The sequence below is a fragment of the Triplophysa rosa genome, linkage group LG5 (genome assembly GCF_024868665.1).
Source record: "Triplophysa rosa linkage group LG5, Trosa_1v2, whole genome shotgun sequence".
Classification (NCBI taxonomy): domain Eukaryota; kingdom Metazoa; phylum Chordata; class Actinopteri; order Cypriniformes; family Nemacheilidae; genus Triplophysa; species Triplophysa rosa.
In genome coordinates, this window is record NC_079894.1 from 13,403,099 (window position 1) to 13,458,430 (window position 55,332).

General features: G+C 39.0%; 3 protein-coding genes across 3 annotated transcripts; 2 read left to right on the forward strand and 1 right to left on the reverse strand.

Moving 5' to 3' along the window:
• The first annotated feature begins 561 nt into the window (after nt 1-561).
• pif1 (PIF1 5'-to-3' DNA helicase homolog (S. cerevisiae)) lies at nt 562-9,267 on the forward strand. The gene is made up of 13 exons (XM_057334261.1): nt 562-652; nt 893-1,458; nt 1,566-1,695; nt 1,834-1,959; nt 2,460-2,613; nt 3,015-3,129; nt 3,262-3,368; nt 3,642-3,781; nt 3,999-4,105; nt 4,190-4,277; nt 6,847-6,992; nt 8,656-8,847; nt 9,037-9,267. The coding sequence occupies exons 2-13, from the start codon at nt 901-903 to the stop codon at nt 9,088-9,090; spliced, it is 1,917 nt and encodes a 638-aa protein (XP_057190244.1). The 5' UTR covers nt 562-652; nt 893-900; the 3' UTR covers nt 9,091-9,267.
• A 3,908-nt stretch (nt 9,268-13,175) lies between these two features.
• Nucleotides 13,176-15,754, forward strand: nsun4 (NOP2/Sun RNA methyltransferase 4). Its single transcript, XM_057334852.1, has 6 exons — nt 13,176-13,550; nt 13,629-13,990; nt 14,065-14,219; nt 14,325-14,485; nt 14,649-14,773; nt 14,903-15,754. Exons 1-6 carry the CDS (start codon nt 13,458-13,460, stop codon nt 15,174-15,176), a joined length of 1,170 nt encoding a protein of 389 aa, XP_057190835.1. The 5' UTR covers nt 13,176-13,457; the 3' UTR covers nt 15,177-15,754.
• A 4,145-nt stretch (nt 15,755-19,899) lies between these two features.
• Nucleotides 19,900-26,787, reverse strand: dmbx1a (diencephalon/mesencephalon homeobox 1a). Its single transcript, XM_057334853.1, has 5 exons — nt 26,233-26,787; nt 22,846-23,011; nt 22,564-22,742; nt 22,064-22,454; nt 19,900-21,952 (listed from the first exon to the last, which is right to left on the reverse strand). The coding sequence occupies exons 2-5, from the start codon at nt 22,997-22,999 to the stop codon at nt 21,534-21,536; spliced, it is 1,143 nt and encodes a 380-aa protein (XP_057190836.1). The 5' UTR covers nt 23,000-23,011; nt 26,233-26,787; the 3' UTR covers nt 19,900-21,533.
• Between the last annotated feature and the right edge of the window lie 28,545 nt (nt 26,788-55,332).

A 55,332-nucleotide genomic window follows, 5' to 3' on the forward strand; every position in this document is an offset into this window, starting at 1 on the left:
TGATTAACATTTGAGATACCTTAGTTTTACTTACTGGTCTATATAAATGGCTTTACTACATATACCGTGGTTAAACTATGGTTATAGTGGTGAGACAATATTAAATTTGAGTTTATTATGATTTAACTACTAATAAAGGCAAAAAACTATGGTTACTTTCTTAGTAGAAAGTGCTGTTACAGTCTAAAAAAGGTGCATATGTATGTAGGATGCGTTAGTCAACAGTTCAACACTCTTATTTATTGTAAACAACTCCCTGGTCGTATTTAAGTTGTGTATGAACAAACTATACATTTACAATGATATGCAGAAATTATTTATAAACAAAAAATAAAAATAATGTACAGATTTAAATTTCTTTTTTGGTGGTCTTTTCATTCGCCTTTCTTTGCATGAACATGACACGACGAAACAAAAACATGAAAGCCAGCTTTATTTCATTGGTAGAGCACATTTATAGGCGGGACATGCCTGGTGACGTTTTGAACAGCTAATCGGCTATTGGGTATTTGTTTAAAGGCCCTCGATCTAATTGGTGAGTGGTTTGGCAGTCTTGACCAATCAATGCAGAGTGGAAGGATTTGAAAACCGAGGCGTGCGCATCATAATGACCAGCTGATGCTGTGATCTGCTGTTCAAGTTTGCAAGAAAGGTAAGTCAGATTTCTGAATAAAAACAAGAAATTATTCCATTTACGTATGGTGGATTTAAATTTTACTTGAGGTCCGAGCATATTCGCGTGTTTTTAACAATTTACAAAATGCTTCGAACCATAAACCTTTGTTAAATCTTTAAACAAAGCACATGGCAAGTGGTTTTAATGAATTTGTTAAAAAATCGAATAGGAAGTACTTCGATAATAGATATTACGTTTTTTGTGTGTTTTCCTTAGGCAAAAACATGAGCTACATTGAGCCAGCTGAGCTTCAGTGTACCGTAGCAGTGGAACGCTTGAATCCGGCAGGTCAAGCCATCAAACGGCAGCACATACGCAAAGCCACCGTCGTATTAGGTCGCAACGAGTTTCAGGAAATCGTTATGCGTGTCCACGATGGCAAAGCTCCTCAAAGCTTCATGCTGCGTGACTTCCGGCTTTTCACTCGTTTTGCAAAGGACGGTAAATGTACAGTTAAATTCGTACCGGAGAACACACAGGTTCTGATCTCGGACTGTCCGCCAGATCGTTTGAAGATGTTCCTGAAGACGCTCAGCATCAAGCACCAGGCATCCCAAAGCGTCAAACCTATGAGTCATAGAGCTAAAATACGAGCTGGTCTTCCTCGATCATTTGAGACCATCAGTCCTCTCCAGCTGAAAGATGTACAGAAGGCGAACGAGCTGAGAAGTCAAGTAAATTCCCCGATCCAACTCAAAGGTCCTTCAGAAAGATCTGTCAATAGAATCCTGGGTGAAAGGCAACAAGTAAAGAGACCCAGACCTGAATGTGATGCTAGCCCGGTATGTTTGCGCTTTTATTTCTATCTTTCTATTTTCTATCTGTTTGTTTTCTGTACCCCAACATGGATGTCACCATCATGCATTTGAGATTTAAAATATTTTTGTAGGTTAAAGCACTTCACCCCAATAAGAAGCCCGTCTTGGTTCTGCCTCTGGCACAGAAGCTAAGCAAAGATCAAACTGCAGTTCTTAATGCAGTTTTGAGTGGCAAAAATGTGTTTTTCACAGGCAGTGCAGGTAACCGATTATTACCATTATTTTTTTGGTTTGTCTTTCACATAGTGACAAGTACGCATGAGGTTTTTTTGTGCTATTTTTGGATAATCTATGGTTTTGTCACTATTTTATTTCTTTGATATTTTAAATCTTTCTTAGGTACAGGAAAGTCATTTTTGCTGAAGAGGATTGTGGGCTCTCTGCCTCCCAAAAGCACCTTTGCTACTGCGAGTACTGGTGTTGCAGCTTGTCACATAGGAGGGACCACACTGCACAATTTTGCAGGTTAGCAAACATTTTGCATGATGATTTGACCATCAGTTTCAATGCAGTGCTCTTCACATTTGGATTTCGCTGATATTACATTTAGATCTGTGGGTCAGTGATAGAGCATTGCGTTAGCAGCGCAAAAGGTTGTGGGTTCGATACCCAGGGAACACGTGTACTGATACAATGTATAGCTTGAAAGAATGTACTGTAAGTATAAAAGCATCTGCTATATGTGTAAATGTAGATCAGAATGGGTTTGTAGGGATCAAATGACTTCATTTACATTTCTCTGTAGACAAATAGTGTATCATGCATGCCAAAGAATGGCTCGTCATATATAATTTATGGTAGTTTTTTATAACGGTCTATACATTGTTACTCCAGATCAAACAGTGACAACAAATGATGGGGGGGATTATTTTACGACGTTCTATTTTTTTAAGTGTTTCTCAAATACATAGAAAGGTTTTGATTTGTGTGAGTTTGAATCATTTTCATCTGTCTCTTATTATCAGGTATTGGGTCTGGCTCTGCTCCTCTTGAACAGTGTCTTGAGCTTGCACAACGTCCTGGAGTGTTGCAGCACTGGACCACTTGTAAACATCTCATTATTGATGAAATCTCAATGGTGGAGGCAGAGTTTTTTGACAAACTGGAAGCAATAGCCAGGTAAGAAATGTTACATGTCTGAAACGAGTTTAATGAACGTGGCATGTGATTTTGCTTTCAGTACAATCAATTTTCCACATGGATAAAATTCAATCAAAAGAACAGTGATCAGCGTATATTGTGTTAGGGGTTATGAAAATTGCATCTGATGTTTTTGAACCTGTTCAGTGACTGCATTTATACCTGATTAGTAACATCTGCATTTGTCACTCGGGAGTTTCACTTAATGGTCACCAGATGGCAAACGTATTTAAATGTGTTTTGATAACTATATGCCATCAATTATCATTTACATAGACCCCAGTCGGGGCTGATTTAAAGCTTAGCAGCTTTAAAGCTTCTTCATAAACATTAGACCAGGATTGCATTGTAAGAGGATTGATCTGTAACATTGTTTGTAGATCTATCAGAAGATCTACTGAACCATTTGGAGGGATTCAGCTAATAGTGTGTGGAGACTTTCTTCAACTTCCACCTGTAACAAAAGGAAAAGACAAACCTAATTTTTGTTTCCAGGTATGGCTGCAACTGCCAAGTTCCATCTGTCTGCATTGTTATTTAATGTCTCAAAATATGTTTTTTTATTTCAGTTATGTGTCCACAGTATTTTATTTTGGAGTCATAAGATCTTGTTCATTATACTTGCAGTCTAGAAGCTGGAGAAAATGTATCCGTATGAATATGGAGCTGACGGAGGTGCGCAGACAAACCGATAAGACCTTCATATCTCTCCTCCAGGCTGTGAGAGTGGGCAGGTACTGAGATTATAACACGGCCACATTCATTGTTCTTTGCAGTGAGTCATTGGCTTTTAGTCTTTTTGGGAAGAAGTCCTGTGGTTCAGAGCATGACCCAAGATTCTTGGTGGTTTTGTTATAAGTGTTATAGTGTGTTATAACAACAGCTGGGATATTGTAATCACTTCAAAGTTTTGATTCAGTTCAAGCTATTTTCACATCAAGTCACACCTTCAATGTTTCCCCTGGGATTCAAGCCAGTACCTGTAACACTGAATCACCCTTCTGTAGAGTCACAGAGGAAGTAACCGCACGGCTCCTGAAAAGTGCCAATCACTGCATCGAGAGGGATGGTATCCTAGCAACCAGACTATGCACACACAAGGATGATGTGGAGCTCACTAATGAGAGTAAACTCAAACAGTTACCAGGTTTGTCCTAGAAAGAAAAATAATTTAAAACTACTAACTAGAAGAGGCAGGTGTTGGGGATTGCCACATGTTGAGTAAGATCACCGGAAATGGATATCTTTTTTTAGAAATCCATCCGGCACATCTGGATCCTGCAGTGACAACATGTGCAGTTGTCCAGCACTGTTATCATTTAAGTAATTTGCAGGAAGCGAGATCCAACTTGCATGTGTTTCAGGGCCTATGCGAGTGTTTGAGGCTGTGGACAGTGACCCTATGCTGGTTCAGACTATTGACTCTCAGAGTCCAGTGAGTCGCTCGTTACAGCTTAAAGTGGGAGCTCAGGTAAGATGCTACCCACCCTATCCAAGCAAACATTTACCCTGAAGTTTAATGTCAAATGAAAATGTGATGTATTTTAAAACTCAGGTCATGCTTACTAAAAACCTGGATGTCCAAAGAGGTCTAGTGAATGGAGCAAGAGGTGTAGTGATTGACTTCCAGTCGGGAAATCATGGTATGACTGTTCTTAATTATTTTTAGCATAATTATTATTGCAATTGGATCCCCACCATTTTTTAAATGTTTATTTAAAATCCTTTGTGGAATGGAAGTACAAATACAACCTCAACCAATAAATAAAAAAATGAAAGACGGTTCCATGCAACTAGCCCATTGAAGTATTGTCAAAATGTGTCACAATGCTTTATTAGTTTATGAAGTAAAAAAACATCTGGACGTATTAATAGACTGAGATCCACACAAATATCTGGCATTAATTTCTGCATCTAGTTATGGTATAAAAATAGCATATTTGAAGGTCAAGTGTATGAAATTTTGTGGAATCTAACGGTGTGGATCCCCCTGCCTTTAGAAGCACTACAGAGGCTGACACAGAACTAAGATGTTGTCACGTTTCCGCTTTTTTCCTGAAGGAGATAACTTATTTAAGAAATGTGCTTTGTAGAGCAGTTTGTCCATTTAGGGCTACTGTAGAAACAACATGGTGAATTCCATGCAAGGGGATCTGTGGTGTATGTACAGTGAGGGAAATAAGTATTTGATCCCCTGCTGATTTTGTAAGTTTGCCTACTTACAAACAAATGAAGGGTCTATAATTTTTATGGTGGGTTTATTTTAACTGATAGACACAGAATATTAAAAAAAATCAGGGGAAAAAAATGTTATATAAAGGTTATAAATTGATTTGCATTTCAGTCAGTGAAATAAGTATTTGATCCCCTACCAACTAGCAAGAATTCTGGCTCCACAGATTGGTTATGTGCCTATATGGACCACAGATTAGTCCTGTCACTTTAAGAAAGTACTCCTAAATCAGCTTGTTATGTATATAAAAGATGCCTGCCAACAGAATCTGTATCTTCCAGTTCAACCTCTCCAACACCATGGTCCAGACCAAATAGGTTTTAAAGGATGTCAGCGACAAGATTGGAGACCTGCACAAACCTTGAATAGGCTACAGACAGAAGCTTGGTGAGAAGGAGACAACTGTTGGTGTGATTATTTGGAAATAGAAGATATACAAAATAACTATCAAATGCCCTTGTTCTGGAGCTCCCTGCAATATTTCCCCAATGGGGTAAAGATGATCATGAGAAATGTTAAAGATCAGCCCAGAACTACACGGAAGAAGCCTGTTAATGATTTCAAGACAGTTGGGAACACAGTTAGCAAGCAAAACATTGGTAACACATTGGTAACACGCTATGCCACAGTAGACTGAAATCCTGAAGCACCCGCAAGGTCCTCCTGCCCAAGAAGGCCCGCCTGGCTCGTCTTAAGTTTGACAATGAACATAAAAATGATTCAGAAAAGGCTTTGGCGAAAGTGCTGGCACTGCTGTGAGACCAAAATGGACTCCTGTGTTTGGAGGGAGAGAAATGCTGACTATGAGCCCAAGAACATCATGTCTACAGAGAAGCACAGTGTTGGAAACATTCTGCTTTAGGGCTTTTTCTCTGCTACAGGTATACAGGATGACTTCACCGCATTGAGGGGCTGAGGGACGGGCCCATGTACCGTAAAATCTTGGACGAGAACCTCCTCCCCTTAACTAGGTCACTGAAGATGGGTCATGGATGAGCCTTTAACATGACAAAGACGCAAAACATATTGCCAAGACAACCAAATAGTGGCTTAAGGAGAAGCACATTAAATGTCCTAGCCAGTCTCTAGACCCTAGTCCTATAGAACCTCTGTGAAGGAGGCTAAAACTCCAATTTGCTGAGCGACAGCCAAGAAACCTTAAAGATTGACAGAGGAGTGGACTAAATGTATCCGGACACATGTGCAAACCTGGTGACCAACTATCAGAAATGTCTGACCTCTGTGCTTGCCAACAAGGGTTTCTCCACAAAGTACAAAGTTATGTTTTGCTTGGGGATCAAATACTTATTTCACTGACTGAAATGCAAATCAATTTATAACCTTTATATAACATTTTTTTCCCCTGATTTTTTTTAATATTCTGTGTCTATCAGTTAAAATAAACCCACCATAAAAATTATAGACCCTTCATTTGTTTGTAAGTAGGCAAACTTACAAAATCAGCAGGGGATCAAATACTTATTTCCCTCACTGTAGATAGAAATGGCTCATTCTAAGGTGGTAATAACATAATGCTTCATTTATGTAAGGTCTTTATACACCTCTGAAGACATAGTTATGTATATTATATTTAGATTTTTTTTTAGATTTAGATTCAATTTATTGTCATTGCACATGTACAAGGCAACGAAATGTGACCTCTGCATTTAACCCATCCAGAGAGTAGTGAACACACGTACCCCCGGAGCAGTGGGCAGCTATCACTACAGCGCCCGGGGAGCAAGTAGGGGTAAGGTGCCTTGCTCAAGGGCACCTCAGTTGTTACCCGCCGGCCCTGGGAATCGAACCGGCAACCTTCTGGTCATGAGTCCGACTCTCTAACCATTAGGCCACAACTGCCCCTAAGCCCCTATATTGGATTTCTGTCAAGAGATCCTCCAAAAAATTACACACAGCAACATTAAACATGCTACATGATGTGAGAAATAGTGATATGCTCATGATCATCCCTCCCTCAGGTCTCCCACGAGTGAAATTCCTCTGCGGGGTTGCCGAGGTAATGAAGAGAGAGCGCTGGATGTTAAAAGCATCGGGGGGTCATTACTTGAGCCGACAACAGCTGCCGCTCAAACTAGCCTGGGCCATTTCAATCCACAAGAGTCAGGTGAGCCCTACACCGTCATCACATCTGGAGTCATTAAGCATCAGTGTCTCCAGATGCTTGGTTAGTGAGCCTCTGATTCAAACCTGCATGCTTAAAACTATCTAATATTTTAGAATTATTCTGTTGGCCTTCCATCTTTGGTTACCCATTGTGGTACTCGGGGGGGTTGGGGGTTGAGAATGAAAATCAGATTCCTCTCAGCAGCTGCAATTTAATGTTTTTGAAAGCGGTATTACAGCAAATGACTTTGTGCTGGAATGGTGCGTTCATGTGTCTTTAAAAACAGATTGTTAGCATCATTATGCCCTGTTTTTTGACTCATTAACTTGTCCATGTGTTTGGACTGTGTGGCTTCTGCATTGGTCAACTTGCAGTGTTTTCCAGGGGAACAAGGTTCGTGTGGTAACCACGGTCAAGTTAGCCTCTGCTGGTACATAGATTCTACATATATCTGCACCGGGCAGTGTTTCTCAATTGATGGCCATTCAAAATTTGCAATGCATCTGATAAATTAAACATTTTACAGCCATTTAAAAATTCAAATTTATTAAAGGGATACTTCACCCAAAAATGTGTATTGGCAAGTGCTTCCCGATACGATACATATCATGATAGATGGGTCACGATACAATATATTACTATGTATTTCGATACGATACACATTTGCGATATATTGCAATACATTAAATAGAAAATGTAAAAAACAGAGCTAGAAATACAACATGCTGTGCACCACCTGGGGTTTTCTGTAAGGATAAGTGTAAAAACATCCCTTACCTCTGCAGAGTGGCCATGATGTGCGATGCATGGACCTTTAGATCAGAGGTTTGGGTTCTCAAACTGTGGATTGCGCCCCTCAAGTGGGTAGCACAGGGGAATAAGGTGGCTCACGCAAGTCACTTGGCTGTTGTGGTGCATTACAGTTAAAACAATGAACATGGGCACTGGTGGTATAAAACCCCTGGTTCATCTGTGCTGTAAATGCCCTGGTGTCACATCCGTGAAAGCACAATAAATGTCATTGTTACTTTTCTTAATAAACTTTGTCTAATGCACTGCAGTAGCCAAGTGACTTGTGTAATGACTTGCAAAGCCTACAAACAGCATTATTTGATATAACTCATTAATCCATGACTTGTATTTAAAACCAAAGCACACCCACACATTAGCTGTGAGAGCTCGAAGCGTTCTTAGATTTTTCGCCGTGCTCGCTTCCACTTACTTTTGGCCAATGTATATGACATGATTTTTAAAAAATTATCGATAGTAGAAAATTTTTGCACAGCCCTATCATTTACTCGCCTTCGAGTTGTTCCAAATCTGTAGACATTTCTTTGTTCTGATGGTTCATTAAAATGTGTTGTCGTAGCTTCTGACATTTAAGGTTTTGGGACTGAGTGTGTTCTCGTGGTCCCATCAGCCAATTAGGATTGTCAAAATATCTCTGTTATCGGCAGAAGTGTCAGACTAATTACGCTTATGAGCTGTTTGAGGCTAATTGTCAGTTTCATTTGCCATTTCTGTAGAGGAACTGATGAAAAGGGCTAATTAAATCTACTCATCACCATGATATCGTTCTCCTAAGTCTCTGCAGTGCAGTAGAGCAATGTTTTTTTTCTTTTGGCAAAAGAGTGGTGTAATCTTTTTCTTTGTCTGTGTTTAGGGCATGACTTTGGATTGTGTGGAGATTTCCCTGGCCCGTGTCTTTGAGAGTGGCCAGGCATATGTCGCTCTGTCCCGTGCTCGGAGTCTGGAAGGCTTGCGTGTGATGGACTTTGATCCACGAGTGGTGCAGGCCAACCAGGATGTGCTGCTCTTTTATAAAAAACTGAGAAGGGAAAGGCTTCTTATGCAGGTCACTGCCAACGTTATATTAATTATTTTCCTGAGACACATGCTATTTTAGATCAGACCGGCTCGGTTATAAACCGTGTGAAAGGAAAGCTCCAATTACTGGATGTTTTTATGGCAATTTTTGTGATGAAGAATTGTTCAGTTTTCACCATATTATTGGTCTCATTGTAATTCTCTTCTCTTTCTACAGTCCTCAATGGATGAGTTTGTTGGACAGCGCAATACGGAGAATGATCCTTGGTGAGGCGACATCAAGCTCCACTTTTCATTTGCACTGTGTGCATGTGTAATATTTGAACGATGGTTTTCATTTGTTTTTATTTCATAAATCATGATTTCTTATGATTTACATGCTGTTCACATCTTCATTTTTTCAGATGTATATTTATTTTATGACGTTTTGTGACCAAATTTTTTTAATAAAGTTGATAGTGTTTATTTATATATATTTTTTAATGTATTTTTATTGACTTTACCATTTATATCATACGACCACAACAAGACAGAACATGAAAAGGGCCAAAAAAAAGACTAAGTAGAAAAGTATATGAATAAATGCGTACAAAAAAACATAAACATTAAAAAAAACACAAAAGGGGTAAATAACATTTACCCTGTACAATAAACTGACTGAAATATTGTTTTACATCAAACCATACTTTGATCATGTTCACCACAATGGGATTTACAGTAGACTTTTTAAGATCTTTAAATTCTAGAGATACAGATTTAATGGACAACTATATTCATCCATGGGGGATGGTTCTGGGGTGAAAAGTGTTCTGAGTTGGGATGCCCAATAGTACCACTGTATGTTAGGACACTGAAGTCCTCCCCTATCATATGGGAGATACAAAAGAGAGAGCCGGAGTCGTGGACGTCTGTTGTTCCTGATAAATTTAGTAAAAAAGTTTTTTTAAGAGGTTTATAGCGGAAGATAGTGGAATATTCTGAAACAAATATAAAAACTTTGGCAAAATGTTCATTTTTAAAATATTTATTCTACCAATTAGGTATATGGGTAAAGACGACCATCTTTCTGTTGACTGGTTTATACTGTCATAAAGAGGGTCGTAATTCACTTGAGAAATTTCTTCAATCTTCGGTACAATTTTAATGCCCAAATATGTAAAACATAGATGCTGTCTATCATTTTCGTTTAATAGCATAATAGAACATTTAGATTTATTAATTTTGTACCCCGAAATTTTCCCAAATATTTCAGTTAAATGTAATAATGCAGGTTTAATCTAGATTTTTAAAAAAGATAATAATATCGTCTGCGGATAAAGCAATTCTATGTTCCTCCTGTCCCATTGTTATACCATTTAGGCCCACATGACGTTTTACAGCTAGAGTTCTATAGAAATAGGAAAAAGGAGAGGTGAAAGAGGACACCCCTGCCTGCACCCCCTACCAATACTGAATGGTTTTGAAACCCTATCATTTGTCAAAACGGCCATATGGATTATTATAAAGTAACTTGATCCAACTTTGAAATTGTTTGCCAAACCCATAATCTATCTAATAGTTCAAATAAATCTGGCCATTCGACCCTATCGAAGGCCTTTTCAGCATCCAATGATAGAAGGGCTGTATCTCGTTCCCCCCTCTGTTCATGACGAATATTAAATACTCTTCGAACATTTTGAAATCCCTGTCTTCGCTGTATAAAACCATTTTGGTCAATTCCTATCAGTGTTAATTCTAGCCTTCTTGCTAAGATTTTACATAATATTTTTGTATCCAAATTTAAAAGACTAATTGGACCCATATTTTCGCATCTTGTATTTGTTTTTCCTGGTTTTGGTAATAATGTAATTAGTGCTTCTTTCATCGAAGTAGGAAGTATTCCTTCATGGCATGCTTCTAATATCATATCTAGAAAAGGTTGCAATAGTTTTTCCTTGAATTTTTTTATAGATTTCAATATCTTCCATTTCCTGCACTGTTATGTCTTCATCCAGTTTTTTCCTTATATTCCTCTGATAGTTGCGGTAAATTTAAATTATCCAAAAATTGTGTCTGAACATACAAGTTAACAGGGCATTCAGGACTGTACAGATTATTATAATAATGACTAAATACTTCATTCATTTTTAATGGATCTACTATACTTTCCCCTGGACCTTCAATAGGCCTAGTTATAAAAGCACGTTCTGTTTGCGTCTTTTTTGTATATTGTAAGGATTTTATTTACAAGTACTTGGATTGCAATTTTTTTCTTTCCAACAATACTTTACAGATACATAAAAATGTGTGTGAGAGCAGGCCAAATTTGGACTTTAATGGAAATACTTCAATGCCATTAAATGCTTTCAAACAGTGATTCAAAGTTTTTACTTTAGTTTTTGGGGGGAGGGGGTGGACAGATACTGTGAGCCTGCAATTTTCAGTTTTTCTGAGACATCATTCACTACCACAGTAGCAAAAAATATGTTATATGTTGAACACAAAATAATATACACTCACCTAAAGGATTATTAGGAACACCTGTTCAATTTCTCATTAATGCAATTATCTAATCAACCAATCACATGGCAGTTGCTTCAATGCATTTAGGGGTGTGGTCCTGGTCAAGACAATCTCCTGAACTCCAAACTGAATGTCAGAATGGGAAAGAAAGGTGATTTAAGCAATTTTGAGCGTGGCATGGTTGTTGGTGCCAGACGGGCCGGTCTGAGTATTTCACAATCTGCTCAGTTACTGGGATTTTCACGCACAACCATTTCTAGGGTTTACAAAGAATGGTGTGAAAAGGGAAAAACATCCAGTATGCGGCAGTCCTGTGGGCGAAAATGCCTTGTTGATGCTAGAGGTCAGAGGAGAATGGGCCGACTGATTCAAGCTGATAGAAGAGCAACTTTGACTGAAATAACCACTCGTTACAACCGAGGTATGCAGCAAAGCATTTGTGAAGCCACAACACGCACAACCTTGAGGCAGATGGGCTACAACAGCAGAAGACCCCACCGGGTACCACTCATCTCCACTACAAATAGGAAAAAGAGGCTACAATTTGCACGAGCTCACCAAAATTGGACAGTTGAAGACTGGAAAAATGTTGCCTGGTCTGATGAGTCTCGATTTCTGTTGAGACATTCAAATGGTAGAGTCAGAATTTGGCGTAAACAGAATGAGAACATGGATCCATCATGCCTTGTTACCACTGTGCAGGCTGGTGGTGGTGGTGTAATGGTGTGGGGGATGTTTTCTTGGCACACTTTAGGCCCCTTAGTGCCAATTGGGCATCGTTTAAATGCCACGGCCTACCTGAGCATTGTTTCTGACCATGTCCATCCCTTTATGACCACCATGTACCCATCCTCTAATGGCTACTTCCAGCAGGATAATGTACCATGTCACAAAGCTCGAATCATTTCAAATTGGTTTCTTGAACATGACAATGAGTTCACTGTACTAGAATGGCCCCCACAGTCACCAGATCTCAACCCGATAGAACATCTTTGGGATGTGGTGGAACGGGAGCTTCGTGCCCTGGATGTGCATCCCACAAATCTCCATCAACTGCAAGATGCTATCCTATCAATATGGGCCAACATTTCTAAAGAATGCTTTCAGCACCTTGTTGAATCAATGCCACGTAGAATTAAGGCAGTTCTGAAGGCGAAAGGGGGTCAAACACCGTATTAGTATGGTGTTCCTAATAATCCTTTAGGTGAGTGTATTTTGAAGGATGTAGGACAGCAAACAGTCCTGGGGCACCTTTGACTGTCATTTTAATTTTTCCTACTATGGTAGGCAATGGTGCCCAATAACTGAAAATTACTAACATTCTTCCGAATATCTTCCTTTGTGTTTAGCAGAACAAATTTATACAGGTTTGGAACAACTTGAGGGTGAGTAAATGATGACAGAATTTTCATTTTTGGGTGAACTGTCCCTTAAGGTCATCTAAAGAGGTGCATAGACTGAAACTATCCAGATATAAAGGTTTTTGTTTTATGTGTGGGAGACTGCTAGTCATTTTTTCCCATTGATTTGATTTAATACTACATAAACTGTATTACTTTCCTATGTACCTAGTAGTAAACGTTAACTCAAAACGTTGTTGCCATCAAGTGGAATTGAGCGTAATTACAACACAAGCAGAAAAAATTGTGCAGTTTTAATGTGACTGACTGACGTCAGAGGGAATAACAACAAGCGCCGTGAAAAAATGACGTTATAAAACAACTGTCGAATTACATTAAATTACATTTATTCATATTCACATGTACATACAATTTGCATGTTCTGAGTCTCTGACAACAACTTTCAAGTACAGTTTGTCTAGAAAAAACAGATATCAAATTTGTATGCTGAAAATGATACAGACAGAAGTGCACGTGAACACTTCCGACTGTACTTGTTGTAATGTTTTCAAACATCAGGAGGACGCGCAATGACGAGAGAACTGCCTTTACAATAGTAAGAATCGTTCATGCTGGAAATTGCTGGCAAGTCTCCTTAAATCGGCTATGATTGTTCGGCTGATAAGGAAATCCGCTGTGTCGATTTGTAAGGTTGATCAATTAAAACAAATCTAATACAACGCCTTACGGTGGAACCTTGGGAATCACGACGGACGCGTTTTAATGGTACACAAACATGGCGGCTTACATATGCACGAGATTTTGTATAAACAAGTTCAAAGATTCGGTTAGATTTATTCCGCGAAGGTATCGAGTTAAAAGTAAATGGGTAAGTAATGGTATATATTTTTATTAGGACAAAATAGATACATATTAATAAACATTTTATTTTACCTTATTTCATCAGGCACAAACAAGGCCAAAGTTTCCATCCACGACTATTGCTCTGCAGAATTTTGATACAACCTACAGTATGCAGTTAGGAAACCTGTGGCCGTCAGTTCGAGTGGCCATGCTGTCTGAGCAAAAATATGGAGCGTTGATAAACAACTTCTCTTTAACAGCCAGCATAATAACATCAGGATTAGAAGCTGAAGGATGTATAGATTTTATCGGATCACATCAGCATTCAAAGGACTCCATGTCTTTACATGAAGATTCTGCAGAGGTTGATGTGTCAAAACCTGCTGCTCACGATCCCAGAATAAATCCTGATATCAAATGTCTTGTTTTCCCTAAAGGGGACCTATCTAGATTTAAACCCTCAAGGTGAGGATGGCTAACAATTATAAATGTGCTGGTTCAAGATGACCATGCTTAATAAGTCTATCTTATTGTTTTAGACCAGACAGCTCTGGCTTATTAGGATATTATCTACTGGATGCTGCCTCAGTGCTGCCTGTATTAGCTTTGGATGTCCAGCTGGGACACACGGTGCTGGATCTATGTGCCGCTCCTGGAGGGAAGACACTTGCTCTCCTGCAGACACACACAGTCAGTATGTGAATTGCTTTATGTAAACTACGCTGAATGGCAAAGCAGATCTGTCCATGTTTATCGTATGAACCTTGGAGCACAAAACATCCTTATATTCATTTTTAAGGTTACCTGTGGGCGAACGACTTATCAGGTTCTCGGACTGCACGGCTTCGCAAGACTCTGCAGAGTTACCTGCCCAGAGAGTATCTAGAGGAAAACAAGATCCAAATCAGTTCCTTTGATGGTTGTAAATTGGGCCCAACAGAGGAGAAACGATTTGACCGAGTTAGTATTGAAAAGCTAGTACTATTGTAGTATTGTCACTAATAAAAAGAAAATCTAATATGCATGCATCAACCTGAAAACAAGCATCTCTCCCCAGTACATAGTGTGTTCTAGGTTTACATATGGGCATTGTGCTATTATTTGACATGTTTTTCTTCTACAGGTCCTAGTAGATGTTCCTTGCACCACAGACAGACACTCCGTAATGGTGGAAGACAACAATATGTTTAACAGGTCCAGGACCAAAGAGAGAAAAAGCCTTCCCCTTCTGCAAATACAGCTTCTTATGTAAGATAATGCTTTATAAGAGACTAAGCTTGCCATTATGTTTACATTTTCTTTAAAGTCTTAGGAAGGTTTTTGGTGCAGTATATGTGGAGATTCCTGTCTTAATCTGACAATTCTTACCCTGGTCAGGGCTGGGATCCAAACTGCACGACCGGGAGGAGACATAGTCTACTCCACATGTTCACTGTCCCAGCTGCAGAATGAGTGTGTGGTGCAGCAGGCCATCCATCAGGCTCAGGAGGTGGGAATCTCAGTGCAAGTTCAGGATCTTGGATGGTTAACCCAGTGCTTTTCAAATACTTTTTATTTTGCTCCACAATTAAGTGTGGGTGAGCTGGTTTTACCACATTTATGTGCCAACTTTGGACCAATTTATATGTGTAAATTACGACGAAGTAACTAGCTGGATATTTTGTTTCGGTCTGTGAAGCTCTGAAATGCCACAAGTTACTGCAAGACTGCACTCTAGCGACTAGACATGGAACTCTTTGTCCTCAATAACGCAACGCGCCCTGAAGACATTCATTTAAGTACAAAAACGATAGCCGCAAACTGTTTTAAAGAATACCAGCAAAATATCTGTGATGATCTGAATTTTCAGGAGAGTTTGGTCTCTTCACTGATCTTTGTACGAATGTATTTTCTGTCGTTTCTCTGCCATTTGTGTTATACCAGTGTTATTCAGTAGAGGGCGGCTACGGTTCGTTATACAAATTTTGGGTTCAAACAGTCCAGCGGCAAATTAAACTAACAGAAAATTGACGTTAATTAAAGACATATCTGTATTGATTCTGTTTATTTAAACGTTTAATATTAAATTTACCTTAACTTTATTTGCTTCAGTAATTCAATGAAAATCTTCCACTCTCATCATTACAGTGGATGCTATCCAAAAAGCCATATCTTGCGTATGCATTATTTTTTTGATGGCATAAGTTCATACCAACCACTAGAGGGGACACTATAGGTTACAGCTACACCATCCTATACACTCACCTGATGACAAACCGATGGATGCGGTAAATATGTGTAAAAAATAAAGATCATTTATGCATGAAAGTGTTAAAAACAATAGCATTTTTATTCAGCAATCAGCTTTCTTCGGGTCTTTTTTTAGTTTTATGAAGCATTACTAAGATTTTAACATTTTAGAACGGTTCAGGGTTGTATATACATGAAAGGTCAGTGAAATATAGGCTACAATTACAGACCGACAATGTTTCCAAAAAAGTTTTCCATATAATATAGGCAATCAGCATCGTACGCAGTGTAATATTTCGTTATTTACCATGCATTAATTATACGGATAAAGAGCTGTCTTATGAGCAACAATATCCCGACAGACAAACAAACTAGAGCCGAGCAGCGGTCATATCAATGTCATCAATGAGATTATGCGTCTACATGACTTCTATACCTAATGTCAGCGCTTTAAGTGCGTCGTTTAGACTTGGCATCAGAGGAGTGTTCTGTTTTCTGGCGAAGTGTAAAAGGTTCAATTTCCCCCGCTTGTCCATGAACCTTGCGCCTATTCCGGGCAATGTAGCATGAAAAGGTGTGCGCGTTTTCGGAAGAGGGGCTGACGGGAGCCATCGACTCCCCGCTATCATTAAGCTGCTCGGAAAGTGCTTCATCGGTGCCAGAGTCGAGATTGGCCGAGCGGTCGTTTAGTTGGCGGCTTCTCGTTGAACATTAAGGACGCAAGAGGATACTGAAATGGGATGCTTTCCCCTCGTTTTCCCGTCGCCTTTTATTCCACAGATGAGTGCAGATAATTTTCTGTGCGATTGTGAGTGATTACTGTATTACTGCGGTAATATGTGGTTATTTGGGAATGCAAAGAGAATTAATGACACATAAAAACTATTTTTGCAATGACTGCTTCTCTCGGCCTGGATATTTCTCCATGCCTGCATCTTGTGATTACCTAAACGTATTGTAAATATGTGTTTCCTATGGGCTTTTACATAAATTTACATTTTTTAACACTCAGGAGACAGAGGGGACCATTAGGGACGAGTTCTTTTCATCTATACGTTTCATTCATTATTGACTTTTACACTGCTGTGGATGCTGCCTTCTGATCATTTGGCATACACCTTGCCAATGATGTAAATCTGATGTAGATCTGTGTAATGACAGAACCACGGAAAGCGTCGTCTGGACACCGAGGCCTTGTAATGATGGAGATGTCCGTAGGTGGGTGAAAGTCATAAAGGCTTCCCCTGGAAAAGGCAAATGGCAGTGTTCGGTGGGGGAAAAATGCATTTCAGTCACGCAATTTTCCTAGAACTTTTGCAGTTTGCTTTAAAACTGCAGGGCCCCTCACAAGGGTCATACACACCCCCTTGATTCAACAAGCGACTGTGAATACACATGTGCTTGTACAGCAAAATGATCTGCCCTTACAACTGCTGTCTTTAGAACGATAGCTGATTTTGACATGATGTGCATTTGCAATTGGTCAGTATAGGTGTACAGATCAGCTGCCTCCAGTCCTTTCACCTTCAAGTGCAGAAAGCCACGGGTATTAGTCCGTTTCATACTAGCTGTTATGCTTTTACATCATATTAACAGCCTTAACACCGCATTCACATAAAGGTATCGCCTAACCTGAGGCAATTCAGTGTTACGATATCTGATTGTCTCGGGTGGAGTGAAGCTGTGGCCTAAGGCATGTCCTACTGCTCAGATGTTTATGGTATGAGTAGCGTATCTTAAGAGCCCAGCGTGAGGCCGCAGTCTCCGCTTTGATTCTTCAGTCTGTAGATGTTTCGTAACTGATGCAGTGCAGCATTCAGATCATGGCGGTTGAAAATATTCTGCCGAAGCTCCGTTTTATCTACTGCCATTATTTTGTCAACCGCTGGTATCCCATCTATGATCTGTCCCATGGTGCTTAGCGTAAATTTCCACACCGTACATCTCTCCCCTTAATCTGCGGTTAAGAAAATAAATCCTCGCAGGCAACGGCCGTTTTTGCCTGGGATTTTCTGCTTTCCTTAAGTCTTGCACAGTAGCAAAGTGTCTCGCCTAAAACTCTTGAGTGTCCGGCGGAGACTTAATCCATACGGCTGTGTCCTGCATTCAAAGAGAGCTGAGCTTCCCTCCACATGCCCACAATGCCACTCTTCCCTTGTGAAAGGTATGTGTAGTGTGGCATTGATGTGTAATTACGTGTGACTGAAACAGCGCCTTGGTGACAGGCTCTGCGGTGCAGCGGTTGGCTTGGGTTAGCTCTCCCCAGAAAAGAGGGGTTTTCTTTGCTCTTAAGAGGATTAAGTGGGGTTGTGATAACAGAGGGATAAAAAGGAGAGAATTGAATCAGAAAAGAGAGCCGGGGACCAAAGAGGGCGACCTCTCGCAGTGGAGTTCAAACACCTGTTGTCATCATCCTATCACCATTTTCTCAGCCTTGTATCTGTTTTGGTTGAATATTTTATTTTTTACAAACCTGTGATGGTACATGTTTTTTATGTCATTTTGTGTTTTGGCTCCTGTGGTTGCAGTGTAGGTTAATTGTGGTTAAAGTGAGCCATTGAAACGGCTGTCTTTCTAAGAGTTCTTTGATGTGTATCTGAGCAAAGTGCTATTAGAGAGATTTACCCCAGCTGACAGCTCGGAGAGAATGTGGCAAAATTGCAGTGCCAGCAGGCTAAAAGAATGCTGGGAACAGGATTAGGATCATATTCTGGCAGTGCCTGTCACTTCCTCAATGGGCTGGGGTTCCTTATGGTGGCAGCTTTCATTCTCCATGCAGCTAAAACCTTTAGCTCAACCAAAAAGGAGAGCAAGAGGGAAAAAGCTCTGATTGAATGGTACACTGTGATTTTTGTGCTAAGCATGCTCGAGGTCCGTGCATCTGCAAGGAACTGTCTGATGAACTACAACAGTGATACCTTATTTAAACGGATACTCCACCCAAAAATGAAAATGCTGTTCAAGTTGGTCCAGATCTGTATACATTTCTTTATTCTGATGGACACAGAGAAAGATATTTGGAAAAATGTTAGCAACTGACATTTATTAGACAACATTGACTACCATAGTAGGAAAAATTACTGTATCGTTTTTTGTTCTGTTCAACGCAAAATGAAAGTGAAAGTGAAATGACCTATTAGTCAGATATGGTGACCCACCCAAAATGTGACCTCTGCATTTAACCCATCCAGAGAGTAGTGAACACACACACAGCAAGTGGTGAACACACGTACACCAAAATGAGATATTTTGAAGAACTTGAAGAAGCAAACTGTTCTAGGTCACCTTTGACTACCATTTTACCATCCTATAGTCAATGATGTCCCAGAAATGTCAGTTGCTAACATTTTTCCAAATATCTTACTTTGTGTTTAACAGAAATTATGAATTTATACAGGTTTGAAAAAACGTAGGGGAGTAGTTCATGACAGAATTTTCAATTTTGGGTGGAATATCCCTTTAATATAACACTGCTGTCCTTCTGAAACCTCATATCTCCATATTTTGTGATTTATATTTTTTCATATATCATTATTATTAGTCACCCAAATGTTAGTCACTGAGATTTGGTCTAACCAGTAAAAAAAATTAAAAAGTGCCTTTTTAACAATGACAACATTTTGTAATCATTCAAAAAATACATTTTCTTTCCATTTCCTGAAAAACTGTGAATCTGGACATTCGAGGTTTGGGAAGGACAGCAATTATAAGGTGAATAAAAATCATTGCATAACTGAATTTATATTGTCCCATCAGATGTTGCTAAGTATTGTAGGTCTGTTAGCAATACTTATTTTGGTTACTTTGTACATGATGAAAATAAATTTCTCTGTAAAGGGATTTCTATGAACTTAACCTTGTTTTTATACAATCTGTATCAAAGCGCTGGAGGCAGTTTGTCTATTTGGGTTTTTGCTTAAGGGAGGCTGTGCCCAGAAGCTATTTATTAGCAATACGTTTTGCACTGTTTGACAAGTTAATAAAGATGTTGATAACATGATTTTTGTTTTATTAAAATCATCGTTGTTTGTTTTTTATAATGAAACATTACGCCCTCCCCTGTGTTTTGATCCACACAAAAAGGTTGAACGTTAGAAAGCATTACAATCAGCTGTATTTAAATGTGGCATAAAGCGCTTTAAAATGCAGTTAGCAGCCGTATCAAGGGCACCGACAATGTGGTGGCGGTGGCATCAAGCCTCTGGTAAAATGCATACAGAGGGGAGACCCTCTTTATGTGAGCAAAGGGCTTATGCATTTTGACAAACCACACTGTTTAAGATATAATAGCAGCATAATCATGGCCCGAGGCTGTCATTCTTCAGCATAATGGCCCGCTTATTCATCTGGCGTGGTTTATGTCCCCACAACGATTTTATTTCCCAAGATTACCTTGTTTTCCTCACTCTCTTTGCTCTCATTTCTGTTTTTGCGCTTCTCCCTGACGTCTTTATCTAGTAATTTTTGTGTTTGTTTTACAGTTAATGCAGCAAGTCTTTATTTGCCCGTTTTGTTTATAAAATGAGATGTTTAGTGGCCCGAAAAGAGAGAATAAACATACAGTTTGAATGTTTTAGTGTTTTATTTTACAAGGTTTTAATCTACTTGTGACATAGGGAAAGATGTGTACACGTCTGGAACACTCTCCACCAATATAGGCTACAAATGCACCACTTTGTGTGATGTGAATGACTGTAAATTTATGTCCACAGTGACGATGAAAGAGGTTACATAGACAACCAGACTGTATAGGTTAAATAACCTGGGGAAACGCAGGCAGGCTACAGGCCGGCCAATAAAATCTTACAAGGGACAGCTACCAATCATCACAGGGTTAAATTCTTCTTTATCTAAAACATAGAACTTTTACATTTGCCTTACCAGTAAACATTTATAGATAAAGACTTTGTATATTTTACATATTAAAACAGCTTACGAACACAATGAGAGCTCAGCACTGAGAGGGAAAAAGCTGCCGTACATGGAAGTGCTTTGCGTTCTTTCTGTTTGTCTTCCCATTCAACCACTACTCGGCGTTGTTTTCTTTTGCAATGTTTATATGCATTTAAGCACTAGTTTCTTGAGGTTGAGAGTATTTTCCCTCATAGCATTAATGTGGCAATCTCAAATGATATGCATGGTCTATAATTGCATTTCTTCATCTGTGCCCAAGGCTACATGTAATTAAAAGCTTTGTATATGTAGTCAATGAAATCATTTCCTCGTTACCTAACCATCCTCAATTTTCTGTGGTTTAATCCTGACCATTAAACCGGTTAGGTTTAATTAATCTATGTAGTTGTGCAAGATTTACATTTACAAGGTAATTTGTGTGATGTGTAATTTGAAAGTCATTATAATTAAATTAAGTTCTTTTCAGATTCTGGTGTACAGTGCATGCAACGTGTTGAGATCCTCTCCAAAAAGTGCTTTTATGAAATGTCTATGCCCATACAAAACATAACACTAAACCAGGGTCTGTGTTTTTAAAATAAATTGACAAATGCCGTATTTTCAATAAAATACTGTATAAATAGTATTGGGAAATTTAAGATAATTATCGGTATAAGCAAATGAGTAAAGAATTCAAATTCTTAGTCGGCACATTTTGCGGACGGGAGAACCTCAAGAGAATGCTTTGGGCTTCACACCTTTTTTACATTTTGCAGTCGAAGTCTTTCAAAACAGTTTTTGTACATCTCAGACGATTGCCATGCGTGTGGCATGTTAGACGTGGTAGAGAGGTGTTCCCTTGCTCAGGTAGTTTTCAGTCTTCTGCTCAGTTGGGCAGCGTGTCCAGGCCCAGCGACGCTGCGTGCTGCTTCGCCCGCAGGCGTAGATTCTCAATGCTGGTGGTCTTGCTGTTGTGACTGGGGAGGCCTCCGGAGGCCTGCAGCAGGGGGCTGTTCCAAACTTGTTGTGCGTGGTGAGATAAAGACTGATAATAAGACTGGCAGGGGAGGGAGCCCAGTGGCGCTGGCATGTTGACGTTCATGCCCAGGTACGGTATGGACGAGGGGGTCGCCATGTCGAAAGAGGGATAGTGAACCAGGTTGTTGGTGGCGGCCATGTGCTGGCGAAACTGCTCCTGCAGCCGGAAGAGGCTGAGCGGAGATGAAGAGTAGGAGTGGCTCTGAGAGATCCCGCTGGTGACACCCCCAGAGGTAGATGTGATGGCTGGGGAACCAAGAGGTGAATCTAAAAGCAAACCAAGAGGTGAATCTAAAAGCATGAAGAGGGTTGCTGATTAAAAAACTGAGAAACTAGCAAAATGTGCTTTTGTTATTTAGTAATAATCTTTTAATGTACCTGGTTTGGGGCTGAGACGCTTGCAGAGAGGGGACAGGTTTCCAGGTGTTGGTTCTTTCTCCACCTTCAGATCTTCCCTGTGCTGCTTGACCTCTTCTTCCTTGTCTGTAGCATTGTCTTCCGTGGCCGACTCACTGCCTGATTGCTCTGCCGATGTCACATTTAGCTCAACGCTATGCTCCGATCCCGGGGCATGGGGAGCCGCTTCTGCTTCCATGGAGGAAGAGGACGAAGGTGGCTGGTTCTCAAGATTTATGGTGGATGGTGGATCCTCCTTATCGCTTGTTGCAAGGTTTCCATCTGCTGATGCATCTTTCTGTTTCTGCAGTTGTTCTTTTTGAAGGCTCCGCTGCTTCTTGCGAAACTTTGCACGGCGGTTCTTGAACCACACCTGATGTTAAATAACGAAAATGCAATTTTTATAGGTAAAATTACTGTCGGCTTTTGCAAACTATTTCCAATTTAAAAGAAAAATTGTGAAATTGATTAGAATGGCATACCTGCACACGTGCCTCCGGTAAGTTAGTGCACATGGCCAGGCGCTCCCGCATCACAACATCAGGATAGTGAGTTTTCTGAAAAGTCTTCTCCAAAGCCTCAAGTTGTTGGGCCGTGAATGCTGTGCGACTGCGTCGCTGTTTGCGATGTTGAGAACCATACCGAGCCTCGAGTATGATATCTTGAAATGTACAGCCGTTGGAAAAGAACAAGACATGGCATATTTAATTCATTGCACAGTCAAGATGAATGCTTGCCTAAAGAGAGCGAGAGAACGCACTTACCAGCCAGCCTCTCTGCCAGGGTGAGCGCATGCACTGACGGCCGATAATCAGGTGCGTGTTGCGCTTGTTGCGCCGCCTGTTGATGCAGGTTGTACATGGCGCTCAGTGAGTTCATGGCGTGGAGAGAGTATCCGTTTACTCCGTAATGTTGCATGGTTTCAAATATCTGCAAAAGAGCAAGATTGCGAGTATATTATCACAATTCATTTTTCATTTGTAAAAAAAAGTTATTGATAGGCTGTTTACTTTGAGGCAAACTTTATATTGCTTTAGTTATATGTCTTATGCAGATTTTAAATAACCTTTTCCTTTGTGTTTGTTCATTTATTTACTAATGATACAAGCTCAAATAGGCAAATAATAATAATTTATAGCCTGGAGTTTGAATCAGTGACTTTTAAAAATCCGCTTTTTTAGGAGCGGAACTGCTTTCATTAATATCCAATTATTGTTTGTCCAATCCATTAGTCATACAAAGGAATTAATTGGTGCAATTATCACTTGTTTACCTAATGGGGTGCGACTTATGCTTACTACATTAGATTAATCACTTCGGAGCCAAATTACCGTTGCAAATCCTCTAAAAACAATCACTTGGATTTAGAATGAACACAAAGGCAAATCTTAAACTAAATCGGGGATACTAATAGTCATTGTAATTTACTCAAAATACGTTTTCATTTATTTAGATTTTCCTGTTATTTTCAAACCCGCTTGGCGGTTAATTCATGTCCGTTCCATGGGGAGTTTCATTTTTCACAGCCGGTTTAAGTTTTTCGTAGATAAAATGAAAGGCTCCAGGAAACGATTAGATATGTATTAGGTTGACAGTCAGGAATATCTCCGAGGCAGTGAGCATTATTAAGAGAGAAAGTAAATCTTCCCACGCATGGCAGGTGTCGGGGGACTTTTAACAGCCTCGAGATTTAAACTAGATTTTTATTTCCATCCGGTTCTTATATTTAGTTCGAATAAAGCCTATTTTTGCGTGCCTGCATGATCTTAATCGAACTAAATATCTAAAACATATGTCAACATTTTTAGCTAATATACTGAAAGAAGGACGTGCAAGAGTCTTAAATAACAATTTTAACAAAATGCATTTTTTTTATCTGGAACGTATCACAAATGAGTTTTTATTAACTTGAAACAACGCAATAGATTTATTGACTCCCGTGGGGATAGAATAATGGCCACTTGTGTATGCTACATTTGTGTCATGATAATTTTGTATTGAACTATCACACGTTTGATTAATAAGACAATAAAATTGTTCAATAAGGTATTTTTAATATAAAAGCAAACGAATTTTATTTTGATCTAACAGTTAATATTATGCATTTAGACGAAGTTAGGTTTTTACTTGTATTTTTATTTATTAATTTTGTGTTTACGGTATTTAAATTAGCTTCTTTTATTATTATTATTATTAATTATTATTATTGGTATTATTTCTGAAATTGCATGCATAATTGTTTTATGCTCTTTATTCCATGAGATGTTGCGTGGCATTCATGAATATCATTTTCTGTGGTGTTCTGACAAGCTCGTTCGTTTGGTGTGTGTGAGTTTTTTTTTAAACTATATCCACTCTTAATATGTTTATCACTTTTAGGCCATCGAAACGCTTGTCCCATCCTCTGTGCGGAAGCCCCTGAATGACATCACCAGTGCCCATTCCCAGACTATTCAGTCAGTAAGACGTTTGATGAATGTGATCAGAGGGCAAGAGGGAATAGTTTAATTCGCTTGGACAGAAGGTGCTTTGCTAAACATTTACTCTTCTCCCCCAAGTATTTGAATTGAATGGGTTCCGTTTCTCTCCCTCCCTTCTCTCGCGGCCCCTTATCCCATCGCCCCGGGGCCAAGTTTTGGCTGAGATATATGGCTTCTCTGCGGGTAAAATATGCATGTTGATCCCCATTTGGGTCCCCGTCTAATGGAAGTGCAAATAGGTTTCGACTGTGGAGGCCTCCATTTATCATCACCGCTGACACGGACGGACGTACAGTGAGTTTAGATGTGTCAGTGTGTGTGTGTGCACGCGCGCGTGGATTCAGAAAATGCTCGCGTATGCTTTCCTGAAAGTATTTCTGAAGACCTGTTATGTATTTCGTTTTGATTCAGTTTATTGTAATCCCATCTTTATACAAAAATAGAGTACAGCGAAATATCATATTTTCTCTTCTAAAAAAATACAAGTGTTGCTAAAAGATAATAAGAAATATTGCGGAACAATTAACAACTGCAGTACAACTGTGAATGTTAAAACTATTAATAATATTAATAATGTTATTCATATTTAAAGTAGGCTACTTCATTTTCAACGTTTAAAAATTATAGGTAGGGCCTACATTTCGATAACAGAAGGTTACTTATAGGCTATTTTTCGCCTATATGAAGTATAGGTTATTGTAAGTGGCCTATCTAAATGTCAAAATCTTGCCACAGGCCAACTGATGTGTGGCACAAAGGGCATCTTATTTTAATACTGTGTCTCGCTACTATTGTAGTCTGTTCATCCGCCTGTTACTGCTGCAGGCAGTGTGACACTCCATGCTTCGATTATTAAAACCTCATTATGCAAATTGGCATGTACAGTGCAACTTTTTGATCCGACTAAATTAGGAAAAATGTTAGCGTTAAAAACCCATTTGACCCGGGGGGACTATTTATCGCGTCGTGTAGGCTCTGTGACATATATTTATATTGTCACTCATATTTTTGTATCCCTCACTGTCAAAGGCCCCACATGTAGTCGTCACAGAATGCTTTCTGCATGTATTGTCTCAGTTTGTTTAGCTGTCTCCACTTAACTGTATTGTACAGCATTTTGTATTTTAATCATCCTGAATAGAGGATAGGGCCTATGTAAAGTTATTTAATCCACTATAAATGTAAGAGTTATGGAAACTTACAAGTTATGTCTTGTAGCCTCAGTTTTAAACCGAGCCAAGACCGCGTATTTTATCAATACAATTTGGCGATAGTTTAAAACTCGAGAGCCATGTCATCGAGTATTTTTTACGCAGCAGCATTCATAACTGATGAATTTTGCTACTATTGAAACATCCGGTATATGCGGAAAAAAGCTTAATAAATGTTATGGTCTGTTTTTCATCATTAAGATTTTTTTTATTTTATGCAATCTGAAACATACAAGATGACCCGTTGTGAATAGTGTGCATGAATCAAATTTGTTGCTAACATTTAAATTATCTGAACAGGCCTACATTAAAGGCGGCCTATTCAAATTTCTTTCTCATGCACAGTCAGCATACATTTTTTAATTATAGGCTATGTCAGATATGCTAATACCTAAATAAAGTAAATGCTACTTGTTTAGTTTACTCCGTAAAGTTTTGCATAAACAATTACGATTCTTACCTCGGTCTTATTCTCAAAATGTATCCAGTCTCATACGGCAGGAACACCTGATATTATTGTAGTAACTTGAAGTATTTCCCAGTTGTCCTTCACTTGGTTCTCAAAGTCTGCGAGTCCATTCAAATGTATCCGCTATGTATCACGAGCTTCCAAATCGTTCCCGGTGCTCCTCTCAGCACATCGCGTCCATCTATTGACACGCGCTTTGAGGAGGGATTTTAAAGCGCTCCTCGTAATGTCACGGAGGCTTGCTACTGGTCCTTGAAGATGTCAATCAAAACTCGACGCCTTTTTTCTGGCTGTTTGAGGACTTGCAGCCAATTGACCCTATACTTTATAAATCCTAAATAACGCACTTGAGAGAGAGAGCTGCTGCTTGCGAACAATAATATCTAAATGTAAGAACAAACAGAAATTATTGACATCGCTATGAGAAAGTTTATCACCAATAAATGAAAACGATTTCTGTAGTCGGGGCTGTAAGCGGGGTTTGATTAAACAAATAAACTTGATGTACTTTATATACACATTAAGACATAAGACATGTTTGTTGATTTGGACGATCTTTATACAAAAACGTTTTCTTATTTTCGGATTGTGTTTATAGTTTGTTCTTGTATGATAGTTGCACTTATTTATTTTCAAAATTGTTTAGTAACGCAGTTTTTGTCCTCAGAAAGAGCATATGTATAAATAATATATATTATAATATATATTCAACTCAATATTGCGCAAACTAGGAGAATTAAAATGGCAAGTATAAGAATATTTTCGCATTTAGAACTATCGTGCGCTATAGAAGCCACGGTCCCGAGACGTTTTTTTCGAGACAAACGAATATCTCAAGCGTTGGTTTTGTTTGCTTTTGGGCTTTGTCATGCCACTGCAGGAGAGACTTCAGAGATCTCTAATAGATGCCAGGCTACTGCCTTCACAATCTCTCCCGGCCTTGAAGGATTTGGGTGAGGATAAGGGGAGACAAGACGCTATTTCAGCCTCCAAAAAACCTCTGTCTTGAAATGACTGCCGGTAAGAGGATTAAAACAATAATGCCCTTCTCTTCTTGAAGGGTTTTCAGAAAAGATTTCTTCTCCCGGAGCAAAACCGTTTAGGTTGGAATTAAGGGCAGCGCAAAGTAGCCTTTTAATGTAAAGCTTGCATAATTTGTTAAAGATGCTTGCCGAAAGCGCGGGCCAGGGTGAAAATCCCTTACTGAATTTTATCTCTTACCATAGTTATCATCTAGAGGAATTTGAAACGAGTGGAAATTGAATGAAACGGTGGACTCTTGCCTCTTTATTCAAATTTTATTAAAATGCTGTCCTTTAAAAAAATACATGTTTTCGAAAGCCATTCACAGTGTAATGTGTGCATGTGCTCAGGTGTGATATTGCACTGATTCTGAAATGTTTAACAGAAAATGCATGGTTTAGCCTACATTATAAACTTTTTTTCAGTTACTGCAATCCTTATTAGCTACAGTACAAAAATAAATAAGTAATCGAGTGATGTTAAAAATAACTTAGGTCGGCATTATAACCATTACACCATTACATTTAATGTATGTTACTTTTAAAGCAGAATATTATTTTAAAATTGTATAATTTGTTCGTGTCGTATATAGGCTACAATTTATTTTGTAATATACAAAATACGACACCGCAATAAAATATATACAGTAATTATTATGATAGTATTATGATGACATAATTTTAATAGGCCTATAAAATATACAAATCGACAAGATTTTTACAATTAAAGCTCAATATCTTCACTCTTAAAATTGTAGATATTTCTTCATTAAACGTAGCATTTTATTTCGGGTAAATGCTGTTTTATTAGAATTTTTAAAGAACACACTAAAATTGTTCATATTAGTCATATTTTTTATATTTTGAGTTTTACCTTTCTATAACCAATCCTGTGTCTTTCCCATCCTTTCTCCACGCTTGGTTTGTATGGTCTGAGAAAGAAAGAGGATTAACTTGTGAACCGATGAAAATAAGAACTTTAACGGGAGGTAAATCTGGCAACGTCTCTTTGTGAAGAGCGTTTCTAAAGCAATTAAACTGAGAAAGAATTCCTCTCAGCGCCTCTTCCTTAAATCTGCTTAAACGAGGACTACTGTCCAGCACATCTGAGAGCTTTAAATGACTTAAATTTAAAGTGCCACAGAGAGTAACCCACCTTTTGGAGCTACAGAAGAAGCCCTCGGTTTAGTCGAAGTAATCTGAGAAAAAATGTGCACTTCAAATTAATTTAACTGCCATCTCAAGTGTTCCTATTGCGTTTTTAAGTGAAGGTTGCCAATTGTTTCTAATGCAAATTTGCAATTAATTACTGTTACATTCTATTTCGTATATTTACTGTTTAGCTAAACGTAAAAAAAATGTTATTCTTTCAGAATCTGCCAAGGCATTTATATAAACTAGGATTTCTCCCTAAATCTGTTAGAGCGACTCTGGCTGCCTATCGTATTTTAAAAACGAGTCAATCATATAATCCTGAGTTTTATTTACAGTTACGAATGGCATAGCCCTATCGTAGTTTTCGGAGGAAATAATGAAACGAACGTACGCTGTCTGGTGTCACATCGAGAGATGGTTGTTATTAGCTAATTAATAGACCTAATGATGTTTCTGCAACTTCATGAATACATTACGTTTGCAATCCACAAAGCTGTAGCCTCTCAGGCTCAATCCAAGGGTATTTCAGCATCTGTTCTTCCTAGAGCAATTAATCATTTTGATGTATGGTTTAAAATCGACTGCTTCCAGGAGACCTTTTTGACAAGAATAACAAAGCAATTTGCCAGGAGCCATCTCTTAGACACGTTATTAGCAGCACCTTCATCTTAAAACCGTTTTCCTTCTCCAAATTAGATACCAGTATTAAAGAAGCAGTGCTACTTCCTAATTTATTTTTACTTCTACTCACAGTGCCACCAATACCTTTGGAAATCGCATCATTTCTGACAAAATCCCAAAATCTTCTTATCAAATCCCCATGCTGAAAGTTTTTGACCTGTCAAAAGCCCCTCTATTCTCTCTCTCATTCTCCATCTCTTTACTGTCTCCTGGTCTCTCTTCTCCACCTTGTATTCTCTCTCTCTTTCTCTCAGTCTTACTCACTTTGGCCCAGATCCCCAGCACAAGGGGCTCCATTGTATAGTCCTAATCCAGAAGCAACACAGTTTTAGCGACATGGAGGGATAAAAGGCCCATCGAGCCCACAACTTTATGGGGGCAAATCTCAACCTAATCCCTCGCTTTATCTAAACAAAAGCCCCTCTCCCCTAATCCACCTTCACTGCAAAAAGAAAAAAAGGAAAAAACAAGAGGCGCTAAAAAATCTCATGCTTGAGTTGAACTGTGAGTTAAGAACCAGGAGTCATTTTTACTAAAAGAAACTAACTGCTTCTGACAAGCTTTTGCTACTGATGTAAGTGAAAATGAAGCCCGTGGACACAATAAGATAGACAGATGAATAACTCGAGGTAAAGAATTGTCATGTTGAGCGTATAGACAATGTTGATCACTCATTTTAAAGAAAGCTCAGAATTCATGTATAAATAGTTGTTAAGGTCTAGTCTTATGGCTTTAATGCAGCCTATAAAATAATCAACCCTTAAGTTCAGTAGCCTTTGAAGTCCTTGCTGCAATCGTGTAACAGTTTATATGAAAAAAGTCAATTTTACAAAATAATGCTGTTTGTAACGTCTTTCATAATTTATAAGGTATTGTCATTATTCCAATAGAGCGGACACAGATGAGATCATTATCATTGGTATGGTTGCTATTGGCTGTAATTGGCTAATTAAGGGGATAAAGTGGCTGTTCTTCCTGTTTAGTGCCTTGATGACTATTGAGTGAATGAAGCAGACTCCAATAAAACAAAATAAACACCAGCACTGTGTGGCTTATTGGCAACTCTATAACGTTCTTTCTAAAATCAATCTTCATCAACAGATTGGTTTCCATGTTACTAAATTAAGAGAATTGCTTTAAAGGTTTTTAAAGGCATACGAGCATTTTTCCAACACATTTGAATATGGAGCCCTGTCAGTTTGATTATATTAATGATCTGACGTGACAGACAGCTGTGATGTCACAGAAAACCACAGATATGCACGATTATTTGATCTGCCCCTGCTGCTGGGATTGCCGCATGCTTTAATACAGCCAAAGTCCTCTTTCAGATAAAAAGATGAGTTCAAAAGTTACAAATCTGCTCCTGACAACAATACGCTTCCCCATTAACTCCTTGCCCCTGAGTATGGATTGCGCTCTGTTGCACGACTACAACATCTGTCTTTACTTTTGAAAATCCCTCTGTATCAGCTCTGGGTTTTGTACTATCAGTCCGTAATCTGGCTCTCACCACTCTACTCGTATTGAGGCTTGGGCGAAGAGGTTTAAAACATGACACAGGATTCGTCTAAGCGGGCTCCTGGCTGAAGTTTTCATCATCATTAAATTAAAGAGGATACCTTGATAGAACTGTTGGCACCTCAGCCATAACTACCCACATTAGATCTGCACTTATCCTGTAAGAAGCAAAATTGTCTCGCTTCATGAGAGTATTTGTGCCGTACTGTACAGTTGATGAGAACCAATACAGCTTGCGGTGGGGTTGATGACTATCTGGGGTACCTGCGCTCCACGCGATCGCCTTTAACGCTCCTCTGGCCGAGCGAGTAGACAGTGACTAGGAAGCGTTTTAGTCAACAATTTAGCCGTCTATGAAATTGCTAGCTAACTGCTGGACCTCGGCTAAGTGCTTTGACAATGCAGCTGTGTTTGATGAGCTCTTCACAGGGGTCCCCATTTAGACCTCATGGCAGCATTTCCCTTTGGCACCCGCACCTTAACGGAGCTAATACTCTTTTAATAGTGCAAACAGAGAGAACAATTGACTCATTAGAGAGCCAACTAGCCAAATCCGCCGCAATCTATTGAAAATGCTGGAGAGGGAGGCTCCAGCATTACCAGCACCTGGAAAGCCCAGATTTGAGGTCTCTGATAACAGTAATACTTCCTCTTTTCCATTCACGCTCAGTGCGGCGTCTGAACCACCTCCATACAAGATTACCTGGCCTCACTGTAAAATGTTTTTTTGCAGTATGGTTGCCTGATGCTTAGCCGCCCACAATAAGTATAAATCCTCTTCTTCTGCAGGTATTACGGGAATGAGCATAAGGGATTGTGTTATTGTTGACCCATAATCTGGTTTTAACTCCTTGTTTTACAAATGGCCCTTTTAAAAAGCTTTTCCACTGCTCTTGGCATTGTTAAAGCTCCTGGTATGCGTTTCTTTTGCATCTTGCTTCAGAGCTTTAGATGACTTTATAAATGCATGCTGTCCTACACCCGCATTTTCCATGTTGCTTCATAAAAAATCTTCATAAAAATCAAAGTTCTGTAAAGGTTTAAAGTGGGAATTTAAAGTGTGAAGGAATAGGTTTGCTTTGAACATTAATGGGAACATCCACATGCTAAAAATTCCTGTTTTGAAGTCATAATAATAATTCGTTACATTTATATAGCACTTTCCTGGGTACTCAAAGAGCTTTTCTCTTTTCACTTACTCATGCAGTAAGTTTTAAACCTGTTTTTCATTCTATAATATGATAGCCACATGCAAATACAAAAAATAGCGTATTATTGATATTGGTATGCTTGTTATCAGTGCAAACTCTACAATTTCCAATCTCTTGCACTGTGTGAGATCACAGAGAACATATTAACTCATTTCAAATTGAAATTGTATTTTGTCCCAAAGAACCAATAAAATACTAAAGGTCTTTTCATTGAGTCCCATTGACTTTGGCCAGAGCTATTTAGTGGTAATTAAGATGTCTGGAAAGACTTTCAATAGAGAGTCCTGCTATAAACACTCATCATCTCTTTCTTATTAAGCTAATTAGCAGAAGCAATTGGAAAAGATAATGTTTGTCAGAAAAACTCCACATTAGAGGGCTTAAATGGCCTGAAGAGGAATGATCAATGCTTATATAAAGGGAATTAAAGCATTTATTTCTGTGCTAATTGTTGATTTCACCTCTGACCTTCCTTCATTTAACACATAAATGCTGTTTTTGTGACTGAAAAATCTCAAATTGCTGTGTAAAGAGGCAAAAATGAAAAGTTCACATCAAGAAATTATGTGTTCACATTTACACAGGAAATATCATCTAGGTCAGTGGTTCTCAAACTGGGGCCACCGAGATTGATCAGGGGCACAATTTTTGTGGCATTTATGATATATATAAATTTATCATAAATTTTGTGCAATAAAAGATCAGATAAATAAGACCACCAGCCAAAAGAATTGATGTTCCAGCATTTTATAATAGAATATGTTTTTGGTCTATTTAAAATGATCTGTTCTATCTAAATTCATAATTTTTGGGGGGGGCACAAAGCGATGCACCCTACACAAAGGGGGCCTTACAACGATAAAGTTTGAGAACCACTGATCTAGGAAGTGAGTTAAAATATATTTCTTTGCTAAGTAGGAGAAACAGATGTGTCTATTTTTGGCAGACTTGCATTATTTACTCCTTTTTTGCAGTGTTACAGTAACAGGAATGAACAGTCACAGTCATTCAGGCTCAAACAGATGTCGGGTGGCATGTGCTGCTGACACTGTAACCAATATTCATTGAATGTTGGTGATCAGTCATTGGAGAGCTGGCACAGAGACAGTTGTGCCCCCATCCACACAAAAGCACCGATCCAGAACCTGATTGGTGAAGACTTGGCAGTGGGTTTTGTGACATCACCACATCCAAGAAACACCCACCTGTCCCCCTCCGTCTCCATCCCTGTGGCCCTTTTTATTTGTTCTCTCCACGGCAGTGAACGGAGACTTGCTGGGCCCAACTGCCCATGTAAAGAGGTGGGCTGGTCCATCCCGGTGGGATAGGAATGAAGTGACATTCCCCCTCAGTGGCTGGGAGCTTGTCAGGGCCTTGTTAGCTCCTGTACCTCCCCCTCGCCTCCTGCTCCTCTTCCCTGGTAATCCTCCAACACTCTTACCCAGCAGGGAAGAGACGTAAGGACAGAGGGAGGGCCAGAATTAATGGACATGTTTGTTTACCTATTTGTCCTTGACATGATCAATTGATCAGGAGGCTAATTCACTGCCTCCGTGGGATCATTAAATTTCCATTTAAATTGCAAATGGATTTCTACCCAACCTCACCAGACCACCACCTCAATTTATGTACTCGCATGTGCTCGTGTGCGCATTTCACTCCCTCTGTTTCTGTTGAATGAAGAGGGCTTTGCGAAATGTGATCAAATTATCGCTCACGTTATATCATTCGCACTCACTTCTGCTGATAGAAGGACGGTGAATAATGGGGATCAGGGGCATTCTCTACAATACTGAAAACATGACATACTGCATTATACTCTAGAAATGGCAGAAGCTACAGAAACCTTTTTTGTGCGCGTGTGTGTATAGGTGGCATATGTATTGTCATCCTCCTTTCTTCATTTAACAGAGCATCCCTCAGGAAGAGGGGCGGTGAATTGATCTGTTCAACCCGTCTGAAAACATCAGTGGTGATAATTACCCGTATCATGAAGATGTCAGTCATTTAACCAGCAGTTAATTTGCTTTTCATGGCAAACCCCTCACACACACTCATATATAGCGCATTGAGAGGAAAATGAGTTCATTCCTCTATGGAAAAGCCCTGCGATTAAACAGCACTACAGAGATTACAATAAATGATTACAGTTTTATATTTGAGCACTGAAGAGCCTCTTTTCCAGTGGGCCATAGGCGGAATTAAATTAATCTCTAATTTGAGCACAAACAGGGATTTTTTAGTGTCTGGTGCTTTTTTGGGAATGCATTGTTGAGTACAATTACATATATTGAGTTCTGAGTTAAATAATTATTTGCAATTGATTATGGTTTCTAAATATTGCGTTGATGTAGCCAGTGTAAATGCGAGATATTTTATAATGTGCTATAACGACAAGTTGTGTTTTGAGAAATATACATTATTCAAATGCTTTCCAAGTTGACCTATACAAAGTATAAAAAAGATATATTTATAATATAATTTTTTTTGTATTTTTATAATATAATTGTTATTTTATTTTATTTCCTGTATTCATATGAATAATACCAGTGATGTACCAATACATAAATAGTCTTACAAAATAGTTTCCGCTTCAACAATTACATTAACTATTGGACGATTTGAACCATGTGACATGGGAAAGTGCATGGACTGAAAATGAAAAACATTATGAACGTTTCACACAAAAGCAAAGAATGGATATAATTGGAATAAAATGTGGCCTAAGGAAAGCACTATCTGCCAATATAATGCCAATTTAAACAATACGGATTTCTCATGTGTGATATCCTTTGCATTTATAACATCCCTTATAATGTGCAAGAACTATTTCCTTACTGCCCTATGCATTTACTCTTTTCCATCCTATATCCCAGACAGGGCTTAATCAGTAGAGTCATTATCCAATAGTTCTTCAGAGGGCATCAGTACATGTTAGGTGTTTTTCTTGACACTGTCATTTGCCCTCATCTCTGACACATGTTGGCCCTGAGCCAGACAAAGCCCTCCCTGACACACTCTAATGGGGCTGATCTGATAACCCTCTAAACCCTCCTCTAATATCCCTTCACCAACACACACAGGTCCGATCGAAGCCTGTAAATTTGATCTCCATCTAGGCAGCCGCCGGGCTCGAGCCATGGCCTCTCCCCCTGCTTCTTGTTTCAAAGTCCAGCCCTTCTTGACACATCAGTCAGAAACCCTGTTGAACTCTGACCTCTCCCACTTGGCCCTGTTATTGATTTCTTTTTTTCCGCCACCTCATCGTGCTCAATCCGGATGAAAGGGGCAAAAGGGAGAATTAGCGAGTGAGACAGGAGGGACTCGGAGGATATGGGCCGATCGATGCGGAGTGATTTTGAGCTTACAGCAGCGGAAAAAAATGTAGACAGGTAGGAAACACTCGAGGCGTGACAGATAAGCATTAATAGAGAGCGCATGACTTCAAAAAACAAACAGAGGGATGTTTTTCTGAGCTTTTAAACGGCAGTTATTTCAACAGTATCAGGCAATGTAAAAACCATGTGACTAAAAATGTTATTGGCTGACAATAAGTTCAGATCATGAAAACACCAGATAAAATCAGATTCTGTCTTAGATCTTGGATTATTCTGCAAACCTAGATGCTTAATTCTAAGAAGTTAGTTTTTTCTTTAAGAAAGGGAAAAAGATTCAATTGAAGTAAGCTTTTTGATGACACAAACCTCAGATTTCTCCACCTCTGTGTGCACTTGTTGCATTTTGGTTTGCCACCGCCATTCATGTGGCTCAATTGGTCATGGCACCTGCTCTGCTAAATACAGTTTGTCACGGCCCCGTTTACTGCCGCTCCTGGGAGAGCGTGGCCTTAGTTGGAAGCGTGTGCTGGAGAAATGCACCACACAAGCTGATTAGTGTCATATCGCGCTTTCTCTGAGCTCATATTTACCGCCTCGCCACAGTGCCATATATATACAGTATATCCACATAGAGGGGATGCTCTTCCAGCATACGTGTGTGTTGTGAAGGGTTTTCAGCAGACCAGACTGGCTTCATCTGCTTGGGAGTAACAAAGATACACACTAGAAATGTTTATAATGAATGTAGTGCTCTATAGATCAACTTCTAAATGAGTATTTATTTCTGATTGATTGACAGCCTGATTGACAGATAGTCATGTTTGACATTTTCTGTAAAGCCGCTTTGATACACTTGTAAAAAAATGCTATAAAATAAATGTGAGGTGAATTTAATTGAACGTTTGGTAGATTGGAGGATCTTGGATGTTTGGATAGTTGGCATTACTGGTGTGTGTGGTGATGTTGAAATGTTAGACAAAATAAAAAAATGTCTGCTAAATAAGTTAAATAAGGTTAAAATGGTATCGGTAAATAAATTAAATTGTTTCTCTAAAGCAGCTGTTTAGTGATGTTAATGTAGGCACACAGATTGTCTTTTCATGATTTCTTTCAAACGCGCACATATCTGTATTATTTCCCAAAAAACTTGACTGGACCCTTGAATTAAGAATGCAGGTGTGTATAAACAATACTAATTTTGGTTCATCTTGAACTGCTAGACATTTCGGATGTACTGCAGATCCATACAACTGAATGAAATACAGCAGCACTGACCAAATCTGTAGTAAATTTGAAACAGCATGTGTGACATCCCTTCCTATGAAATATAATATTTGAACTCCATGAACAGCCCTGAGAGAAGTCAAAAGCATACTACATATGCTTAGCAGAGACCTTAATGTCACCAAATCCTAGACGGTGAACTGATTTGCAATTTTACGTATGGAGACATGCCTTACTTTTTCATGATTTGTTCCATAAGCTCCTCCTCATACCTCTACACTCATCCAAACTGTGACTGGATTCTGCAATCTCGCCCACCCAGAGCTGTGGATTAATGGCCACTGGATTTTCTCACACCTCACAGACACATCACCGGAGAAGGGACCCACAAATTCCACAGACCCAGAATATGGCACCCAATAGTCCTCATTATAATGATCCAGATGGATTTATTGGGGTCCAAATCCCTCAAACTGTGACGGATAAAGACCTTAGTGTTAATCAGTTGTGAATATACAAGTACTGACAGTAAGGGGGAATCTGTCCCGTGCTTACTGCCCTATCAACCGTGGCCAAATACTGATCATAATCCTTTTAACTCAGCTTTATTAACCAATCGTCCCATTAGACATTAAAGAGGGTCTCACCAGCGGGGGTAAAGCCTTCGCCTTATCCAACATCATGATAGTGTGTATTTTTATTCCAGCTTTTGGGCATCCTTTGAATTTTGACAATTGTGTCACAATCCCTCAGAGACATTTGACATTAATTGCTTTGGAATTCCTCTCTCTTGCTAAATCTTTAGATAAACAGAAATTCAATTAACATGGATTTTATTTTATGCCCAGTTATATCTGCCAATTGAATATATTTTTACATTCTAAGCTTTTGTACAAAAGCACTATTTTACTTCACTTATTTTTTAATCATTCTTCAACTGTGACGATTGAATCTTGAGTGCCTCTAAAGTGTGTGAAATTAAATGTGACGGCTGATTGTTTTAAATGACACCGCTGCCTCCTCCCTGAATGTGCTCGGTGGCCCTGATGCTCCTCCTCAGTCCCACCCTCTCCCCTCCTCTGCTGCTCCCCACATTTTCTCACCCTCTCTAGGGGCAGATCAACCCCAATCCCCCAGCTCCGTGCTAATTGATATTTATGTAATTGAGTCAGGCCTTGGTGTCCCAGGGAGAGCCGGGTGTTCTCTGTGGCCCTCCGTCTCAAATGGTTTGAGAATCAAATGGAATTTTAGCTGCAATTATAAAAGCCCCTGTGCTTAATTCAGAAACACACATTCTGTGTGTCGTGAACTGAAATGTAACTTTAAGAACTAATGGGGGTTAGGTCAGAATATTCTAGTGTGCTCCCAGCAGACAGTGACTTGTGGCCTCTGTGAATGAGGGGTTGAGGTGTCGTATTTAGTTACTAATACACAGAAATTCCTTCACATGTTTAAAGTCGAGGACAATTATATGGTCCCCATACGTTCCCTTGACTCGAGACAAATATGTGAACTCGTAACCCAGGCTTGAGCTGCACTTTTGAGAATTTAAGACTTGGCAAATATAATATGTGTGACTTTGACTGGAGATAATGACACAAACCACAGCATCATATCATAGACTTTTTTTGCGTTAGTAGTTTTGGTCCAGACAACCAATTTTGTAACCGATCATTTTTTGTGAAACAAAAATCATAGATAATACCTTGATTACATTGTTTACCATTCAAACAGATTAGTATTAATATATAATTTCTTTGCAAATTTTGTTTAGATTGGTAATGACATGTTAATAAAATTATTGTGTGTGCAAATAAACAGTTAATATAGTTTTTGAAACAGTGAAAACATGAAAACATTTGAAGTATTTTGCAATTTTAAATGGAAATGTTTTAGACTCTAAGCTTTGTTAAAACTATAGTAACTGGCATTAAAGTGATAGTTCACCCAAAAATACAAATTCTGTCATCATTTACTTGCCGTCTTTTCAAATCTGCATGACTTTCTTCTGCAGAACACAAAAGAAGACATTTTCAAGAATATTGGTAACCGAACAATAGCCGTACCCATTCACTTCTACAGTATTGTACACAAAACCAATGCAAGTCAGGTTTGAAATAACATAACGGGTGAGTAAATGATGACAGAATTTGCATTTTTGGGTCTTTAATGGATGTTATTTTTATATATATTCCATCATTACTTAAAACTTCAGGTTTTGGACTTTTCTCAGACCCCTAATGTGCTGAATGCAAATGCAAATTCAGAGCAGATGTCTTCTGGTTAAGTAGCTGTATAGTTACTATCAGCTGAGACGCAGATACTGGTGTGATATTCCTGACATCCTGACTGATAATCTTTGGGGAGTGGGTTTTAATTAGATTCTTAGACTAGATATAGATGATTAGTTAAATCAAGGTTTTTCATGTTTATTTGAATGAGAGAAAAGGGGGAAATCCTCAGAGCTGGTTTACATACTGACGCCCTGTGGGGAGATTTTATCATTAGACAAGATAAACAGGGTGTTTTCCTGACTCAAAACTGTGATAATCCTGACAAATTCCCTTGAATAGCTGGTATTAATGATGAATAAGTCTTAAATCCTGGTTTTTCTGCCAGCCTTTCCAAGGCTTTGGAAGGAATGCACAAAATAGAGCACAAAAGCTTCTACCAAATGTGCTGGTTTTGACTTACAAAAACAGATAAAGCTGTTTCTCAACACTGGGTGTTTTCATGAGCTAAATGCTACCGATTTACCAGAACAAATCTTAAAATTAGACAGCATTTTGGATAAAGCCTCTTAATATGTTCAATATTTACCATTTTGATTTGAATAAGCCTAATACTACATATCTCAGCTTAATGTGTTTTGTGTAATTTTAAAAAATACAAGCTGAAATTTATTTAATTTTCATCCAAGTAAGTGATGGAGGAGAAAATTGTGGATAGGCTGACTAAGATAAACATACAACAGAGAAATTAAAGGGACAATTTACCCAAAAATAAAAATTCTGTCTTCATTTACTCATCCTCCAGTTGGTCCAAATCTGTGTAAATTTCTTTGTTCTGATGAACACAAAGAAAGATATTTCGAACAATGCTTGTAACCAAACAGTTCTTGACCGCCATTGACTATCATAGGAACATTTACAATGGTAGTCAAAAGTGCCCGAACTTTTTGCTTTCCTACTGTACATTCTTCAAAATATCTTATTTTGTGTTCAACAGAACAAAGAAATTTATACAGAAATTTCTCCTACTATGGAAGTCAATGGTGGCCAAGAACTGTTTGGTCACAAGCATTCTTCCAGGTATCTTTCTCTGTGTTCATTAGAACAAATACATTTCTACAGATTTGGAACAACTTGAGGGTGAGTAAATGAAGACAGAATTTCCATTTTTGGGTGAACTGTACTTTTAAACCTTTATTTTATAGATTAGCTTGGACATGCAAACATGCACACAATGCATGTTCATCTCTATGTGCAGATCATTCAATTATGCAATAAAAGCAGTTTTGAGGTTGTGCCTTTCTTCATAGCTACCAGTGCAGATTCCTCATATACATCATCTCAGCTCTAAACCAATGTAGTGTGTGTTGACTCGATTATTATCAAGACTGTGTCAAAATGTGACACATGGACTTAAAATACTTACAATGAACTTCACTGTAACGCCTTAGTGTCTGTCCCTCTGTCAGATGAATATGTGTTCAGTACACAGATCTCAAGCACTGAAGCACTAAACATTAAAGGATTCATTGGAAATACTATAAAATTTCACAACCTCTTGAAAAATTCCCCTGTCCCTGGAAGTACAGTGTGTATACACTCAGTCTTCTAGAGATTTCCGTTTGAGGTGCAGTTAGAGTTTAGCCCTTTTGCTTATTTTTGGTTAGTTTATCTGTAATGATTTAAATGAGCTACTTTTATTCCTGATAGAATTAAAGTGTGGTTGAAGAAAGGCTCAATATAATAAATAGTTTAGTTTATTAGAAATGTTGTAGTAAATGTTACATTCATAAAAATGATTCAATCTCTTGTAAGCATCTAAATAGATGCTCTAGTTACATTGATTATAATAGATTTTAATCAAGTTCAAATGGAAATAATTCTTTTTCAAAAGGAGAACAAATTGATAATGCTACCGTACCGTTGAGAATTGAGTGCTTTAACAGTACAAGCCAAGCTTTAAACATCAAAGTTCACCTTCATCCACCATTGAGAATATTTCCTCCTTAACAGGAAGTGTGCCTGTAGAGGTTAAGAGGTCAGAGACATCACCTGGAGTCTTAGCATCTAATGATGGTTTTCTCAGGCCCAGTGGTATGTTAGGATGGAGGAATGATATATGTTTGAGATTCATGTGTATGTTTACTCTGTGGGTCTGCACAAGAAGGGCAAGTAGTGAGAAAAGAGCTCATCATGTCAGGATCCTCAGTACATGTTGAGGAGATATGTCAACAGATGCTCTTCTCGGTTTTCCCCGTTAAGGCTCTCCTGCACGGCAGCCTTGGGAGTGACCTTACAAGAGTGTGTCAGTGTTAATATTTACCTCTTCTGAGGGGCCAGGAGCCTCTCACCTTCTCTCTCATTTTCACACCTCTCTCACCTCACTCGGATAAGCTGTTTGTGTTGTGACAAGCTTTACTATACAATAGCAATACAATAGTCTGGAGAGCGTTTGACTCACTGATCTGCAATAAATTGGTCGTAGTGCAGTAAGCAAATCAATTCATTGTTTAACTCGGTGTTCCTGTTGTTGGCCATCGGTCAGGTTGTATATGCCATGGTTCTTGTATCTTCTATGTACCAAGTAAAGGTCTCCTTTTTAATTATCACCATTACTCACTATGGATTTTCTTCTTATACATGTTTATTTTAGGACCTGCTGTGCAATGTGGTGGGTGAGATATTTGAAGTGAACTCCAACCTATCCCGTTTTGAGGGGAGAGGGGTTCCTTGGGCCCGTTCTGAAAAGAGATTAAGGATGCTGTTGAAAGTTAAGCTCTTTAAAGGAGTATCGCCATGCTGTTCGGGCTCCAGCACGCTGGGTCACTGACCATGAACCCTATAGAATGCCATCATGTAGTGACAAACCCACTTTTTAGTTCATGAACCAACGATAACATAACTCAGATCCTGTATCAATAAAGATTATTATGTTACAATATATTGGGTGCTGAATTATGTACGATATTTGCATGTGTTCAGAATTAACACAATATCAATAACCGTGGTTTTTATATCACGGTTATTGGCAATACCGGTATATTGTGACAGCCCTAATCTAAGACAAAAAACACCCTAGAACATCAAGGCTCTCCCAGAAAACAGCGTACCTACAGCTAATTTACCACAGTGATGACTTCGTTAAAGTAAAAATCAAATTCTTTGCTCAGCAGTAAGGCAGCACTTAAAAAAAGAGAAAAGAACCTTATCTAGTCAATTCAAAAGCCGGCGCTCTTACAGAGAGGATAACAGACAGAGTCCTGGGAATATCTGTGGCTGTCAATTTCAGTAATGGCCCTTAATTCCAAATTAATTCAGTCTAAATGAACTGTCAGGAGAAGATTGATCTGTTGTAAAGGCTGTCTTGATGAGGAGTGTCTTGGGAAAGGGTGATTAGCCGTGGAGGGCTGGCTCAACCCGGCACTGCCTGAGGCCGAAGCACAAGAGGAGAGTTGGATGCTGGGGAGCAGCTGCGGGCCCAGTGCTTGGAGGGTTACTGGGACACAGGATAGCCTGTTTAAGGGGAACCTGGAGAAAAATCCAAAAGCCTAAATTTTAGATATGAGGTACTGGAAAGGAATGTATAGAGAATAATGTGGAGCTGCATACTAACAAGCATATTTTTATGAAACTCTTCATTATTAATATATTTTACATTGGTTTAGCTGTAAATTTGTGAAATTAATATGAACTTCTATGAATAAATGCTGTAGAAGTATTGTTAGTTCATGTTAGCTAATGCATTAACTAATGTTAACAAATACAACCTTATTGTAAAGTGCTACCATTAGCACATTATGTTACATTTTCTTCTGAGATATAAATAATTGGGGTCAAAAAATGTCTTAATGAAGGAAATCTCACAAAGTTACAGAAAGTATCTGAGAATATCACTAGAAAGTCTTATGAAATTAACAAAAAATGTCCACAGCAATGACTACATTGAGTGCTCAAAAAGTTTGTGCCAGAAAAGCAATTCACGCTGTAAACTGATTCTACAGCGTTTTATTTATTAGGTAATCATCATTTCTTGATCCTTGATCCATAGGGTCAGGCCTCCTCCCAATCCTATACACAGGGATGGGTGGTTATGGTTACTATACCACTGAAGTCATCCCAGCATAATTATGTTAATCTACAGAGCAGGTTGAGCTCCAGTGCTGACACCAGAACTTTAAACCCCACCAGCTTGAAAGAGGCCGGCCTATAAGGTACTGTTTGATGTTCAAATCAATCTCTTTCAAAGTGTATATTAACGGCGTGCCTTAAAGTATTGGACACACTCCGAAGTACTGGAATGGCATTATACTGTCATTAATTTAGCCAGGCCCTTGGAAAAATATGAGAAGCTTCTCAAAAAGCCAGAATAGTTAACCTTATTAAGGCATCCATTTATTTAGAGCATCTGCTTGTTTGTTTGTTTGTTTATTTATTTATTTATTTATAGGCCCATTGTGGAATTTTCTGCTTTGCATAGATTGGGTGTGAATGAATATAGGCCATAAAAATATTTTCAGAACTGAGCTTTAGGCTGAAAAACTCCTTATGGAGCAAAGAGGAAGAAATTATGGTCATCATTGGAATATGCATAAATAAATAGCGTTCACTGGAACGGATAGAGGAATTTGAGGAGCTGGGCCTTCTGAATTGCACTGGCACTTTATAATTTGACTGAAACTTTGTTGAGCTACGCTTTCTTATTCGGTTTCGTTTCTGACAAACTATAGTTTTTAATATTCTTTAGTTTGTGTAAAGGAAAGAATTATGCACTGCCTCAAAGCTCCAGCACAGATATTTGTGTCTATAGGATCTTTTTCTTACTCTCTTTTTACTCTGACTAATCTCTGTAAACATAACATATACCAGCTTAGTGTGATAACGTCTGGTCTGAGAAACATGTTTTGTGGATGTTGACCACCACTGACCAACCGGTTTTCTCATGTCCATCTGGAATCATGTTTTCAAAAACTGATATCTGTTTTCTTACATATGTATAGGACCCCAGTGTGTCATACTAATCCTGAGCAGAAACCACATTTGTTTTGCATAAACAACGATATTTACTTTGTCATATAAATAATTTTCTTAGTATAAATAAAAGCAAATGTACATTATTATTGTATGTAAAACAATATATGATTACAGACTTAACTTTTAGAATAAATAAATAAAATTAAATACATTTATAATTTGTATATAATTTATATAACAATATAAAACATTTGAAATAGATTAATATTTTTTTATTTTTTCAATTGATTTATTGATCAATTGAATTTATAGGTCATTTATAAAATGTAAGCAAATTGTGCATTGAACATGTAGGTTTTGCTTTTATTGAACCATACAAGACTCTATGTAAATACCAAATCCATGTCAACCTTTCAGTTTACCTTTTTCATTAAGTGATGGTATAAATTGTTAACTATTACATGCACAATTAAAGTATTTTACTAGTGGTCTTGGACTTTTGGACCCCTTTGGTATTTTTGGGTAACATTAAAAGATGAAATATAATGAAACATCCAGGAAAAAGTAAAATATTTTAACAACCTATTTTAAATAGCCCCCTTTGTACTTACATTGCAGTGTGATTTTAATGTAGTTCATTAGTTATTAGCATCAGCTCACTGAACAGGTGCAGTGTAAGGGACCTGTGCATCCTGTGAGAATCTGCTCTGTCTCTATTTAATCTGGCTGCCTTTCTGGCTGTAAAGTAACTTTGGACCCTTGATGCACCTCAGGACATGTGGTGTCCAATGTCTCATTTCCCTGATGTACCTCCTTGCCGTTTGACATCGCAGAGATTTGACGTCGATGAGATCATTAGCAACTTTACTCCCACAGTCGCCCCGGGCGATAAGCAGATAGACGGCACAATCTCTATGGATTCCCTTCATTTCAGCCCGACGCCGTTCTCGTCCTTCTTCCAGTGTCATCCTCTCTCATTTCCATCTCCTCTCGCATCCCCCTCCTCCCTCTTCATCTCCCGAATGGAGTCATTTCCATCCTTAAAAAAAACTTATTTCAACCCTCGGCCTCTGTTGCCCTCTTTCTGTGATCAATATCAGGGCAGCGATGTCTGTGCGCTCCTCAGCAGAGAAGTTTATCAATAGTATTTCAGAATGGACGCTAATTATTTAGTAATGTTCTGGTTTTGTTACGTGAAATCATGTTAAAGGGATAGTTCACACCAAAAGGAAAATACAGTCATCCTTTACTCACCCTCTTCTCATTTCAAACCTGTATGACTTTCTATCTTCTGCAGAACACAAAAGAAAATATTCTGAAGAATGTTGGTAAACAATGGCGGTATACATATTCACTTGCATTGGTTTTGTATCCAGAATAAAAGTGAACGTTGGGGTACCACCAATGTTTGGTTACCAACAATCTTCAAAATATCTTCTTCTGTGTTCTGTGAAATAAAAAAGTCATACAGGTTTGAAATGACAAGAGGGTGAGTAAATGATGACAGTTTTTACTATCTCTTTAAAGTGTGTTAAGATGTGGTCTGTTTATGTGGCCTTGTGTTATTCCCTAATTTGGATATTAAATGGGGTACTGGAGTTGTAAAAATAGCTGTAAAGGCGTGTCAGTTTTAGCTATTTTTAAGTTATTTTATCATTTGACAATATTAGCTCTTATGACAATAATTTTGACTTTCCTGGTTAATTTTTGTGATGTTGTGATGAGCACATTGATAACTAATAATGAGGTGCACATTGTTCTGAATCAAAAGACAATAGTTGCTTTAGAAGACACTGAAAATTTTAAATCGAGATGCCTCTGTGCTTAATGCATCCCATCATTAGGGAGAATGTAACATTCATCGAGAAATGGATCAAATGAGCCGTGACTTCCATACACCCGAAGCGATAATCCAATTTATATTTTGATTTTGCAGAAGCAGAATCATTTCATGTTGTTGTGCTACTGAGCCTAATTTCCACTTGATTAACATGTTAGTAAATATGCATGTTGCCTTGTGATCAAAACCCCGAAATGTTCATTATTGCAAAGTATTTATTTACTGTGAATTGCAAAAGAAGTCTTGTTATAACAGTTCAGCAATCAGTTGTCATAAATTGCATTATTTGCATGTATTCCAGTGCGCTCAAATCTTCAAAGACTAAGGGTCTGGCCCTCGCTGTAAAATCACCTGAACTTGGGTTTAACTAATATGTAAATTGGGCCAGAGCTAGAGAGGAATGATGCGATTTTGAGGAGTGCCTTCGCTTTGGAAAAGGACTCTTAGAGATCTAAAGTTCCTCCCTCCCTATTTCTCCAGCTCTGGAGGTTTAGAGACCCACTGCAATCTCGGTCTAAATCCCTCTGATTTCATGACTCTCAGCGAGTAAGGAGCGGGGTCCTGAAAGGGGGTGCTGGGTGGTGGGTCGATTTCGGGCGGTGTGCCTTCTCATGGAGGTTGCAGCCAATGGGGGGGACTGGGGGGGTATGGTTGCGATTTGTTTGTGCTCCCCTTTAGAAAAAGAGCTTACGAGTTCGGCAGAAGAAACGCAGGGAGCTAATGTGAAGATTTAGGACTTTCTCTCAGGCTTGGCCTTCCTTAAGCTCTGTTTGAGCTGTTTGCTGAGGTCCTGCTCCCACTGAGCGTGGATTAATACTCTCTCACTCCTCTAGTCCGAGCAACCCACCCAGCCAGCCACTCTCAAACAGGGACACAAACAGCCAACACTCATGCTCTAATCCACATTTTTTATCTCTATCTTGACTAAGTGGATAAGCATCTTCATGGGGTTATTTCCAACAAGCTAATGTATGGGGCATAAGATAAATATGCTTTTTCTGCTCTGACTCTTACAAAGCCTCAAATCTACAGCATTAACTGCAATTGACTGACCATGTGGTTTGTCTTGGTGGTGATAAGTGGATGAAATATTAAGATTATGTAAATGTTGTTTCTGTTTAGTGTCAACGATGTACATTTAGTCTGAATCCTGTGTAAATGCTTTTAATTGCACTGGCAAAATGAAAGGTTTTTGGCAGAAGATAAAGTAAAATATTTTGTTTTTGAGTGTTATTTTTAAAACATTGTTTTGTATATTTATGGAATTTAGGAATACACATACTGTAGACATACTTACATTTTAGTTCAATCTTAAATCTGGGTATGGGAACTAATTCAAGCTAATTTTAATAAACAAGCTGACGTTTTAGAAGCCAACAGACCCCTAATGCAAAATAGTTCATGCTTCATAGTCATTTCACATAATAATGAGTTATACACTATATACACTATATAAATACCTGTATATACATTGCTTTACCCTTGTATGGTGTTCATGTTTTTGTTATTTATCCAGTGTTTGTGGATCTAGTAGACTCACAGCTTAATTTTTTTTATCAATACATCCATAAAAATCATATTAAAACACTTTACAGATGTTTACTTTATTCCAATTACAACAACATAGTAGTCCTTCGTGGCTACTGCCACTATGTAGACAGCATATATAATTAATATTTGTCATTTAAATTATGAAAAAGGTGATATTTGTTTATTGTAAAAATGTACTAAAAATTTAAAGTCTATGAGTTGTGTAAAAAAGGTATACATAAATATTCATCGCTGAGGTAGAAGGTTTTTTAGGAAACATTGAAAATGGGTCTGCACACCACACAAGGGTAAAGAAATGTATTAGACCACCTATCATAATAAAGAGAAAACACAAATATTTTAGGAATCTAAAAATGCGAGCCGACACATTTAACTTCTCTCATAAGTCATAAATGATATAAGCATAACATTCAACCATTAAATTTACTTTTCTATTAAGGACTGCAAGAAAATAACTGTAATTGGGCAATTGGTCCTTGACTATTTTTTCTGCCTTTCTTTTTTTGAAAATTCAATTATATTTTAGCATTAGAAATACTGCTGTGTGCCGGAACTTAAACATACTGTTGGATTAACAATTACAGAAACATAAAGAATTATTTTGGTAATCACCAATACTGTTAGTTTAGTGCAGCTGTGGCACGAACCACATTGGGTGGTGGTCTTATTTTATTATATTATTTATTTATTAAATTGCCTCTTCAAAAGTTTAATTGACGCTCAGTTCAGAAAAAAATCCAACAGATGATATCATCTTTTCCACTCCACTTTTTATTGTACTCAACTATTACCGACTTTAGAAACTCTTTGCTAAGCCATATCCAAAAACTTTCATCCTCTACCCCCACCCCAACCATCTCAAAAGTAGTTGGCAAAGAAACAGAATAACAAACATATTTGGAGCAAAGAATGCGAAAGAGGATGAGGCTTTTTTGCCATGCCAAAGAGGCTGTCAAAACCTATTACCTAAGTGTCCTTTATCTTTCCATATGCTTTTGTTGCCTAATCAGCTTTGTATCTCCCTAAATCCAGGATTGAGATCAAAAAACAAATGGATGAGCCTATGATTTACTGCCATGTGCTCTGGGCAGCCTGAAGTGGGCTAGCACGGCTCTGTGGCCAACCAAGGGAATGCAGTCAGAAATAGGACAGGCCACTCGTTAACTCTCCTTGCCGCCAGATCCGATCCTGCAGCACTTGATCCTCTTGGATTTTTCCTTTCTCTCTTTTTTCAAGCAGAAAGGAGGATTGTGGCTTATTCCACCACAATCCACACCGGTGGAGGAAAAGAGGACATTTTCAGGATCAAGGCAGGACTTGAGCGCAGAAATCACATCACAATAGAACTATTACTCTTATCAGATTTGCGTTGGTGTTTTTTGAAGGGATGGATCATAAACGTACACCATGCAGCTGTGAGAGCCGCTTCTCGCGTGCTGGTGTTTCTTGCAGGCCGTGAAAGAGATAAAAGGTATATCTGAACTAGGCAGGAACCTGTGTTGTGTTTCTTTATCTCAATCAGATCGATGGCAGTGAAATAACTAGCTACACACAAACAGCCCCATCAGCTCTCTTCCCATCCACTAATCTATACCAGACAAATTAGGCTGGCAAAGAGATCGGGACAGAAAAGATTTGCCCTGTGCTGCTGGCTAATTACATCAGCTCATTAAGAGTCTTTAAGAGGCTGTGATTAGAGATGTTTGTTCACACTCTGCATGGTGTGTTTAATGGCTGACAGTTTATCACCCGCCCGCCTGAAGCTTATGGGGGGACCAGAAGCCTGATCAACCTATTGAAATTCATCAATATTTAAGAAGCTTGTCTCGTAAAGTCAGAAGATCCATGGGGTGATAGAGCTTCAGTAAGATAAGAACGATAAGAGATGCATGCATATAGGACATCTTTGTGCAGTGTGATGGCTCATTCGTGCTGTTGGAGTTCATGTAGATTAAGGTTTTCAAAACGGGGTAAGAGTTTGGAGGCTTGGAGTTCACATTCTAGGTTCAGCTCTCAGGTGGAGCTTTCTTGTGTCCTTGAAAAAATCTAACCTGGATTTTCAACACGTGAGCGCGTTATGTGAGGATAGCAGGACTCAAAGCTTCTCTGTGTCTGTACAACCTTTAAAAAAATGTACGGGGATTGTGCAACCATATGAAAATTCATCACCATTTACTCACCCTCATGTCATTCCAAACCTGCATGACTTTCTTCTGCAGAACACAAAAGAAGAAATTTAGAGGAGTGTTGATAACCAAACAACACCGGACCCCATTGACTTTCATTGAATGAGTAATGAGTAATTTCTCAAAATATCTTTGTTTGTGCTCCACATAAGAAAAGTCATATACAAGTTTTGAATGACATGAAGGTAAATAAATGATGACATTTTTATTTAAACTATCCCTTAATGGGAAAAAAAGATCAAATATGATGAATATGGTAAAAAAAATGTGTTTCATTTAATCCAAATAACTATTTGTGCTTGTGCCTACACACTGCACATGATGTTGTTGACACAAGAGTTGGCCAATGGTGATTCGCTTGGGTATAAAGTTACTTGTGTGCAACACATTGCACCGCATAGCACACTTTGAAAAAAAAAAAACTAGACATGTTCAGATCACCGGCATCCACAGAGAGCCACGCACCTACAGACAGATAATGATGAGAAAGATGTACATAGTTCTGACTGATACCAGACTACCTGTGTTGTCACCACGTGTCCCCTAAGAGCAAGAGCCCTTCTTTTAGCTCCCGTTACCCACACCCCCCCTTCTGCCCCGCGGCGACGCGTTCCACAATGGAGAACGAAGCGGTTTGGGAAATGGAGGCCATTTATAACTGCCGCGTACGCACACACCCCCCCCCCCGTCCCCGTCCCAAGTTCTGCCACGTTCGGAGACAAAGCGAGAGCCCCTCTCCATGCTAATGTCACACAATTACCTTTTAACCGCTCAGACAAACGGCATGTGGGGGGGAGAAGTGACATCAAATCAAAACTGTCACAGGTGATCGAGTCCAGTCATCGAGAGAGAGCACCGGCTCGCCGCCTGTCACGCGCTTATGGGGGCGCTGGAGGTTGAGGGGAGTGTGTTTGTGGACGCCCGCGCGTGTGTGATTGGAAATGATAACTGACTGCTAATATCCTCCAACATGTTCTTCTCATCAGCTACTAATGTCGCTGCAGAACCGGCCCTCAGACACACAGCCATAAATCACCAGACTTTTGGATCTTTCTCGCTCGCCCCCCCAACTCTCTCTCTTTCTCTGGCGTCTCTCTCTGGGGCTTGAGCTGGCAAGCATGGAAAATGGAATGCTCTTGACTAATGATATTCAAAAATGATAGGGAAGAGATTGAAAAAGCGTTCCCCCCTGAACCATGCCGAATGTGTACCTACTAAAGCATCGCTTTTTTAATGGAGTTTTAGGGGACGCTCTTAAACTGCATCTGCAGTCAATGTCAACTTATCTCATACCCTCCAGTGAGTTGAGTTATTGATGGATTAGGGATCTTTGCGGTACACTGACAAAAAGGTTGTTCTTTTGGTATTTAACGTTTGAAAAGCTCAAAACCTCTTTAAAATTGCTCATTAACTTACCAATGAATTAAGGTTTACACATCAGCTTTGTTCAGTAAAAAAAATTGACCAAGTGGGTGAATGTGAAGTGTAATTGTTTAATAATGATTCATTGGCAGTAATTGTATCGTTAAGACACATGTGATGGCATATCGGCTCCTCGCTGAGACTTTGATGGTGTTGTGAGCTTGAAATAAGCGTCTCTGAGATGCAAGGCAATGACTGACAAATTACAGCTGCATTACTACACAGCATGTAACCGTGCCTACAACACAGCAAGACAATGACACAGAATCTCTTAATGCATCATTTTATTTTCTTAATGTTAATCCATAGGTATTTAATTTAATCATAAGTATGATTAAATGACTCTTTAACACATTTGAGAGTATATTCCTTTTAGAATAGCCTATGATTAGTGCTATGAAGGAGAGAGACAGCATGACTGAGATTCTTAATCAATCAGAGATGTTCCTGCCATTCAGGTGTGTGTGTGTGTGGTTGCTCACACATTGGCAAAAGAAAAGGCCTCAGTCTGACAGCAGAGACCTTACACTGCACCACACACTCCACAAAGCTGTCACACTCTTAATTGCCTGTGTGACCCTACCTCCTTCCTTGACAGCCTGCTAATTACCCCCTCTGAGAGCAAGTGTGTGTGTGTGTGTGCGTGTGTGTGTGTGTGTGTGCGTGTGTGTGTGTGCGTGTGCGTGTGCGTGCATGTGTGTGTGTTTGAGAATGAAAATCACTCATGTGCAAGTTTGGTCTCAGAAAATAAGGTATTGCTGGATAGACAAAAGACTATATCTGGATAGTTTACCCAAAAATAAATATTCTGTCATCATTTATTCACCATCATGTCATTCAAAGCTTGTATATAACTCTTTCTTCTGTGGAATGATGTTTGGTCACCAGCATTCTTCAAAATATCTTCTTTTGTGTTCTGCAGGCGACAAAGAATCACTTTTTCACTTTTGGATGAGCCTAGTCCTTTAACAATAACAAAATCAGTAATGAATTCATTTTTCAGATAAAATGTAGGATTTAACAATTAACAGCAAAGTGAACATTCAACTTGTGGACACCTAACAATACGTTTGTCATTTAAGCAATATTACACAATATAACACTTGACAGCTATGCGTCAGCCGTTAATATTGAGTACCATACAGGGGTTGGACAAAATAATGCAAGCAATGGAAAAACAAGTGTTATCTTTTTATTAATATGGTGCTTAAAGTCCCAGTGAAATAAAAAATTACAATGCCTATTTTTTCATGACATATTGCAGCGTTTATTGTAAATAGTTTATCAATGTGGGTCATTCTCTTTTTAAAATTCGTGTGCCCTCATAATCTGTAGTTAAAATCTGAAAATGCACTTCCTTCCTGTAATGACTATTCATCTTAAATGATGTACAGTATGTTTTGTTTTTGGGCTGAGCATCCGTTAACTCCTCCCCTTCAACTGCCAGTCTGCTGCCAGTTCCATTTCAAAATGCAACGGCTGTTTTTATACATCCAATCAAATCACAGAGAAAGACGAAAGCCACACCCACTATTTTTCGCATTAGAAATTCCAGAGCCATTGAGAGAGAGAGTTCTGCCAACGGAAGTCCAAAACGCTGGAGCGTCACGTGATTCATGGAGCCTTCAGATAGTTCCAGAAAGTTATGTTTTCTCTTTATATGCTTTATTTCTTTCATTTTTTTATTCATTAAATGGCTTTCGTCTTTAAATGGGTTAAAAGTTTACCTCAGTTGGTCTGTTTAGTCGCAGCTCCATGCGTTACTAGTAACTTCCGGGAACTATTGAGAGCCTCCATTGCTGTGAAAAAACTGTTCCATTTGAGTCAACTAAGTTGACGCGACTCTCTCTATCAATGTCTTTGAGAAATTCCATTTCCGGAATTGCATGAAGATATGGAAGTAAAAACGATCGCAACTTTCGGTTCACGGGGACTTTACCGGCTAATTGCCATTAATATGGCTTCAAACCTTCTCACTCATCTCATAACTGTTAAAACTGTTGCTCTAAAAACAACAAACAGTCAAGCTGTTAAGGTTACATATCACTGCTGTCCTTCTGAAACCTCGTATTTCCATATTTCGTGATTTTTACTTTTTGCCATAAATCATTATTATTAGTCACCCTTTATGTTTGTCACTGGGTTTTGCAAATATCCAATAAAAAGTATCAAAAAGTGCTTGTCACCTTTGACAGCACAGTATTTAATCATTTAAAAAGTACTGTGTTTTTTCTATTTCCTGAAAAACAGTGAATTTGGAGGTACGAGGACAGCAACGATATGCTCCTGCTACAGAGGCTTCCATGATTTGTGCCCTTTAAAAACTTGACAGGTCCCCTATTTAACCAATTTCTTCTAAAAAAAAAGATTCACAGAAGCCCACACAATTAACATGAACCCCTATAACAATTGTGTGTGTATTCTTTTCTCCAACCTTGTAAATTTAGACACAATATGAAAAGTTATTTATTTCATTTAGCGCCACCAATGAAAAGCTGTTCAACCCGAAATCAACATCCGCATGTCTGCAAATCAGAGAGTGACAGTGTGAACACAGGCATGCAGTACACAGCGATACAAATAGTGAAGCATTCCAGTACTGTTCTAAAAATCAAATCAGTAATCTTGGAATGATGCTTGTTTAATCCTTAGAACCTTACTAAATGTAGTGTAATTGAGCATAATTATTTGATTTGCTTGATTTGCTCATCAAAACTTGTGATGAGAACTGTGCGTATGGCTTTTTTCAGAGGAAGTCATTCAAGAGCAGTGGCACCATCAAACAGCCCTTCCCAGGACTTTCCATTCTGACATTCTCCTTAAATAGGAACAAAAAATAATTAAAGCAGACAGGGAAGTTCTAAAAAAGGCCATGCAAATGAGATGCTAATAGAATGCTAATGAGAACTGCGGGGAGGTGTGTAGGGGGTAAAGTTTGGTTAGAGAGCGAGGCAGCGAGAATGCAGGAAATGGCTGGGTGAGCAGTGAGTACGACTGGTGCCATGCTGACTAGAGAAACGTTTTGTTAGCGCAGGAGAGAGAAGAGAGAGAGAAAGTGTGGGACGGAGGGAGGGGTGAATGGATGCCCTGTGGGCTAATGAATACTGATTAATTTCCAAATTAAATTTCCTGACTCTCTCCATTTCCTTTTCATTCTCTCTCAAACACACATGCTTTAATTATACTAACAAATTTCAACGCATGTCGTTCAGCTAGTTTTGAAACCGCAAATCAATCTAAGAGACTGGACAGTCCACAGCATTGACTGGCCATTGAAATGAAGATATCTCACACATACACTCAGAAAGCATGAGTCTACACATGAAGATGTCCAGGTCTTCGGGTGTATAGCGGCACGGGACACCTCATCAACCTGTCAGGTGATTCCATTTCGCACCTCTTACAAATGACATACCGGGCTCGGTTTGTCTAGGGCCGCTAATGTTATCACTCTGTTTTGCGTCCTGTCAAAGCAGAAAGCCCCATCTCCGCTGCTGGCTTCATTTCAATCTTAAAACTCTTTACACGTCCGAGCAGGCAGTTTTTTTGTTTATTTCAGTGTTGGGGTGGGAGGGGGTGCACAGGCAAGGTCGATCATTACACGAGTGTGTAAAACAAATGCACAAAGGTGTAAAAGAGCATAATAATGAGAAAAGGAGGGGGAAACAAACACAGCGTTCAAATGCAAGAGGCAATTCCGTTTTTCTTTTCTTTTTTTTTTAAATATTAATGATCTTTCATTTGGCTCTCATCACGAGGCGTACGAGGAGAAATTGCATTCTATTTCGCAAAGCCTAAGAAAGCACGGGCCTAGGTAATGGGTAATAGGTGTAGAAAGAAGAACGGAGGTGAGGGCCGTGGGGCAGAGAAAGCGAGGGAGGAAAAAACAGAACGAGAATATTCCCTGAGAGAAAGGGGGGCAGGAAAGGCTGGCTAAGGTGGGAGCGAGAAAAAAAGGAGAGGAGATTGGAAATTGAAATTGATGACATTGAGAGTGACTATGACAGAGTCAGGCCCTTTATTCTTTTCTCTTTTTTGAGGAAATCACAGCAGCCAACCTTGCAATGAGGGCAGATCAAGCTAAAATAGGCTGTTGAGTGCTCAGAGAGAGAGAGAGAGAGAGAGAGAGGTGGTTTGACAGGAAGAGAGCAGACAGGAGTGGAGGACATTAGTGAGTAGATGATGTTGTCAGTGACCGATGTAAATCACAGCGATACATAGTCAACAGACACACTCGGCTGACTGTGAGGGGGCCAGACGTCAGGACGCTGGCACTGACAAATGGAATATTTTCAGAGGACTTAATCAGAGGAAAATGGGGTTTCATCTGCACGCCTCCGCGCTCCACTGCCCTCAAAGAGAGAAATGATTGCCTGTCTTTCTCACCCTCGCCTCTTCTCTTTTCCTCGCTCTCTCCATCTCACTCACTCGTCAAGCATAGCCGCAACACACAGGAAAGGTTACATGAAGACCGTGTAGCTGCTTTGGGCCACTCTTTTACTATACAGAATGTGCAGAGGGACACACACACATACAGATACGTAAAGAACTATGACTGATGGACAGCGCTATCTCATATGACAGAGCGGTAATGTCTCTGTCTCAGACACGCGTCAGATTTTAAACACTTACGCAACTTCATTTGTTCTTGTTTGATGTGTCTATAACAGACTGGTTCTATACATCAGGCGCTGAGTGTCACGCTAAAGCAATCCAGTTTTTCTAAGCAATCTGATTC

What these genes read in the sequence shown, in the direction of transcription:
- nsun4 (XM_057334852.1), top strand. Translation starts at nt 13,458, where the DNA reads ATGGCGGCTTACATATGCACGAGATTTTGTATAAACAAGTTCAAAGAT. An exon ending in CCTGCAGACACACACAGTCA is followed by an intron (nt 14,220 to 14,324) that starts GTATGTGAATTG and finishes TTCATTTTTAAG; the next exon opens with GTTACCTGTGGGCGAACGAC. An exon ending in AGGAGAAACGATTTGACCGA is followed by an intron (nt 14,486 to 14,648) that starts GTTAGTATTGAA and finishes TTTCTTCTACAG; the next exon opens with GTCCTAGTAGATGTTCCTTG.
- pif1 (XM_057334261.1), top strand. Translation starts at nt 901, where the DNA reads ATGAGCTACATTGAGCCAGCTGAGCTTCAGTGTACCGTAGCAGTGGAA. An exon ending in CAGGCTGTGAGAGTGGGCAG is followed by an intron (nt 3,369 to 3,641) that starts GTACTGAGATTA and finishes ACCCTTCTGTAG; the next exon opens with AGTCACAGAGGAAGTAACCG. An exon ending in CTTCCAGTCGGGAAATCATG is followed by an intron (nt 4,278 to 6,846) that starts GTATGACTGTTC and finishes TCCCTCCCTCAG; the next exon opens with GTCTCCCACGAGTGAAATTC.
- dmbx1a (XM_057334853.1), bottom strand. Translation starts at nt 22,999, where the DNA reads ATGCAACATTACGGAGTAAACGGATACTCTCTCCACGCCATGAACTCA. An exon ending in CCTGGCAGAGAGGCTGGCTG is followed by an intron (nt 22,743 to 22,845) that starts GTAAGTGCGTTC and finishes GTACATTTCAAG; the next exon opens with ATATCATACTCGAGGCTCGG. An exon ending in TACCGGAGGCACGTGTGCAG is followed by an intron (nt 22,455 to 22,563) that starts GTATGCCATTCT and finishes ATTTAACATCAG; the next exon opens with GTGTGGTTCAAGAACCGCCG.